Source organism: Carettochelys insculpta, chromosome 32 (assembly GCF_033958435.1).
Source record: "Carettochelys insculpta isolate YL-2023 chromosome 32, ASM3395843v1, whole genome shotgun sequence".
NCBI classification, from domain to species: domain Eukaryota; kingdom Metazoa; phylum Chordata; order Testudines; family Carettochelyidae; genus Carettochelys; species Carettochelys insculpta.
In genome coordinates, this window is record NC_134168.1 from 1,371,522 (window position 1) to 1,442,717 (window position 71,196).

Here is a 71,196-nt window from a genome sequence, read left to right on the forward strand (position 1 = left end):
ATAAATCACTTGTCTTCTGTTCTCCTTCTCTGGGGCGCCTGGCATTGGCCACCGTCGGCAGATGGGATGCTGGGCTTGATGGACCTTTGGTCTGACCCAGTATGGCCATTCTTATGTTCTTATTCTTATGTTCTTATGTCCATACGTGTAGACTGAGTGTGGTTCATCCTATCCAACAGAGGATGGGTGTCATTGACACACTGATCACGTGACTGATTTACTTTCCCTAGTTATTTCTCATTGATTGAGTAGTTGATTACCCTGAGATCAGGCCCAGTATTAACACAATCGCTGTTCAGTTGGGTACTCCCGCTGGCAGAACCACAACTCTCACCCAGTGGGGATGACACTCTATCAACGGCAGTTTTATGTGCTACGAGGAGAGGCTGAGGGATTCAGGCTTGTTTAGTTTGCAGAAGAGAAGAGTGAGGGGGAATTTCATAGCAGCCTTCAACTTCCTGAAGGGGGGCACCAAAGAGGGTGGAGAGAGGCTATTCTCAGTAGTGATGGATGGCAGAACAAGGAGCAAAGGTCTCAAGTTACAGAGGGGGTGGTGTAGGTTGGATATTAGGAAAAAATTATTTCACCAGGAGGCCGGAGAAGCACTGGAATGCATTACCAAGAGAGGTGGTGGAATAAAAGTGTGCCCCACAGAGTTCTCTTTGTCCCGTGGGTTTGGTGGGCTTTGTGGTCTGCTGTATTAGCCTTCTGTGCGCAGACAAATGATTATTATCACTAATGGAGCAGGAACCTTGTCAGGACACCATACCGGTTCCTTGTGATTACCACATTAATGACAGCGACATTCTTGTAGTCAGACCTCTGCTGAAGTCCCTACCTAATAAAATCCCAGCCTGGAACAAACAAATACCTTATGCATGCTGTGGTGTGGTCAGTCTCATTCCTGGGCCCCAGGCCCTCTGTTTAGTCCACTGGCCCCACCTTATGCACCACGTTACCCTTGTTGGGGCAGGGGGCAGTCTGGGGCGGGGGGGGAACCCAGTCCCCACCCACTTGCTCCAGGTTCCAGCCCAGGGACCCTGGACAGCCACTACCTGGGAGGGCTGACTTACTTTGCCCTGGCCCCTGCAGCTTCTTTCCCTGGGCCACTTTCCCCAGACGCTTCTCACTGGTATCCCCTTCCTCGGGTGGTAGTCATGGCAGCTGGTCTCCTCCTTAGTTTGGCTCCTTCAGCTGACCAGTTCCTCCAAGTCTCTGGTGAGGGTCCAGGCCCTCCCTGGGTTGAGGCAACACAGCCCCCCCTGGGTTGATGAGGCTCCTCTTTCATGGCCCCAGGTGTTTCTCTCAGTCTCCTACCTTCTCCTCACATGTCACCCAAACTCTCCTTCACCACCCTCCCCTTGCCCTGCATGGAGAAGAGCTTATAAAGGTAGCCCTGAGTAGGATCAGCTGGCCCTGATTCATTTAGGGCAGCCTACTCCTCAGCTATTCCTACTTTGGTTGCCAGCTCTGTCTCAGCTCTCTTTTTCCTCCTGCCTCCCCTCTCCTGGCCCCACCCTGCCACGTGATTTGAGCTACTTCCACCAAGATGCTGATGACCCACGAAGCGCCCACGAGCAGCACACACACACACACGACTGCTCATGAAGGTTGTGTAGTGCAAGAGGAGACGTATGGCCACATAGTGGTCGTAGGCCATGGCGGCAAGGAGGCAGCATTCCATGGGGCCCATGATAATGAAGACGCACATCTGGGCTGCACAGCCAGCGATGGAGATGGTCTTTTCCTCTGTCAGAAGGTGAAACAGCAGCTGAGGAAGCACACTGCTGGTGAAGCAGATTTCCAGGAAAGACAAGTTCAGCAGGAAGAAATACACTGGGGTGTGGAGGGACGGATTTAGCTTTATCAGGAGAATAATGAGCAGGTTCCCTGTCAGCAGGACCAGGGAGGTGACCAGAAGCAGGAGGATCTGCACCTTTTTGAGGTAGGAAAACCCCACCAGGAGACTACACCGGAGGTGGTCTGGTTCCCTCTAGGGTCGCTCTCAGAGTAGGTCATCTGTAGTAGTGATGATGAAAGTGACACCGGAGCTGAAGCTGAGACATAGCAAATGGGCAAAGGTGAGTCAAACAATTCCTACTGGTTTCCTTTGCTTGGGATGCTTCTGGCCAAACCCTGCTGCAGTTCAGTACAGAAACATGTAACTGGGCCCCATTCACACCAGCCATCTACTGCGGTAGCTCTTTGGATGTCGGCCAACCTAGACCAACATAGATCAGCTGGAGAGATGGCCACTTGGACCCCGGCACAACTACATCTGATTTACGGTGGATCAGTATCTAAGAAACGAACTCTAAGGGAGGGACAGTAGCTTGTACCGGAAATGAAGGCTTAATCGTTAGCAATAGAATGGATCCAATGCACCTCTTTGGACATATCTTCTTTCTCTTTCAAGCAACATTCCAAAAGGGATCTTTCTTTCTTTCTTTCTTTCTTTCTTTCTTTCTCCACCTTGGGAATGTTACCCTAGAGACAGGGTCACCAGATACTGTTCCTCAAAGTAGGGCAAATTCTGGTCTCGCTCACATGTTAACTCTGTCTAAAGTTTGCTCTCCTTCCCAAGGTAAAAATAGATATCCACAGATTACTTGCTGCCTCTTTCCCCTCAGATAGCAATTACTGAAGAAGGGTATATATGAAGAAATAAAAGTGAATTTATTGGCTGTGTCTACATGACGATTGCTATTGTGGGACACATTTGTATCCAAAGATAAGAAAGCTACAGCTGAACCCCACACTCAAAATATCACTAGTTTTTCAAGAGTGGTATTCCTGTGCTGGTACCCTTCATCGTAAAAATGGCTACAGAATGTATAAGGGGTAACAGGATTCACTCGCCAAGTAGACGGAGCCATTAACTTTAAAAGTGGGATATAATGGATCATATGACAGATATAACAATGTAAGTTATTAAATAAGATGAGACAGAACACACAAGCTAAGCTTAATATACTAAAGAGAGTGGTTAAATGGAAGTCACCCTCAAAGTTGTTCGAATACACTTCTTTCTCAGACTGGACAGCTTCCTGTTCTGGCACCAATCATTCTCAATGTTCGGTCTTAGATGTCTCCAGCAGTCATCTTCAGAGAGGTAGCTGGGGATCCCCTCCCTCTTCACACTTAAAGAGGATTTGCATAAGGTGAGAAAACATTGTCTCAGTTTGAACTCCTCCGAGCTACTCCTGGAAAAGTACATGGTTTAAGAAGGAGTCCGGTATCTGGTGGCATGCTCACATGTCTCCACATGTTCATGTTTCTGCACATATGTCCACACTTCATGGGTTGACCCCAATGCCCACAGGAAAGCTATGTTGCATTGCTTCTTGGTTCATGGGCAGTGACAGCCCTCACTCAACATGTCTCCTTTAATAACGCAGGTTAGTACACCACTTTCCTGACTTGGTCTACAAAATGACACACACATCCAAATGATAAAATCACATTTAGAAGATTTTAACATTTCCAATGATGTCTTACATGAGGGATTTCACATACAGTAGATGCCGGTTCTGTCCCAATTATATCCATAAGCAAATTTCCCTAAAGCGTATGGAATGCCACATCACATCTGGTTTCTCTTAAATGGTGAAAAGCTTACCACCTCCATGGGTGTGAACAGAGCTATACTGATCTACACCCATTGAAGTTCTTTCTCCCAGCTCCTCACTACAAGAAATTTCACAAGATGGAAGAGCCTACGTTGTAAGAGACATGGTCCACAGATGTTTTATTTCAGGATTCTTTGCTGCCAAGAAACGTTGCAATAGTGGGAATGACAGTGACATGATAGAGCTGAACAAATAACTATTTAGAAATACAGCAGTTTGCATACCTTAAGCACCCTCATTACAAGGCAATCAACATGATGCAACAAATAAGAGTGAGAATTGAGGAAACAGAGGAAAGAGATTGTTTGCATTGAGTTGTCATTTCCAGAAATGACAACTAAACTCTCCTGTCACCTGAAGGTCTGCAATGGCCAAACAGCCGTTCTCATGGAAATTACACACACACACACACAAAGAGGAATGGGCTTATCCACTCCAGTGTGGGTAGGAGACATAGAGACACACACACACAGACACACACACACACATTGGGAGCAGGGGGTTCAACCTACCCAATGGAGCACGCACAAATAGTGAAAGGAATTACATGGAGAAAATTAAATTAAACATCCACAGCAAAATCTGATGATACGCTCTGGAATGTGCACTGCACAGAGTGATTTCAAAGAATCGATGGGCTATGAGATGGATAGAAATCTCGCTTGACAGTCGGTCCCAACGGGTAGTGGTCAATGGCTCGATATCTAGATGGTGGTCGGTTTCAAGTGGAGTGCCCCAAGGCTCGGTTCTGGGGCTGGTGTTGTTCAACATCTTTGTTAATGACTTGCATGAGGGACTGGATTAGACCCTCAGAAAGTTTGCAGGTGACACTAAGCTAGGGGGAGAGGCAGATGTATTGGAGGGCAGAGATAGGATCCAGACTGACCTGGAGAAATTGGAGGATTGAGCCAAAAGAAATCTGATACACTTCAATAAGGAGAAGTGTAGAGTCCTGCACTTGCGGCGGAAGAATCCCAAGCATTGTTATAGGTTGGGGACTGACTGGCTGTGATGGGGTTCAGGGGTCCCCCTGCACTGCACCCCGTCCGCTGGCAGGAGTGACTCTCACTCAGCAGGTACAACAGCAGGTTTATTAGGCAACAGATGTCCAGTTTCTCACAGAAGCAACAGCATAGCAGCCAGAGACAGTCCTTCCAACCTGTCCTGGGGGGAAGACCCCGAGGGGTGCCCCTCTGGGGTGTAGCTTTCCCCTCCTCAGGCTGGCTGCCTTCCAGCTCTCCCTTTTCCTCGCCTCTAACTGCCGCCCCCGATTCAAAACCCAGCTCAGCTCCTCCCTGCTCTTTGTTTAGGCAGAGGTGTTATCTGCCAGTTGTAGCCCCAGGGTCATCCTTAGCCACTGGGAGCTGCTGCTTGCCTCGGACATCCAGCCTGACTCACACATGCACCCCCCCCACTCCATCACACTGGCTAAGCAGCAGTACAGCAGAAAGGGACCTAGGGGTTATGGTTTGTTTTGTTGACAAGACTTGTGGAACATCTATGCACAAAATGTGTTTTGTCAACAGAAACTGCTAAAAAAAATCCATGTAGACACTCTGGGGGCCCTTTAGTCAACAGAGTGGATCAAAAGATTGATCCGCTATTATGTGTAGACATAATCTGTCAACCAAAATATCCAACCTACACCTCTCCCTCTTTAACTTCAGACCATTGCTCCTTGTTCTGCTATCCACCATGGAGAACAGTTTCTCACCCTCCTCTTTAGAGCTCTCCTTCAGGAAGTCCAAGGCTGATATTAAATCACCCTTGAGTCTTCTCTTCTGTCAACTAAATGTAGTAGGTTCTTCCTTCTTACACATTTCTGCTTAGCCAGGTTAGGGAACAAGGACCTATGTATGGAGAAATTCAGTGTAGATCTTTTGCTACTCAGAGACCTGTTAAGATTTACAGCAACTAAGGAACTATAACAACAGAGAGATAGCCGTGCTAGTCTGTATACTATCAAAACAAAAAAAGCAGTCCAGTAGCACTTTAAAGACTAACAAAATAATTTATTAAAACAAAAAGCAGTCAAATTTTTTGTTTTTGATAGTGTATAGACTAGCACGGCTTACTCTCTATTACTATTCAAAATAATTTATTGGGTGAGGAGCTTTCGTGGGACAGACCCACTTCTTCACCCCATAGCCATACCAGAACAAACTCAATATTTAAGGCACAGAGAACCAAACATAGTAATCAAGGTTGACAAATGAGAAAATATTATCAAGGTGAGCAAATCAGAGAGCAGAGGGGAAGCCAATGTAATCTGGAAGCTGTTACAATAGAGGAAGGAATTATTTACATTGTTCTTTAATAGCATGGGACTGTGTATGGTACACAAATGGTAAAAATCCCCCATTGCCATTCTTCAAGGGCCTTCAAACACATTGGACTCAGCAGCAACTGTTTACTCATTTTTGCAACCCTCCCTCGTCTGAGTTGTAAGGACAGAGGGAAAACTTGCATTAGTCTAATAAGTCTGATGATTAAGATAAGAGTAAGATCAGATTTCATTTTCTATTTGTGAGTATGGCTGGAGCTTAACATTCCCAAAGAAAGAAAGAAAGAGGGATAATACCCGGTGGGAATATTGGTACAGCAGGTTATAGTTTACTCAGGAAAGATAAGTATCAGATGGGTAGCCGGCTTAGTCTGTGTCTGCAAAAACAATGACGATTCATGTAGCACCTTGTAGACTAAGAGAATTATTGGAGCACAAGCGTATGAGGGCAAAGACACACTTTGTGACTACATGCATCTCATAAAGTTGGTCATTGCCCACAAAAGCTTATGCTCCAAAAAGTCTCTTAGTCCCTAAATTGCCACAGGACTTCTCATCGTTTTTCCAGGAAGGATAGGCGGGGTAAACAGGGAGAAGGTGTTGCCTCGTATCTGAAAAATGTGCACAACCAGACCAAGGTGGAGATGGATGAAGGAGACAGATGCACTGAGAGTCTCTTCGTCAGGTCAGCATGGAACCCTGTGATGGGTCATTGTGGATCACCACCAAGCCAAGGGGAGAGATCTGCCTACTGAGCCACCCTGCCCACTGCCTGAAGCACAGGGCCCTCCTCGCATGCGGGGTCCCTGTGCAAAGCAGTGAGGCTGGTGGGTGAAGGGCCACAGCCGAGCACCCCACCCTGCAGAGGCGCAGGATTCAGCATGGACCCATGGAGTGCAGGGACCCCAAGGGAGACCCCACCCCATTTTGTGCAGCACCTCACCCTGTGGAGCACTGACCCTCTGAGGAGAACATCCCCGAAGGAACCTCCTGCTGCTCCCAGCAATGCAGAGAACCCCACTGCTGGGCCGGGTCAATGGGATCCATCCACCTGAGACCATCCTACAGAACCCTCCAGGCTCGACCTGTAGCTCAGTGCCTCCTAGTGCCATGATGGGTGTGACGAGGTTAAGGGGTCCCCAAGCGCCGCCCCTCCACCCGCAGGCAGGAGTGACTCTCACCCGGCAGGTAGAACAGGAAGTTCATGAGGCGCCAGAGCCCAGCTCAGCACAGAGGGGTCAGTGCAGCCGGCAGAGACAGTCATTCCAACCCGTCCTGGGGAGAGGAGCCCGAGGGGTGCCCCTCTGGGGTGTAGCCTCCCCCCTCGCCAGGCTGGCTGCCCTGCTCTGTGCTCAGGGCTAAGGAGTTACCTGCCAGCCTAGGGTACAGCCCAGGGGTCATCCTTAGCCGCCGGGAGCTGCTCTGCCTGTCTCACACATCCAGCCTGAGTCACACCCCCACCCCCGGAACTCCATCACAATGGGGCTTTGCTACAGCACTTACTGAGGGGGCAGGCGTCCCATGCTGAGTGCCCCAACCCACTCCTGCCCTGCGACCCTTCTGGTGTTATGAGGTCAGGACTGGCTGAGAAATGAGAATGCTCCCAGCTGAGCGCATCACCCCCCTCCCTGCAGCACATGGCCCCCGAGCTGCCCTCTGCTCCCACACACAGTTAGTTGCCATCGACTGCTTAGGGCTTTTCATCTGGTCCCCCAGGAGGGAAATGGGCCATAGGGCTCACTGCAGTAGGTCTGAAAGTCGGGACTCCTGGGGTCTGTTCCCAGCTCTGGCAGGGGTGTGGGGTGTAGTGGTAAGAGCAGGGTGGACTGGGAGACAGAGCTCCTAGGTTCTCAGTGTGGGTCTGAGATAAGAGTGGGACGGCAGACTGAGCACAGGGACCTGGAGTCATGAGCCCTGGGGGTTCTTACTGCCTCTGTCCCTGACTCTTTGTATCATGTTGCCTCTCCTTCGGGGGTTGGGGAAACCTGTCACACGAAGGACGACAGCTGATGAGGTTGATGAGCATCATCCTAGAACTTCACCTGAAGTGACTGACCTCATTAATTCCGTTTGTGTACAAATTGAGGCCAAGATATTCTTCCTCCAAGGAATATCAAGAGAATTTCCTGCAGGGATGTGGTCCCAGCAGCCAGTGAGTGAAATAAAAACATCTCTGTATCCCTTAACAGGTATAGCATCAGCAGCTGGGGGACGGGATTCATTTTTTGTAAACAAGGTAGGTATAAATAAATGATTTAAGCCCTCGGCTGTTCTCCCTCTGAGCTCCATCAGGGTTGTGCCCCAGGCTGCAGTTGGAGCAAAATCACATTACTGGTTCATTCAGATGAATTTTCTAAACCTGCAAAGAGAAAATTAGGGTGTGTGTCAGCACCGGTGTCAAGCATCAGAGGGGGAGCCGTGTTAGTCTGGATCTGCAAAAGCCACGAGGGGTCTTGTGGCACCTTACAGACCAACAGAAACATATGAGCATCAGCTTACGTGGGCAAAGACCCACTTCGTCAGATGTCAGCCCAGGATGAGTGCTCAAACCAATCTATCTATCTATCTATCTATCTATCTATCTATTTCAAGCTAGTTAAATTCACCTGTCAGTCTGTCTATTGTCTACTGGTCTGTCTCCAGATTTATTGGTGAGCTTCCTTTCCTAGAATTCCACTAGAGCAATCAGTGAGATGCAGACATAGCAGGAGTCTTGTGATTATTTTTGTTGGTGGTGTTTTTTTCTCACTTCTCATTTCCTTTCTCTCGTCTCCACTCCCCTGTGTTCCAACCCCTCTGAGATGAAATGTGGTTTCTTCAGGAGTGTCTTACAAATGGATCTGAACACAACCAGGGGTGTGTGGCCCGTCTGATCTCTTGTCAGAAAATCCCCTGCTCGGATCCCACCACGGCACATGCTGTATGTGAGGAGCCAAAGTGTGATGTGCTGGTCTCATTCAGCTGACTTTCCCTCACCCCGCTCTCCAGGAGATGTCTGCCTCTTCCATTGGGTTCATCTTCTCCTGTTCATAAGTGGAGTGTCCAGTTCTCTTCAAGAACTCTGAAAATACCACTTCACGACCAGTAACAAGGATCTACGTTGACCTTATTGCTAATGGTGAGTAAATTTCTCCATTGTCTTAGAGATGGTACAAAGAACAGCCAACAAATAAATATATGAAAACTCTTTGTGAATCAATAGTTCCATGAGTACTGAAGTTTTCAATGAGAAAAAATTGAGGTTGATGGCAGTATTTATTTATCTGTTTGATTTCATATTGACCCACTTAAAAGTAGGGTTTTCTTCATTTCAACTATTCAATCAACTGTGTGTGAAAATCAATCTCACATCAATAGAAGGACAACGGTGTATTTTTGGGATGATGATTTCCATTTGTTTTCATACTGATTCTTCTGAAACCAACTGGGAGCTTTCATTAATTTTCACCTTGATTCCAGGGGAAAACACATGTAGGATCATTGAAATTGGCCATGGCATGAAAATTGCATTTTCCAGACAGCTTTCAGCCTTCCCTTTCATTTTTCAACTTCCACTACACTGGTCCTTTGAGCAAAGTGGTCAGAAAAATCTATGTCCTTTCCCCAAAGCAGCCATTAAAAGAGGCAGAATTATTCCTATCTCCTCTAAAGGTCTCCATATGTAGGGATTCATCATCATCAACAACAACCATGAACGCATTGCCCATTAGCGTCTGATGACTCCCTCACTATTTCCTTCCATTTTACCTTGTCCATTGTGGAGTGGCTTGGTTTCTATAGCCTAGCTCTGCATCAATCTACTACATCATCTACCCATTCTCTGTGGGGTCTGCCTCTCCAAATTGAACAGTCCATTATGCCGAATACCAGACTCTTGACATTTTTTTCTTCTTTCATTCAGCAGCTATGCCTGAATAGGTGTAACTTCCACTGCATAACCTTCTGCAGTAGGTTTGCATGTATTTTTCTCCGTCTCTTTGAGTGTTTGCTGCCACGTTAGACTGGAAGAGCCCATTCCTCTTTGTTTGTGGGTCTAATTAGCAACAGAATGGCTCTTGGAATGTGGCAGAGTTTCAGGCATCCCAACAAAACAAAAAAGCACTAAAGTAGCACTTTAAAGACTAATGGAATAATTTATTAGGTGAGATTTTGTGGGACAGACCCACTTCTTCAGACCATAGCCATACCAGAACAGACATCAAGACAGTTCACTTCCCATTTCTGGAACTGCTGACTCAATGCCAACAATCTCTCTCCTCTAGTATTTCCTGTCTCCTGTGTTGTTGCTCATTACAATTTCATGCGTGATGTCGAGAGCCTCATAGTGAGGGTGCAAAGGGTTTGCAAACTACTTCATTTAGTCTATGTCATTGTTTTCATCTTTGTCATGTCACTGTCATGCCAGCTTTTACAATGTTCCTTGTCAAGAAAAAACTTTAAAGTAAAACATCAGTGGAACATGTCCCTTATGCTGTCGAATCTACTGTCTTGCGAAATTTCTTTTAACAAGGTGATGGGACAAAGAACTTCAATGGATGTAAATCACTATATCTCCAGTTATACACACGGTAAAGTTAAGATTTACACCATGTAAAGAATTGGAATTTCACTCTTTCTTTTCAAGGAGAGAAACCAAAAGTGTAGTAGCATTTCACATGCCTCAGATTCAGCTCCAGTGTCTCTTTCTTTTTCACGCCTACAGATGACCTACTCCAAGAGCGATCGTGGAGAGAACCAGACCATCTCCGATGTGCTCATCTTAGTGGGGTTTTCGTCCCTCGGCAAGTTGCAACTCCTTCTGTTTGTGGTGCTTCTGGTTGTCTACCTGCTCACCCTTGGGGGGAACCTCCTTGTTATCCTTGTGATAAAGCTGAACCCCTCCCTCCACACCCCCATGTATTTCTTCCTGGTGAACCTGTCTTTCCTGGAAGTCTGCTTCACCAGCGGTGTGGTCCCTCAGCTCCTGGCTCACCTCCTGGGAGAGGAAAAGACCATCTCCATTGCAGGCTGTGCAGCCCAGATGTATATTAACACCATTATGGGCCTCACTGAATGCTGCCTTCTCACAGCCATGGCTTATGACCGCTACGTGGCCATATGTCACCCCCTGCACTACACAGCCATCATGAGCAGCCGGGTGTGTGCTCTGCTCGCGGGGGCTTCATGGATCATTGGAATCTCGGTGGAAGTAGCTAAGACCATGTGGATTTTCAGTCTGCCCTTGTGTGGCTCCAACCACATCCACCACTTCTTCTGTGATATCCCACCGGTGGTCAAGCTTTTATGCATTGACGCATGGAAAATTAGGATTTTTAGTGTCAGTGTGTCGGTGCTATTTATTCTGTGCCCTTTCTTGTTGATAATCCTGTCCTACATCTGCATTATCTTTTCCATCCTCAAGCTGCCGTCGGTGGAGGGAAGGCGTAAAGCCTTCTCCACCTGCTCTGCCCACCTTGTGGTGGTGACTTTGTTCTACGGAACGGCCCTGATTAATATCCTGATGCCCAAGTCTAGCTCCACCTCAGAGAGTGACCAAGTGATTTCCCTCTTGAATACAATTGTGCCACCAGTGCTGAACCCCATACTGTACACTCTGCGGAACAAAGAGGTGAAAGAAGCCTTTAGGAAAACAGCTGAGAAAAGTATCTTTGCCCATAACTGGAGAAATCAGAGAATGAAAACGAAAGTTAATGAAAATGGCGGAATTAATGGCAATTCATAAATATTTTGTTGAATGTCTCACAGTGACTTCAATATTTTTTATTTAAATGTCATGATTTGAAAGTCTTTGACCTGTTCTAAATCTGCGAGGAAGATGAGGAAAAAAAATAAAACCCTTATTATAAACAACTAGAAATGCTGAGGCACCTTGTAAGCTTTCATGGGCAAAGACCCACTTTTTAAGATGCATATGAGCCCTGACAGTGTATGCTTTAAAAATCTGTTATTGCATAAGGTGGCACAGCAGTTCTCATTGTTTTTGCAGATGCAGACTAACACTGCTACAACTCTTATCATCCTCATTATAAATTTCTTATTTTTCCTGAAAATTTAATAGGCAGAACCTGGACCACTTTTCAAATCACTGAAAATCAAAGGAAAATATTTAGTGAAAGTACCCTCATTATGAAAAATGAAAAGCTCTGTGGCACCTCTTAGACTAACTGATTTTTTTCAAGCATAAGCTTTTATGGCATAAAACAAGCTTCTAAGAGCCCACAATAGCTTGTACTTCAAAAAATCTGCCACTCTAGAAGGTGACACAGGAGATCTCATTGATGTAGCAGATACAGACTAACACTGCTACCACTCTGATCTTCCCCATTTGAAATTTCTTATTTTTCCCAAAAATATAGTAGGCAGAACCTTTGACTAGTTTTAAAATTCATTGTAATTCAAAGGACAATATTTAGTCAAAGTACTCTCCTGATTCTGGAACTTCAAAACTTGAAAAGTGAAAGAAAAATAAAGTTGTCTATGAAAATCATTTCATGCCAGGTGCACTTTCCCCAGCCTTGTCTTTCCCTGGTCAGAATACATGCATCTGTTCTTCTCTTGAACATCCTCCCAGGCGGAAGAGTACTGGTAGATCACTGACCCTAAGGCCATGTAGGATGCTGACGTGGTGTGGCGTAGGGGGTGTCCTGATACTGAGTTCTTTACAGGCTGAAGCAGGACATGAGAATGGATTCATTGTACCACCAGGCCCCATGGACAATTCTCATCTCTACTTCATCCCGCTGCAGGCTTTTGCCAAGGTAACCCTTGGTCAGGCCTGGTGATGGAGAGGGCAAAAGGGGCCTTTCCATAAGACAAAAGAGACTGGGACCCCCCAGAAAACATCAATCCCAACAGCAGCAGTGCGGTGCAGCTGCCCTCACCTCCCACCACTCCCAGAAGTGGTCAGGACCCACTGCAACTCCTAAGGATGGGAAGGAATTTTCAGCCAATGGGAGGTGTGGGGGCTGTGCCTGTGGGTGGCAGTGTTCTGAGAATTCCGATGCTCCTCGACTCCCTCCCGCTACGAGCCAGTGCTCCTGGCAGGAGTCAAAACCAGTCCTCAGCTGCCTGTGCCGCTGTGTCTCCTGCTCACTAATGCCTCAGACTCATCTCCTCTTCCTCCTTTGCACCTTCCTTCTTGCTGTGCCTATATTCAGCTGAAAGGAATAAGGGGATTTCGATGTTTGCAGGGTCCTTTCGAAAAGGACCCCCATGTAGACGAGCCACATGGGAGAGAAACACAGCACTTTCGAAGTGACGTGCCCGGTGGTATGCTAATGAGGAGCTGAATATTCATTTAACTGCCTCATTAGTATTCTTCGATTTGGCCATGAGCATGGCCATTTCGAAGGTTTTCACAAGTGTGGGCAGAGCCACAGAGTCACAGAATTTGAGGTCAGAAGGGACCTCTAAAGCATCTCCTCTGACCTCAGCTATCTCACATGGTGTCAGTTTCATCACACGTTAGCAAAGTCTTGACTCTTGTGGCTTAGGTCTCAGGCCTCACACCAGGCCCTCATCTTATTTCAGTTACTTGAGAGATATGCTAATAAGTTTGAGGTAGAAGGCTTAGTTGTGTACATAAGAACATAAGAATGGTCATACTGGGTCAGACCAAAGGTCCATCCAGCCCACTATCCCGTCTGCCGACAGTGGTCAATGCCAGGTGCCCCAGAGAAGGAGAACAGAAGACAATGATCAAGTGATTTATCTCCTGCCATCCATCTCCTGCCCCTGTACTGAAGGCCAGGGCACCATACTTTATCCCTGGCTAATAGCCATTTATGGACCTAACCTGCAAAAATTTATCAAGCTCTTTTTTAAACCCTAATAGAGTCCTGGCCTTCACAGCCTCCTCTGGCAAGGAGTTCCACAGGTTGACTGTGCGCTGCGTGAAGAAAAATTTCCTTTTATTAGTTTTGAACCTACTACCCATCAATTTCATTTGGTGTCCCCTAGTTCTTGTATTATGGGAAAAGGTAAATCATTTTTCTATATTCACTTTCTCCACACCATTCATGATTTTATATACCTCTATCATATTGCCCCTCAATCGCCTCTTTTCCAAACTGAAAAGTCCCAGTCTCTCTAGCCTCTCTCTATATGGGACCCGTTCCAAACCCCTAATCATCTTAGTCACGCTTTTCTGAACCTTTTCTAATGCCAATATATCTATTTTGAGGTGAGAAGACCACATCTGCACACAGTACTCAAGATGTGGGCGTACCATAGTTTTATATAGGGGAAGTATGATATCTTTTGTCTTATTCTCTATCCCTTTTTCAATAATTCCTAACATCCTATTTGCTTTACTAACTGCCGCTGCACACTGCGTGGATGTCTTCAGAGAACTATCCACTATAACCCCAAGATCCCTTTCCTGATCTGTCGTAGCTAAATTTGACCCCATCATTTTGTACGTGTAATTTGGGTTATTTTTTCCAATGTGCATTACCTTACACTTACCCACATTAAATTTCATTTGCCATTTTGCTGCCCAATCACTCAGTTTGCTGAGATCTTTTTGTAGTTCTTCACAATCTGTTTTGGTTTTGACTGTCCTGAACAACTTGGTGTCATCTGCAAACTTTGCCACCTCACTGCTTACCTCATTTTCTAGATCATTGATGAACAAGTTGAACTAAACTAAGGCCAACTAAACCTTGCGTGAGCCATGCTGATACCCCTAAGGTGATGAACAAGAAATGAAGGAAAGGAAAGACCCACTTCATCAGATGTCAGCATAGGATGAGCGCTCAAACCTATCTATCTATCTATCTATCTATCTATCTGTTTTCAGCTAGTTAAATTCATCTGTCAGTCTGTCTATTGTCTACTGCTTTGTCTACAGATTTATTGGTGAGCTTCCTTTCCTAGAATTCCACTCCAGTGATCGGTGAGATGCAGACATGGCAGAAGTCTTGTGATTATTTTTGTTGGTGGTGTTTTTTTCTCACTTCTCATTTCCTTTCTCTCGTCTCCACTCCCCTGTGTTCCAAACCCTCTGAGATGAAATGTGGTTTCTTTAGGAGTGTCTTACAAATGGATCTGAACACAACCAGGGGTGTGTGGCCCGTGTGAGCTCTTGTAAGAAAATCATCCGCTCGGATCCCACCACGGCGCATGTTGTGTGTGAAGATCCCAAGAGAGTCACAGAATTTGAGGTCAGAAGGGACCTCTAAATCATCTCCTTTGACCTCAGCTATCTCACACGGTGTTACGTTTCATCACACATCATCCCACCCCTCCACTCTCTGATTTGCTCACCTTGATCATCTTTTTTCTGATTTGTCCTCCTTGCTTACTGTTTTTGGTTCTCTGTGCCTTAAATTTTGAGTCTGTTGTGGTCTGGCTCTGGTCTGAAGAAGTGAGTCTGTCCCATGGAAGCTCACCTAATAAACTATTTTGCTAGTCTTTAAAGTGCTACTTGACTGCTTTTTGTTTTGATAGTGTATAGACTAGCATGGCTCACTCTCTGTTACTATTAGCAAAGTCTTGACTCTTGTGGCTTAGGTCTGAGGCCTCACGCCAGACCCTCATCTTATTTCAGTTACTTGAGAGGTATGCTAATAAGTTTGAGGTAGAAAGTTAAGTTGAGTAAGGCCAACTAAACCTTGCATGAGCCATGCTGATATCCCTAAGGTGATGAACAAGAAATGAAGGAAAACAATGGGAACCCCTGCTGAATACGCATTAGGAACAATAGCATCAGTGTAGTACATGATACAGTTGTAACATGGGCGGTGTGCCTTGGGAGATGCCAATGGGATAAGCAGTGGGGCTATTGGTGAAGGTGAGGGGAGGAGAAGGAAGATGACAACTAGCACTTTGGGTTGTTTGAGAGGCAGTGGAGCGAGTACCTGGGTGCTCAGCTCCTTGGGCGTTGGCCCGACCTGTCCCGCTGGGTTGGCGTGTGTCTGGATTTCCCACCGGTGTTCTTAGAACTGCCGTCATTAGAGTGTTATCCCCTCTCTGTGAGTGTTGCGGCCCTGCCCGTAGGGGCTCCCAGCCAATTGTCATCCCCTGCTGGATGGGACGAGCCCTGCTCAGTCTGTGTTATGGGCCACTGCTTCCAACCTCCCTTGGCAAACAACCCCATGGACTCACCAATGACTACTGAGTGCAGAGAATGAACTGTAATTAACTGTTCAAACAAACCACAGAGCTGCCAGCAGACACAGCTCTGCCTTCCTCAGTTATGGGTCACTACGGGTCAGCACCAACCCCAAAGGGAGAACACCCCCGATTCGGCTTCCCTGCCCACTCCCTGCAGTAAGCAGCTCCACAGCAGCCCTACGTTCCTGCACAGAGTTTATTCTGCAGTTACCAGGAGCTTGTTCTTCAAACTCACAGAGGACAAAGTGAAGCATTCCACTCACTGCTCTGGCTTTGGGTCTGGTCCTTCAGGAGGAGAATGGACCCTATGGTGAGGGCAATGGTTCTGGGACTGAGGACTCCTGGGTTCTCTTCCCAGCTCTGGCTGGGGAGTGGGGCTCAATGTTCATGGCATGTGGTACTGTTATCATCGTGTGTCTGAGACATGAGTACAGCCCACAGGCTGAGCATCAGGAAAATGGAGTCATGAGCCCTGGTCATTCGTCCTGACTCTGCCACTGACTCCTTCTGATGCCTGGGACAAATCTTTGCTCCATCTGGACAAAAGCATTGTTCTCACTCCCAGACCCCACTGCCCTGACTATTGTCACACAATATACCAAGGTTAGGAAATCCTAAGGTGGTTTTCATCTAGGAAACACATATGTTAGTGAAGATAGAACTTCCCATGAAATCAGTGAATGAGTTATTTTTGTTTTATTGCAGTTTGAGGAGGAGTAATTCTTTCTCTGAGTATCATTACAGGAAATTTCCCTTGGGGACTTTGTCCCAGAAGCCAGTGAATGTTATAACAATAATTCCACTTCCTTCCTTAGGACTATAAGAGAGTTCAAAGAAGAGCTAGATAAATTCATAGAGGTGAGGACCATAAAAGGCTATTAGCCAGGGGGTAGGAATGGTGTCCCAAGCCTCAGTTTCTCAGAGGCTGGAGATGGATGGCAGGAGATAAGTCACTTCATCTTTGTCTTCAGTCAACCCCCTCTGGGGCACATGGCACTGGCCACTGGCAGCAAATAGGATGCTGTGCTAGATGGACCTTGGTGTGACCCAGTAATGGCCATTTTTATGTTCTTATGTTCTTCCACAGGTACAGCATCTTCAACTAGGGAATGAAACTACAAGGTAGGATACAAATAAATAACTTCAGACCACAAACGTTCTCCAACTAAAGTCCATTAGGCTTGTGCCCTGCAACTGGAAGAAGTTTTGTCATTGGTTTCTTTATTTAATTTTCCATATATGTGTGGAGAACCTTAATGTGTGTTAGTGCATGGGTTGTGTGTGTGTTCACATCTATCTATCTATCTATCAAATCCAGTCAAATCCACCTGTCAGTCGGTCAGTTAGTATCATTGTATCTCTTGGGCTCTGTAGCTATCTTAGAAATCACTTAGTTTAACAATTATGGGTCGGGACAAAAGCTTTACTTCATTGGAGTAATGATAACTTACACTAGGTGACATTCTGGTCCCAGACTTCTATCATACCCACAAGAGTGTTATGAGGAAGAGAGGAACACCTTCGGCTCTACTCTGCTCTGATTAGGCCTCATTTGAAGTATTTTGTCTAGTTCTGGGCATCACATTACAAGAAAGATGTCGAGGAATTGGAGAAGGTCTAGAGAGCTATGTCTACACGTGAAGCCTACATCGAAGTAGCTTATTTTGATGTAGCGACATCGAAATAGGCTATTTCGATGAATAACGTCTACACGTCCTCCAGGGCTGGCAACGTCGACGTTCAACATCAACATTGCGCAGCACTACATCGAAATAGGCGCTGCGAGGGAACGTCTACATGCCAAAGTAGCACACATCGAAATAAGGGTGCCAGGCACAGCTGCAGACAGGGTCACAGGGAGGACTCAACAGCAAGCCACTCCCTTAAAGGGCCCCTCCCAGACACACTTGCACTAAACAACACAAGATCCACAGAGCCGACAACTGGTTGCAGACCCCGTGCCTGCAGCATAGATCCCCAGCTGCCGCAGCAGCAGCCAGAAGCCCTGGGCTAAGGGCTGCTGCACACGGTGACCATAGATCCCCGCAGGGGCTGGAGAGAGAGCGTCTCTCAACCCCTCAGCTGATGGCCACCATGGCGGACCCCGCTATTTCGAAGTTGCGGAACGCGGACCGTCTACACGTGCCCTACTTCGACGTTGAATGTCGAAGTAGGGCGCTATTCCCATCCCCTCATGGGGTTAGCGACTTTGACGTCTCGCCACCTAACGTCGATGTTAACATCGAAATAGAGCCCAACACGTGTAGCCGTGACGGGCGCTATTTCGAAATTAGTGCCGCTACTTCGAAGTAGCGTGCACGTGTAGACACGGCTGAGAAGAGTAACAAGGATGATTAAAGGTCTACAGATCATGAGCTATTAAGGAAGACCAAAGGAACTGATTATATTTAGTTCAGAAGAGAGAAGTTTGAAAGGATATATGATGGCAGTTTACAATTACCTGAAAGAGGGTTACAGGCCGTGTCTACACATGCACACTACTTCGAAATAGCGGCACCAACTTCGAAATAGCACCCGTCACGGCTACATGTGTTGGGCGCGATTTCGAAGTTGAAATCGACGTTAGGCGGTGAGACGTCGAAGTCGCTAACCCCATGAGGGGGTAGGAATAGCGCCCTACTTTGAAGTTGAACATCGATGTAGGGCACGTGTAGACGATCCGCGTCCCGCAACATCAAAATAGCGGGGTCCGCCATGGCGGCCATCAGCTGAGGGGTTGAGAGACGCTCTCTCTTCAGACCCTGCGGGCATCTATGGTCACTGTGTGCAGCAGCCCTTAGCCCAGGGCTTCTGGCTGCTGCTGCTGCAGCTGGGGATCCATGCTGCATGTATAGGGTCTGCAACCAGTTGTCGGCTCTGTGGATCTTGTGTTGTTTAGTGCAAGTGTGTCTGGGAGGGGCCCTTTAAGGGAGCGGCTTGCTGTTGAGTCCACCCTGTGACCCTGTCTGCAGCTGTTCCTGGCACCCTTATTTCGATGTGTGCTACTTTGGCGTGTAGACATTCCCTTGCAGCGCCTATTTCGATGTGGTGCTGTCCAACGTCGAAGTTGAACGTCGACGTTGCCAGCCCAAAAGGACGTGTAGACGTTATTCATTCAAATAGACTATTTCGATGTCGCTACATCGAAATAAGCTACTTCGATGTAGTGTGCACGTGTAGACGTAGAGACAGTGAGGAGGGAGAAAAATAGCTCTTCTTGGCCTCCGAAGATAGAACAAGAAGCAATGAGCTTCAACTGCAGCAAGGGAGATTCATGTTGGACATTAGGAAAAACTTCCCAACTGTCAGGATGTTTAAGCACTGGAATCAATTGCCTACGGAGGTGGTGGAATCTCCACCACTGGAGATATTTAAGAGCAGGTTAGATAGACATGTATCATAAATGCTGTGGATGGTGCTTGGTCCTGCCAGGACGGCAGAGGAGTGGACCTCTTGAGGTCCCTTCCAGTTCTAGCGTTGTAGGATTCTGTGATTCTGTGAGTAATAGGAGAGCATCAAACCTGCCCTGACTCTATCCATTATTTTTACTGTTGTTTTGATGGTGGCATTTTCCTTCTCCCACCTCTTGTCCTCACTCCCATCTGTTCCCCAACCCACCTCATCATCCTGTAAATCTACACAGAAATGCTCTTTTGTAAGAAGGCTGTTGTATTTGGATGTGAATGGGACCAGTCTGATCTCTTCTCATAAAAGTCAATATTTTGCATTTGGTGCCCAAGAGTTAAGTGCCTTTTAGCTGAACTTCCCCAACCCTCTCTCCACAAAACATCTGCTTCTTTTTCAACTTTCATGTTCCCTGTATGTAAAAGGGTTATCTAGATACCTTGAAGACCTCTAAAGATATCTCTCAGGTCCCAGTGACAGGAATTCATAGAAACCTTATTCTTCATGGTGAGTAAATCACTGCATTTATTTAAATCTGATCTAAATGTCCATCAAAAAAGACACAGAAATCCCTTGTGAATAAATGATTTCAACTCTGTTCATGTTTTCCAAGAAAAACCTTTGACTTTGGTGGATGCTTTTAAGTTTCCTTTCTATTTCATAGTACACATTTTGAAGTGAGATTAGGTCTTTTGCTCTTTCAAATTTCATATCAATTAACAGTGAAAACAAACATAGGAACACTGGAATTGGTTATAAAATTCAGTTTCCCAGGCAGATCTCCATTTACTACAGCTGAAGAAATGCTGACAAATGGCACAGTAAGTTCCGCAACATAGCGTGTAAAAGACAGAAGAATTCCCACCCTTCTCCAAGTTCCATCCAAAGAGAATATCATTTGTTTTGTTTTTCCTTCTTCTCAACAGTGCATTTTGCATAGAGATCCCCCAGAATTTCCTGAATTTTTGTATGTTTGTTTTAGTTTTCTCTCCCTCAGTCACTAGTTCCTTTGGAAACATGAAAAGTGGCCGGGAGCTGGAAATTGTGTTTCCCAGCCAGCCCTGCATTTACTGCAATAGCCATGGTGAGCCAAGCTGGTCTGAAGAAGGTAGAATTATTTCCACTTCTTGTGCAGGTCTGCATATTTAGAGATCGTTCTTCCCCTTTCTTTGAAATTATCCTATGAGGGGCACTTCCCAGACTTTCACCAGGTTTTCCTGATGATGTTTAATTTAAATTTTTTTGTGCGATTCCTTTGATTCTCTCTGTGTGCCTGCCGCCCCATTCGGACGGGATAAACCTCTTGTTCTCAATGTGGTTGTGCGTTTGTCTAGTTGTTTCTGACCGTCCCCTGCCCACACTGGATGAGCCTTCCCAGAGCTGAGCTGAGCTGAGCTCAGTGTTTTCATTACATGCACCAGGCTGTGGCCCTAACTAAGTGTCACTGTTGGAAGAGTCGAACATGACCAGCATTGAAGCTGTTGTCATTCCCCAACAACTTTGATGGACCGGTCACATAGCTCAGATATCTGATCAGCACCTCCTGAAACGGTTTCTGTTTTCCAAGTTCTAAGAAGGATGGAGGAACGTTGGGGGTTACAGCAAACAATATAAAGACATGCTGAATGCACACATGAAAAAGTGAAAACTGCTAAGGATCCGTGCAGCAGGAAAGGACCTGGGGATTATAGTGGATGAGAGGCTGGATATGAGTCAACAGTGTGACCTTCTAGCCAAGAAGGCTAACGACAGATTGGGGTGCATTAGGAGAAGCATTTCCAGCACATTTAGAGGAGTTATTATTCCCCTCTACTCGGCACTGGGGAGGTCTCGTCTGGAGTATTTTCTTCAGTTCTGGGCCCCCCAGTATAGAAAGGATGTGAATGAATTGGAGAAGGTTCAGTGGGGGCAATGACAATGATTAAGGGGCTGGAGCACATGACCTCTGAGGAGAGGATGAGACGCTTGGGCTTATTTAGTTTGCATAAGAGAAGACTAAGGGCCGATTTGATAGCAGCCTTCAGCTCCCTGAAGGGGAGCTCTAAAAGGGACAGAGAGAGACTGTTCTCAGTAGTTATGGATTGCAGAACAAGGAACAATGATCTCAAGTTACAGAGAGGGAAGTGTAGGTTGCATATTAAGAAAAAACTATTTCCCCAGGAGGCTGGTGAAGCACTGGAATGTGTCACAGATAGAGATGGTAGAATCTCCATCCCTAGAGGTTTTTAAGTCCCAGCTTGACATAGTCATGGCTGGGAAGGTTTAACTGGGGTTGATCCTTCTTCGGGCAGGGGGGCTGGACTCAATGACCTCCTGAGGTTCCTTAGAGCCCTAGAATTCTATAATTCTATAATTCTATGACAACAATTAGAAGTGCTGAGGCAGCTTCTAGACTAACAGATTTTTTGGAGCATGAGCTTTGGTGGGCAAAGACCCACTTTGTCAAATGCATGGAGTGGAGATTCCAGAGGTAGGTCTAGATATACAGGCTCCTGAAAAGAAGGGAATACTGATCAAGAGGAAGGCCAGAGTCGACAAGGTCAATTCAGTCAGGTAGGATATGGCCCACTTCCAGCAGCTGACGTGGAGGTGTGTCTGAAAAAGTGCAGCTTTGGTGTTGACCATTGGAAGAATCTTGTTGACGACCATCCCCACTAGAAAGCAGTAATCCACTACAGGTTGGAGCAATCTGAGAAATCCTGCTGCAGTGCAGACATGGAGAGGAGGAAAAGAGAAGCAAAAACTGTCCCACATTACTCCAGCAGCTCCCAACACCTGACCATTCTGTGATAAGAAACTTTGGCTCCAGAATCGGGCTGATCATCCGGACTCACAAATAGGAGGGCAACATGAAGACTTCTTGCTCGTTTTCGAGTGGCCACCATGCCAAGAATGTCATTGATGGAAGAGGCTGGAGAACTTGTCTCCACAGAGCACAACTGAAGTGTACGCAGGAGGGCAGGAAGGAGGGGAATTTGGGGAAGTGGGTCGAACCCACAAAAGTGCGTTTATCTAAGGAATTCATTAGTCTTTCAGGTGCTACAGGACTGCTTGTTGTCTGTGAATGCACCTATTGGTACATGTCACTGTCAGTTCCAGTGTCTTTTTCTTTTTTCCCCCAAGATATGATTGATGCTGAGAGTGACCCTAGAGGGAACCTGGTCTGGGACTCATGGAGGAAAATGGGCCCTACTGTTAGGGCAGTGGGGTCTGGAGTGAGGACTCAAGGGATCTGCTCCCACCTCTGGCAGGAGAGTGGAGTGTATTGGTAAAAGCAACAGGTAGTGAGAGTCAGAGCTCATGGCTTTCCCTTGTAGGTCCAAGACAAGGGTGAGCCCCACAGTGTGACCACGTGGGGTCCTGGGTGTTGTTCCTGTCTCTGCCCCAGACTCTTTTTGTTGTGTAGCTTTGTACACATCATTCCTCCTTCCAGAGGAAAAAAAGAGTCATATGATTTACTGCAGTAGACAATGTGGCTGATCCTCGTCATACAACTTCACCTGAAATAAACGACCTAGTTAATTACGTTTGTGTACAAATTGAGGCCGTGCTGTTCTTCCTCCAAGGAATAACACAATAATTTCCTGCAGGGATGTGGTCCCAGCAGCCAGTGAGTGAAATAAAAAATCCCAGTATCCCTTAACAGGTATCGCATCAGCAGCTAGGAGACGGGATTCCTTTTTATAAACAGGGTAGGTATAAATAAATGATTTAAGCCCCTGACTGTTCTCCCACTGAACTCTATCGGGGTTGTGCCACAGGCTGCAATTGGAGCAAAATCACATTACTGGTTCCTTCAGATGAATTTTTCAAACCTGCAAAGAGAACATTAGGGTTTGTGTCAGCACCGGATAGTGCTCAAATCTATCTCTCCATCTATCTAATCTATCCCCATACACCATATCTGTCTATCTATCTATCCATCCCCATACACCGTATCTATCTATCTATCCCCATACACCGTATCTATTTATTTATCTATCTATCTATCCCCATACACAGTATCTATCTATTTATCTATCTATCCCCATACACCATATCTACCTATCTATCTAACCTTAAGCTAGTTAAATTTATATGCCAGTCTCTCTATTGATCTGTCTATGGATGTGTAGGTGAGGTTCCCTTCCCAGAATTTCATAATGCACATCAGAGTGATCGGTGAGCTCCAGAAATAGTAGGAGTCTTTTTATTACTTTTGTTGTTAGATTGGTGGATTTTTTTTTCACTTTCTCTACTCTCGTCTTCACTCCCTTTTGTCCCAACCCTTCTGAGGTGGAAAGTGGCTTCTTTAGGTGTGTTTTGCATATGGACCTGAATGCAGGAAGATGCATGGGGCCAGTCTGATCTATTCTGAGAAAATCCCCTGCTTGGATCCCACCACAGCATGTGAGATGTGCCAGGTGACCAAGAGTTAAGCACTGGCCTCTTTCAGCTGAATTTCACATGGCCCACTCTTCATGGAGCATCTGCCTCTCCCATTGCTTTCGTCTTCTCCTGTTTATAAGCAGAGGGTCCACTTGTGTTGAAGAGCTCTGAAAATACCACTCCACGGCCAGTGATAAGGATCGACACAGAACTCATTGCTAAGGGTGAGTCAATTTCTCCATTGACTAAGATCTGTTCCAAATGTCAGCCGACAAATAAATAAATGAAAGCCCTTGTGAATCAATAGTTCCAGGAATACTGAAGTTTTCCACAAAAAAAAAAAGTGATGTTGATGGCAGTTTTTATTTTTTTATTTGATTTCCTTCCGTCTTTCCCTGCCCAGTATGCAGAGGCTTAGTTACTGTAGACTAAATTTTGCATCAGTCTGCTAGATCACCTACCTATCTCTGTAAGGTCTGTCTCTCCTATTTGAATCGTCCACTATGCCAAATGCCAGAGTCTTCACATTGTGTTTGTTGTTCATTTGGCAGATATGAAAAACTGTAACTGCCAGTTTACAGCCCTTTTCAGAAGGTTTGCATGTATTTTTCTATGAGTCTTTGAGTGTCTCCTGCCACATTATACTGGAAGAGCCCATTCCTCTTTGTTTGTGCTTCTAATTACCAAGAGAATGGCTCTTGGATTGTGGCAGAGTTTCAGGCATCAAGAGAGTTCACTTCCCATTTCCGGAACTGCTGACTCAACGCTGACAATCTCTCTTCTTCAGCATTTCCTGGATAGATTTTTTGCTGCTCACCAGGATTTGATGTGTCATGTTGAGACCCTCGTAGGAAGGGTGTGCAAACTCTTTCATTTCTTACATTTCATTGTTTTCACCTTTGTCATGTCACTGTCATGCCAGCTTTTACAATGTTCCTTGTCAAGAAGGAAGCTTAAAGTAAAACATCAGTGGAACAGTCCCTTACACCGTCGGATCTACCTCCTTGTGAAATTTCTTTTAACAAGGTGATGGGATAAAGAGCTTCCATGGGTGGAAATCACAATATCTTCATTTATACACATGGAAAAGTTAAGATTTACACCACTTAAAGAACTGGCATTCACTCTTTTTATTTGAAAGAGAGAAACCAAATATTGTAGCATTCCATATGCCACAGATTCAGTTTCACCATTTCTTTCTTTCTCACACCTACAGATGACCTACTCCAAGAGCGACCCTAGGGGGAACCAGACCATCTCCGATGTGCTCATCCTAGTTGGGTTTTCATCCCTGGGCAAGCTGCAAATCCTTCTGTTTGTGGTTCTTCTGGTCATATACCTGGTCACCCTGATGGGGAACCTCCTTGTTATCCTTCTGATAAAGCTTAACCCCTCCCTCCACACCCCCATGTATTTCTTCCTGGTGAACCTGTCTTACCTGGAAATCTGCTTCACCAGTGGTGTGGTCCCAAAGCTATTGGTTCACCTCCTGGTGGAAGAAAAGACCATCTCCATTGCAGGCTGTGCAGCCCAGATGTACGTCAACACCATCATGGGCCTCACGGAATGCTGCCTCCTCACAGCCATGGCTTATGACCGTTACGTGGCCATATGTCACCCCCTGCACTACACAACCATCATGAGCGGCCGGGTGTGCACTTTGCTCGCTGGGGTCTCATGGTTCATCGGCATCTCAGTGGAAGTATCGAAGACCATGTGGACCTTCAGTCTGCCCTTCTGTGGCTCCAACCGTGTCCACCACTTCTTCTGTGATATCCCACCAATGCTGAAGCTTTTATGCATTGACGCATGGAAAATTAGGACTTTTAGTATCAGTGTGTCGGTGCTCTTTATCCTCTTCCCTTTCTTGTTGATAATCCTGTCCTATATATGTATTATCTCCTCCATCCTAAAGCTGCATTCAATGGAGGGAAGGCGTAAAGCCTTCTCCACTTGCTCTGCACACCTTGTGGTGGTGACTTTGTTTTACGGAACAGCTCTTATTAACTTCCTGACGCCAAAGTCCAGCAACACCTCAGAGGGTGATCAAGTGATTTCTCTCTTGAACACAATTGTGCCACCAGTGTTGAACCCCATAATATACACTCTGAGGAACAAAGAGGTGAAAGAGTCCTTTAGAAAAAGAATTGAGAAAAGTATCTTTTCTCATAATGGGAGAAATTGGAGAATGAAAATTAAAGTCAATGAAAATGGAGGAATTAAGGGACGTTCACAAATGTTTGGTTGAATTTCTCACAGTGACTTCAATGTTTTTATTTATATTTCGTCTTTTGAAAGGGTTGGATCTGTTCTAAACCTACAAGGTTAATGAGGAAAAATCCCTTCTTACAACTGCAGAGAGGCACTGTGGCGCGTTATAAGCTTTCATGGGCAAAGACCCACTTCATCAGATGCATATGAGAACACGGTAGCTTACGCTCCAAAACATGTATTATTCTCTAAGGTGGCACAGGAGTTCTTGTTGTTTTTATGGACACAGGCCAACACTGCTACCACTCTGAACCTGCTCGTTATACATTTCTTATTTTTCCTGAAACATAAGAGGCAGAACCTTTGTCCAGTTTTTTAATTCATTGAAAGTCAAAGGGCATCATTTAGCCCAAGCACTCTCCTGGTGTTAGAACTTCAAAACTAGAAATCTCAAAGAAAGATAAAGTTCTCCTTGGGAATCATTTCATGCAGGTTCACGTCCCCCAGTCTTGTCTTTCCCAGGTCAGAATATGTGCAGCTGTTGTTCTCTTTGTGATGGGGTTCTGGGGTCCCCCAAGCTCTGCACCCTGTCCGCAGGCAGGAGAGTCTCTCACTCAGCAGGAAAACAGCAGGTTTATTAGCCGACAGGACACAGCATTGTACAGAGGAGTCAGTACAGCAGGCAGAGACAGCCAGTCCAATCCATGTTGGGGAGAGGAGGCCCCGAGGGGCCCCCAGAGCCAGGGCCTGGCCCCCTCCTTGGTCTCTCTCTCCCTCAGCCCAGACTAACTGCTTCCAACTCCCAGTTCCAATTCAAACCCCTCAGGCTCCACCTCCTCCTTTGTCTGCAGTACAAAGGTGTTACCTGGTCATCAAGGTTACCCTCAGCAGGAGACCCACACCCTCTGTGAGCCACTCACACACACACAGGTATCCCCCACTCCATCACATCTCTCCCCACTTCCAGACCGAACTGAGCGGGGTCACTCAACTGGTGACCTGGGGAAGTTTGGGGCTCTCCCCTTGTGACAGGGCATTGGCTGTACCCTCTGTTCTCCCCTTGATGTGCACCACCTCCACGTCATAGTCCTGCTGGGGGAGGCTCCAAGTCAGGAGCTTGGTCTTGTCCCTTTTCATGTGATGCAGCCGGGCAAGTCCCTTTAGTTCCCTTGGGTTGGTCGGTCTCCCTGCTTCAGCCCCGGTCCATCAGCCACGTTCTCAAGTCAGGCAGGCAGAGCCCATACAGATGCTGCAGCACCAATAGATCAAACAGGTCTTTTGTGGTCTGGGTCCTGCCCCATCTGACCACCAGTCCATACAGCTGCTCCAGCCAATGTCTGCAATTCAGTTACAGTCCAGTAACGGAAGGTACAAATGCTTCCATCCTTGGCATTTAGCCAGACCACCACAATGGCTGTGTGCCTCAGTTTCCCCTTTCATGCCACACAATAGGTTTGGAATGTTCCTTCTCATGTCAGAGGTTGCAAAACTAGTTACAGGGAACAATGGTGACATTTCAGAGTTACAGACTCCTTCAACATACAATTCATGCTTCTACATCAATGTCATCATGTCACATGGCTCTTTCCAAACATTCAGTGCATGGTACAATTCTACAGCTTTTGGTAGCAGCACCCCTTGGTTACAGCAGTCAGTGTGAGTAACAGAACAAACCCATTGCAACTGTACATTGACGTTGCTCTTTGGTAGACCACAACCTTTGTGCAACATCCTTGAGAATCTGGTATTTTGGGGCTAAGTGGCTGAGGCCTTTCTTAGCACCATCAAGTTCTAATCGTCTCTCTTGCCCCCGGGGTGGAAATCTGATCTCTCTGGGTGTGCCCTCCCTTCTAACAAGAGCTGGGCCATTGATGATCTCAGGGAGACGGCCCCCTTCCAGCCAGTCTGGAAATTTGCAAACCAAACTGCTTTCTGAGAGTTGTTTTGTGAGTCCCAGACGCAGAATCCACATGAAGGAATCCCTGTTTATCCCTTACTGGCCCACCAGGCCCAAAGCTCCTTTGTCCTTCCACCTCCAACTACTGCCTCCCCATGGAATCAGAAGTGGAGTCCAGTATAAGAATATAAGTGTTTCCACCATCTGGAGATGGGGAATTGCTGGCCCTCTCCTGCATCCTACAGAGACTGACTGTGCAGCTGTTTTACTTGGTTCTCACAGGGCTGCTCACACTCCCTGATAGTTTTTACTTTACTTGCACCAGCTTCCAATTCCTGAGAAACTTTTACCCTGCCTGCTTTGGACCCTTCCAGAGCACAGCCAGTGGTTTCACACTCAGGCAGGTCCTGGCCATCAGGGGCTGAAACAAACTTCTCCCCAGGCAAAGGGTTGCTCTGGTGCTTACAGACATGCACCTTTCCTGTTCACTCTCCTTCACCTCACTCCCATTTTCTGCAGTCCCCACAGACAGGTCAGGAAAAGTTTCAGGGACATTTTCTTCCTTAAGAGCTTCCCCAAACAATAACTCACCCCTGTCTGCCTCCACGGGGGCACTGCTCCCTTGAGCCACAACCAGCTCCTGGGGTTCACCTACACCCAGGATCACTTCTGGCCCATCAGGCAGATTCCCACGTAATCCCCCTCCAGGCAGACAGCCAGTACCACCGGACAGAAGGTTAGGGTCCCTTTTGTCCCTTCTGCTACCGGCTCCTTTATCTTCATCAGTCAGCGTAACTCCATTGCCCGTCTGTTCTTGTGTCCTGGCGAGAGGATGACTCTGGTAGGACAGAGTCCTCTCACCCCCTCCCAGTAACACCTCAGCATCAGGCAAAGAACAAGTACCAGAATCGTCTGGTTTCTGGGATTCCCTGATGATACTAACTGGATCAGACCAAGTTAAAGCATCATCCCCGCTGAGAGACACAGAGGCAGGCCCACTTCCCATCTGGGCTTCAGCTGCCCTCAGATCCAGCTCTGGGATCTTGGCTCCATCTCGAGCCCCCACAGGCTCAGGCAAAGGATTCACTTCCCCAGAAGCAGAAGCACTTTTCTTGCACCAAGGACCAGTGTCCTTAGCAGGGATACCACTGCCCATCCCAGAGCCATTCCCTCTGTTCCAGCCCCCATGGCTGGATTCAGAGACACACCTGGAATGCTCTTTTCTGGTGGATCCTTCTCCAGCCACCCCAGGCTGGGGAATCTTCCTCAGACAATGGGCTAGTTTCCTCATTGGCACCTTTTCCAAACGCAGGCTCTGCTCTCTCCCCAGGCTGCTGCTGCTGTTCAACACAGACAGACAATGGGAGACACTCTCTCCTTTGTCCCAGCCCCCCGGCTGGTCTCCACACACACACAGAAGGTGGAGCAGCTTCTCTCACAGACAACTTGCCATTCCCAGTGGACAAGCTGCTTTCCTGCACAGACACACAGGCACCTTCCTCGGCCCAGGCCTGGAAAACTCTTCGCAGGTCTGTCTTGGCCACTAGTAGATGATGGGTTGGAATCGCTCCTTCCCTCCTTGAGCTGCGGCAGGCCCCTCGGTTCAGAGCTCCAGGCAGTCCAGGGTTCCCTGCCCCGATCCAGGCTCACCTCTGCAGGATTTTCCTTAACCCTCAGCTCTGCCACTGCACATCCACGCTGCCTTGTCCAGCTTCTTTAATCTCGATTCGGTTTCCAGGTGCTGCCACTTCACAGCGGAGTTGCTCAGCGTGGTTGCAGGCTCTCAGACTGATGCCCTCTTCACCCCACGCTTCCTGGAAGAATCCCTTCAGTGTGCCAGGCTCCTTGCGGGTTACAAGCTGCCCGGGGTTAGGCCATAGGCCCCTCTGCCCTCTGGGACCGACTCCAACAGACTCCCAGCGGAACCCCTTCTTCAGTGTGACACCCGCTGTCAGGGACCATGAGCACCCTGTCTTGGGAAGGACTCATTCAGCGTCAGCCTCCTCAGGGGTCACTTGTTCCTGGGGGTTGGGCTCTCGGCCCCTCCACCTTCTGGGACCGACTCCAACAGATTCCCAGGAGTAACCCCTCCTCGGGTGTGACACCCCGTCTCGAGGACCACGACCGCAGTTGCTTGGGTTCGGCCGCAGGCCCCTCCGCCTTGGGGAGCTACACCTCACTGCCCGTCAGCACACCTGGGTCTCGCAGGCCCCACTTCTTCCGGGGCCCCGGTCACTTACTGCTGGATGCTCCATCCTCAGGGTGCAGAACATCCCACTTCTGACACCAGTGTGATGGGGTTCTGGGGTCCCCCAAGCTCTGCACCCTGTCCGCAGGCAGGAGAGTCTCTCACTCAGCAGGAAAACAGCAGGTTTATTAGCCGACAGGACACAGCACTGTACAGAGGAGTCAGTACAGCAGGCAGAGACAGCCAGTCCAATCCATGTTGGGGAGAGGAGGCCCCGAGGGGCCCCCAGAGCCGGGGCCTGGCCCCCTCCTTGGTCTCTCTCTCCCTCAGCCCAGACTAACTGCTTCCAACTCCCAGTTCCAATTCAAACCCCTCAGGCTCCACCTCCTCCTTTGTCTGCAGTACAAAGGTGTTACCTGGTCGTCAGGGTTACCCTCAGCAGGAGACCCACACCCTCTGTGAGCCACTCACACACACACAGGTATCCCCCACTACATCACACTCTTTAACGTTCAACCAGGTGGAGCAGTCATGGCAGAGCACTGACCCTTAGGCCATGTGGGATACTGACAGGAAGAGGGGTGTGAGGTCTCCCGATAATGAGTTCTTTGTGGGGTGCAGAAGGTGGTCAGAATGGTCTGGTTGTACCACCAGGTCCACCAGACTCTGCAGCAGGTCCCTTTGCTGTCTGAGAGACAAGAACATTTCCTGCTTTGGTTCCCTCTCTCTTTCCTGTGCCCTTTTTATCTCCTCTCCATCCTGCTGCAGGTAACCTCCAAGGTGTCCCTTGGTCAGGGCTGCTGATGGTGTGGGCAAAAAGGGCCATTCTTCTGGGGCCCAGATAAGATAAAAGGATCTGGGGCCCCCTGGAAACCGCCAACCCCAGCACCAGCGGTGCAGTGTGGCTGTCCTCACCTTTCCCCACTCCCAGGAGTGGCTTCGACCAGCTGCAGCCCTTAAGGAGAGGAAGGAATCTTCAGCCAATGGGAGGTGTGGGGGCTGTGCCTGTGAGCAGCAGTGTGCCGAGACCTCCTACGCTCCTTCACTCCTTCCTGCTACGAGCCAGGGCTCTTCCCGTGAGAAAAAACAGGCCTTGGCTCCCTGTGCAGCCGCACCCCTGGGTGGTTAATGCTGCAGACGCTTCTTCTCTTCCTCGTCCACCCACTCCTCCTCGCTGTGCCCTTCTGGGCCTGTGAGTCCAGCACCTCAGGATTCTCCGGGTGTTCCGCAGGCCGTGGTGCTGACTCTGTCTAGGACGACCTGCACCCATGAGGCAGCTCAGAAGCTCCACACCAGAGAGATTTTTTGTGTCCCAGGCCTCCTGGTGCCCCAGACACAGATCCTTTGCTTTGACTTGGACCTGCTCCTCTTCCATCTTGTAGCCCTTCCCATGAATTCCCAGAGCAACTTTCTCATAGACTTACTCATTGCCATGGAGTGGTCAGAGCTGAGCAGTCCAACCCTCTCCTCCACACAGCCCAGGATGTCCAATATCTCTACATCCTGCAAGCCCCTGACACACAATGGCTAGGAAGCTTAATTAATCCCAGGAGAACTCAATATTCCAAGAATGCAAATTTATGTTACAGCCAAAGCAAAACGCCACCATGCAGTGATATTGACATAGCTATCCTAGAATGTCTGTGACAAAACCACTGTTTGGAAACAATTTTGAAAGAGCAGTTGAATTATTTCAAAATGCATTTAAAGAGCCAATTTCAAAATAACCCTCCCTCCACACCCCCATGTATTTCTTCCTGGTGAACCTGTCTTACCTGGAAATCTGCTTCACCAGCAGCGTGGTCCCAAAGCTAATGGTTCACCTCCTGGTGGAAGAAAAGACCATCTCCATTGCAGGCTGTGCAGCCCAGATGTACGTCAACCCCACCATGGGCCTCACCAAATGCTGCCTCCTCACAGCCATGGACTACGACCGTTATGTGGCCATATGTCACCCCCTGCGCTACACAACCATCATGATCGGCCGGGTGTGCTCTCTGCTCGCGGAGGCACTCTGGGTGTGTCTTCACTTGCATTCCTCTTTTGAAAAGGGAATAAATTCAATAAATTGTGTTAAATTACGGAAAGAAGGATTCTTTTGAATATGCGGTTTACTTTCTAAGGGTATCCAAAATATGTATACTCATTTTTATTTCAACTCTGTCATTTCTGTGTCACTCCAGCTCTTACGGCAATAAATCACCCCAAAGAGAAACATTTTCTGCAAAAAGTCTTTTCATAGAATCGTAGAATCCTAGGCCTGGAAGGGATGTGAGGAAGTCATCTAGTCCAGCCCCCTGCTTCCAGCAGGATCAACCACCACTAAGTCATCCCAGCCAGGACCTTGTCAAGCCGGGACTTGAAAACCTCGAGGGATGGAGAAGCCAGCACCTCTCTAGGAAACGCATTCCAGTGCTTCACCACCCTCCGGGTGAAGTAGATTTTCCTAATATCCAACTTACACCTCTCCCTCTTTAACTTCTGACCAATGCTCCTTGTTCTGCTATCCACCATGGAGAACAGTTTCTCACCCCCTTCTTTAGAGGTCTCCTTCAGGAAGTCCAAGGCTGATATTAAATCACCCTTGAGTCTTCTCTTCTGTCGACTAAACGTATTAGGTTCCTCCTTCTTGCACATTTCTGCGTAGCCAGGTTATGGAACAAGGACCTACGTATGGAGAAATTCAGTGTAGATCTTTTGCTACTGAGAGACCTGTTAAGATTTACAGCAACTAAGGAACTATAAGAACGGAGAGATAGCCGTGCTAGTCTGTATAATATCAAAACAAAAAAAGCAGTCCAGTAGCACTTTAAAGACTAACAAAATAATTTATTGGGTGAGGAGCTTTCATGGGACAGACCCACTTCTTCACCCCATAGCCATACCAGAACAAATTCAATATTTAAGACACAGAGAACCAAACATAGGAATCAAGGTTGACAAATCAGAAAATATTATCCAGGTGAGCATATCAGAGAGCAGAGGGGAAGCCAATGTAACCTGGAGCCTGTTACAATAGAGGAAGGAATGATTTACACTGTACTTTAATAGCATGGGACTGTGTATGGTACAGAAAAGCAGCGTCTACACGTGCACGCTACTTCGAAGTAGCGGCACCAACTTCGACGTTAGGAGGAGAGACGTCGAAGTCGCTAACCTCATGAGAGCTGCGTCTACACGTGCACGCTACTTCGAAGCAGCGGCACCAATTTCGAAATAGCGCCCGTCGCGTCTACACGCGTCGGGCGCTATTTCGAAGTTAACTTCGACGTTAGGCGGCGAGACGTCGAAGTCGCTAACCTCATGAGGATATAGGAATAGCGCCCTACTTCGACGTTCAACGTCGAAGTAGGGACCGTGTAGACGATCCGCGTCCCGCAACGTCGAAATTGCTGGGTCCTCCATGGCGGCCATCAGCTGGGGGGTTGAGAGATGCTCTCTCTCCAGCCCCTGCGGGGCTCTATGGTCACCGTGGGCAGCAGCCCTTAGCCCAGGGCTTCTGGCTGCTTCTGCGGCAGCTGGGGATCTATGCTGCAGGCACAGGGTCTGCAACCAGTTGTCAGCTCTGTGGATCTTGTGTTGCTTAGTGCAACTGTGTCTGGGAGGGGCCCTTTAAGGGAGCGGCTTGCTGTTGAGTCCGCCCTGTGACCCTGTCTGCAGCTGTGCCTGGCATCCCTATTTCGATGTGTGCTACTTTGACGTGTAGACGTTCCCTTGCTGCGCCTATTTCGATGTTGGCCTGAGCAACGTCGAAGTTGAACATCGACGTTGCCGGCCCTGGAGGACGTGTAGACGTTATTCATCGAAATAGTCTATATCGATGTCGCAACATCGAAATAAGCTATTTCGATGTTGGCTGCACGTGTAGACGTAGCCAAAGAGTAAAAATCCCCCATTGCCATTCTTCAAGGGCCTTCAGACACATTGGGCTCAGCAGCAACTGTTTACTCATTTTTGCAACCCTCCCTCCTGTGAGTTGTAAGGACAGAGGGAAAACCTGCATTAGTCTAATAAGTCTGTAGATTAAGATAAGAGTAAGATCAGATTTCACAGGTACAGCATCTTCAACTAGGGAATGAAACTACAAGGTAGGCTACAAATAAATAATGTCAGACCACAAAGATTCTCCGAATAAAGTCCATCAGGCGTGTGCCCTGCAACAGGAAGAAAGTTTGTCATTGGTTTCTTTATTTAATTTTCCATAGATGTGTGGAGAACCTTAATGTGTGTGTGAATGTATGGGTTGTGTGTGTGTTCACATGTATCTATCTATCTATCTATCTATCAAATCCAGTCAAATCCACCTGTTAGTCGGTCAGTTAGTATCATTGTATATCTTGGGCTCTGTAGCTGTATTAGAAATCACTTAGTTTAACAATTATGGGTCGGGGCAAAAGCTTTACTTCATTGGAGTAATGATAACTTACACTAGGGGACATTCTGGTCCCAGACTTTGATCATACCCACGAGAGTGTTATGAGGAAGAGAGGAGCACCTTCGGCTCTACTCTGCTCTGATTAGGCCTCATTTGAAGTATTTTGTCTCGTTCTGGGCATCACATTACAAGAAAGATGTTGAGGAATTGGAGAAGGTCTAGTGAAGAGTAACAAGGATGATTAAAGGTCTAGAAAACATGAGCTATTAAGTAAGACCAAAGGAACTGATCATGTTTAGCTCAGAAAAGAGAAGATTGAAAGGATACATGATGGCAGTTTACAATTTCCTGAAAGAGGGTTACAGTGAGGAGGGAGAAAAATTGCTCTTCTTGGCCCCTGAAGATAGAACAAGAAGCAGTGAGCTTAAACTGCAGCAAGGGAGATATATGTTGGACACTAGGAAAAACTTCCCAACTGTCAGGGTGCTTAAACACTGGAACAAATTGTCTAGGGAGGTGGTGGAACCTCCACCACTGGAGATATTTAAGAGCAGGTTAGATAGACATGTATCATAAATGCTGTGGATGGTGCTTGGTCCTGCCAGGACGGCAGGGGAGTGGACCTCTTGAGGTCCCTTCCAGTTCTAGCATTGCAGGATTCTGTGATTCCGTGAGTGATAGGAAAGCATCAAACCTGCCCTGACTCTATCCATTATTTTTACAGTTGTTTTGATGGTGGCATTTTCCTTCTCCCACCTCTTGTCCTCACTCCCATCTGTTCCCCAACCCACCTCATCATCCTGTAAATCTACACAGAAATGCTCTTTTGTAAGGAGGGTGTTGTCTTTGAATGTGAATGGGACCAGTCTGATCTCTTCTCATAAAAGTCAATATTTTGCATTTGGTGCCCAAGAGTTAAGTGCCTTTTAGCTGAACTTCCCCAACCCTCACTCCACAAAACATCTGCTTCTTTTTCAACTTTCATGTTCCCTGTATGTAAAAGGGTTATCTAGATACCTTGAAGACCTCTAAAGATATCTCTCAGGTCCCAGTGACAGGAATTCATAAAAACCTTATTCCTCATGGCGAGTAACTCACTGCATTTATTTCAAACTGGTCTAAATGTCCATTAACAAAGAAACCAAAATCCCTTCTGAATAAATGATTTCAACTCTGTTCATGTTTTCCAAGAAAAACCTTTGACTTTGGTGGATGTTTTTAAGTTTCCGTTCTATTTCATAGTACACATTTTGAAGTGAGATTAGGTCTTCTGCTCTTTCAAATTTCATATCAATTAACAGTGAAAACAAACATAGGAACACTGGAATTGGTTATAAAATTCAATTTCCCAGGCAGATCTCCATTTACTAAAACTGAAGAAATGCTGACAAATGGCACAGTAAGTTCCGCAACATAGCGTGTAAAAGACAGAAGAATTCCCACCCTTCTCCAAGTTCCATCCAACGAGAATATCATTTGTTTTGTTTTTCCTTCTTCTCGACAGTGCATTTTGCATAGAGATCCCCCAGAATTTCCTGAATTTTTGTATGTTTGTTTTAGTTTTCTCTCCCTCAGTCTCTAGTTCCTTTGGAAACATGAAAAGTGGCCGGGAGCTGGAAATTGTGTTTCCCAGCCAGCCCTGCATTTACTGCAATAGCCATGGTGAGCCAAGCTGGTCTGAAGAAGGTAGAATTATTTCCACTTCTTGTGCAGGTCTGCATATTTAGAGATCGTTCTTCCCCTTTCTTTGAAATTATCCTATGAGGGGCACTTCCCAGACTTTCACCAGGTTTTCCTGATGATGTTTAATTTAAATTTTTTTGTGCGATTCCTTTGATTCTCTCTGTGTGCCTGCCGCCCCATTGGGACGGGATAAACCTCTTGTTCTCAATGTGGTTGTGCGTTTGTCTAGTTGTTTCTGACCGTCCCCTGCCCACACTGGATGAGCCTTCCCAGAGCTGAGCTGAGCTCAGTGTTTTCATTACATGCACCAGGCTGTGGCCCTAACTAAGTGTCACTGTTGGAAGAGTCGAACATGACCAGCATTGAAGCTGTTGTCATTCCCCAACAACTTTGATGGACTGGTCACATAGCTCAGATAGCTGATCAGCACCTCCTCAAACGGATTCTGTTTTCCAAGTTGGAGGAAGGATGGAGGAATGTTGGTGGTTACAGCAAACAATATAAAGACATGCTGAACGCACACATGAAAAAGTGAAAACTGCTAAATATCAGTGCAGCAGGAAAGGTCCCGGGGATTACAGTGGATGAGAGGCTGGATATGAGTCAACAGTGTGTCCTTCTAGCCAAGAAGGCTAACGACAGATTGGGGTGCATTAGGAGAAGCATTTCCAGCACATCTAGAGGAGTTATTATTCCCCTCTACTCGGCACTGGGGAGGCCTCATCTGGAGTATTTTCTTCAGTTCTGAGCCCCCCGGTATAGAAAGGATGTGAATGAATTGGAGAGGGTTCGGTGGGGGCAATGACAATGATTAAGGGGCTGGAGCACATGACCTATGAGGAGAGGCTGAGACACTTGGGCTTATTTAGTTTGCATAAGAGAAGACTAAGGGCTGATTTGATAGCAGCCTTCCACCTCCTGAAGCGGAGCTCTAAAAGGGACAGAGAGAGACTGTTCTCAGTAGTTATGAGCTATGTCTACACGTGAACCCTACATCGAAGTAGCCTATTTCCATGTGGCGACAACGAAATAGGCTATTTCGCTGAATAACGTCTACACGTCCTCCAGGGCTGGCAACGTCGATGTTGAACATTGACGTTGTGCAGCACCACATCGAAATAGGCGCTGTGAGGGAACGTCTACATGTCAAAGTAGCACACATCAAAATAAGGGTGCCAGGCACAGCTGCAGACAGGGTCACAGGGAGGACTCAACAGCAAGCCGCTCCCTTAAAGGGCCCCTCCCAGACACACTTGCACTAAACAGCACAAGATCCACAGAGCTGACAACTGGTTGCAGACCCTATGCATGCAGTACAGACCCCCAGCCGCAGCAGCAGCAGCCAGAAGCCCTGGGCTAAGGGCTGCTGCACACGGTGACCATAGATCCCCGCAGGGGCTGGTGGGAGAGCGTCTCTCAACCCCTCCGCTGATGGCTGCCATGGAGGACCCCGCTATTTCGATGTTGCGGGACGCGCAACGACTACACTTTCCCTACTTCGACCTTGAACGTCGAAGTAGGGCGCTATTCCCATCCCCTCATGGGGTTAGCAACTTCGACGTCTCACTGCCTAACGTCGATGTTAACATCGAAATAGCGCCCAACACGTGTAGTCGTGACGAGCGCTATTTCGAAGTTAGTGCCGCTATTTCGAAGTAGCGTGCATGTGTAGACATGGCTATGGATGGCAGTACAAGGAACAATGATCTCAAGTTACAGAGAGGGAAGTATAGGTTGCATATTAAGAAAAAACTATTTCCCCAGGAGGCTGGTGAAGCACTGGAATGTGTTACCGATAGAGGTGGTAGAATCTCCATAACTAGAGGCTTCTAAGTCCCAGCTTGACATAGCCATGGCTGGGAAGGTTTAACTGGGTTTCATCCTTCTTTGGGCAGGGGGGCTGGACTCAATGATCTCCTGAGGTTCCTTCCAGCCCTCGAATTCTATGATTCTATAATTCTATGAAAACACTTAGAATTTCTGAGGCACCTTATAGACTAACAGATTTTTTGGAGCATGAGTTTTGGTGGGTAAAGACCCACTTTGTCAAAAGAACGGAGGTGTGTCTGAAAAAGTGCAGCTTTGGTGTTGACCATTGGAAGAACCTTGTTGACGACCATCCCCACTAGAGAGAAGTAATCCATGACAGGGTTGAGCAATCTGAGGAATCCTGCTGCAGTGTAGACATGGAGAGGAGGAAAAGAGAAGCAAAAACTGTCCCACCTTATTCCAGCAGCTCCCAACACCTGACCATTCTGTGATAAGAAACTTTGGCTCCAGAATCGGGCTGATCAGCCGTACTCACAAATAGGAGGGCGACATGAAGACTTCTTGTTCGTTTTTGAGTGGCCACCATGCCAAGAATGTCATTGATGGAAGAGGCTGGAGAACTTGTCTCCACAGAGCACAGCTGAAGTGTACGCAGGAGGGCAGGAAGGAGGGGAATTTGGGGAAGTGGGTCAAACCCACAAAAGTGCGTTTATCTAATGAATTCATTAGTCTTTCAGGTGCTACAGGACTGCTTGTTGTCTGTGAATGCACCTATTGGTATCTGTCACAGTCAGTTCCAGTGTCTTTTTCTTTTTTCCCCCAAGATATGATTGATGCTGAGAGTGACCCTAGAGGGAACCTGGTCTGGGACTCATGGAGGAAAATGGGCCCTATTGTTAGGGCAGTGGGGTCTGGAGTGAGGACTCAAGGGATCTGCTCCCACCTCTGGCAGGAGAGTGGAGTGTATTGGTAAAAGCAACAGGTAGTGAGAGTCAGAGCTCATGGCTTTCCCTTGTAGGTCCAAGACAAGGGTGAGCCCCACAGTGTGACCACGTGGGGTCCTGGGTCCTGGGTCTTGTTCCTGTCTCTGCCCCAGACTCTTTCTGTTGTGTAGCTTTGTACACATCATTCCTCCTTCCAGAGGAAAAAAAGAGTCATATGATTTACTGCAGTAGACAATGTGGCTGATCCTCGTCATACAACTTCACCTGAAATAAACGACCTAGTTAATTACGTTTGTGTACAAATTGAGGCCGTGCTGTTCTTCCTCCAAGGAATAACACAAGAATTTCCTGCAGGGATGTGGTCCCAGCAGCCAGTGAATGAAATAAAAACATCCCAGTATCCCTCAACAGGTATCGCATCAGCAGCTAGGGGACGGGATTCATTTTTATAAACAGGGTAGGTATAAATAAATGATTTAAGCCCCTGACTGTTCTCCCACTGAACTCTATCGGGGTTGTGCCACAGGCTGCAATTGGAGCAAAATCACATTACTGGTTCCTTCAGATGAATTTTTCAAACCTGCAAAGAGAACATTAGGGTTTGTGTCAGCACCGGATAGTGCTCAAATCTATCTCTCCATCTATCTAATATATCCCCATACACCATATCTGTCTATCTATCCCCAAACACCGAATCTATTTATTTATCTATCTATCTATCCCCATACACAGTATCTATCTATTTATCTATCTATCCCCATACACCATATCTATCTATCTATCTAATCTTAAGCTAGTTAAATTTATATGTCAGTCTCTCTATTGATCTGTCTATGGATGTGTAGGTGAGGTTCCCTTCCCAGAATTTCATAATGCCCATCAGAGTGATCGGTGAGCTCCAGAAATAGCAGGAGTCTTTTTATTACTTTTGTTGTTAGATTGGTGGATTTTTTTTTCACTTTTCCCTACTCTCGTCTTCACTCCCTTTTGTCCCAACCCTTCTGAGGTGGAAAGTGGCTTCTTTAGGTGTGTTTTGCATATGGACCTGAATGCAGGAAGATGCATGGGGCCAGTCTGATCTATTCTGAAAAAATCCCCTGCTTGGATCCCACCACAGCATGTGAGATGTGCCAGGTGACCAAGAGTTAAGCACTGGCCTCTTTCAGCTGAATTTCACATGGCCCACTCTTCATGGAGCATCTGCCTCTCCCATTGCTTTCGTCTTCTCCTGTTTATAAGCAGAGGGTCCACTTGTGTTGAAGAGCTCTGAAAATACCACTCCACGGCCAGTGATAAGGATCGACACAGACCTCATTGCTAAGGGTGAGTCAATTTCTCCATTGACTAAGATCTGTTCCAAATGTCAGCCGACAAATAAATACATGAAAGCCCTTGTGAATCAATAGTTCCAGGAATACTGAAGTTTTCCTCGAAAAAAAAAAAGTGATGTTGATGGCAGTTTTTATTTTTTTATTTGATTTCCTTCCGTCTTTCCCTGCCCATTATGCAGAGGCTTAGTTACTGTACACTAAATTTTGCATCAATCTGCTATATCACCTACCTATCTCTGTAAGGTCTATCTCTCCTATTTGAATCGTCCACTATGCCAAATGCCAGAGTCTTCACATATTTTTGTTGTTCATTTGGCAGATATGAAAAACTGTAACTGCCAGTTTACAGCCCTTTTCAGAAGGTTTGCATGTATTTTTCTATGAGTCTTTGAGTGTCTCCTGCCACATTATACTGGAAGAGCCCATTCCTCTTTGTTTGTGCTTCTAATAACCAAGAGAATGGCTCTTGGATTGTGGCAGAGTTTCAGGCATCAAGAGAGTTCGCTTCCCATTTCCGGAACTGCTGACTCAATGCTGACAATCTCTCTCCTTCAGCATTTCCTGGGTAGATTTTTTGCTGCTCACCAGGATTTGATGTGTCATGTTGAGACCCTCGTAGGAAGGGTGTGCAAACTCTTTCATTTCTTACATTTCATTGTTTTCACCTTTGTCATGTCACTGTCATGCCAGCTTTTACAATGTTCCTTGTCAAGAAGGAAGCTTAAAGTAAAACATCAGTGGAACAGTCCCTTACACCGTAGGATCTACCTCCTTGTGAAATGTCTTTTAACAAGGTGATGGGATAAAGAGCTTCCATGGGTGGAAATCACAATATCTTCATTTATACACATGGAAAAGTTAAGATTTACACCACTTAAAGAACTGGCATTCACTCTTTTTATTTGAAAGAGAGAAACCAAATATTGTAGCATTCCATATGCCACAGATTCAGTTTCACCATTTCTTTCTTTCTCACACCTACAGATGACCTACTCCAAGAGCGACCCTAGGGGGAACCAGACCATCTCCGATGTGCTCATCCTAGTTGGGTTTTCATCCCTGGGCAAGCTGCAAATCCTTCTGTTTGTGGTTCTTCTGGTCATATACCTGGTCACCCTGATGGGGAACCTCCTTGTTATCCTTCTGATAAAGCTTAACCCCTCCCTCCACACCCCCATGTATTTCTTCCTGGTGAACCTGTCTTACCTGGAAATCTGCTTCACCAGTGGTGTGGTCCCAAAGCTATTGGTTCACCTCCTGGTGGAAGAAAAGACCATCTCCATTGCAGGCTGTGCAGCCCAGATGTACGTCAACACCATCATGGGCCTCACGGAATGCTGCCTCCTCACAGCCATGGCCTATGACCGTTACGTGGCCATATGTCACCCCCTGCACTACACAACCATCATGAGCGGCCGGGTGTGCACTTTGCTCGCTGGGGTCTCATGGTTCATCGGCATCTCAGTGGAAGTATCGAAGACCATGTGGACCTTCAGTCTGCCCTTCTGTGGCTCCAACCGTGTCCACCACTTCTTCTGTGATACCCCACCAGTGCTGAAGCTTTTATGCATTGACGCATGGAAAATTAGGACTTTTAGTATCAGTGTGTCGGTGCTCTTTATCCTCTTCCCTTTCTTGTTGATAATCCTGTCCTATATATGTATTATCTCCTCCATCCTAAAGCTGCATTCAATGGAGGGAAGGCGTAAAGCCTTCTCCACTTGCTCTGCACACCTTGTGGTGGTGACTTTGTTTTACGGAACAGCTCTTATTAACTTCCTGACGCCAAAGTCCAGCAACACCTCAGAGGGTGATCAAGTGATTTCTCTCTTGAACACAATTGTGCCACCAGTGTTGAACCCCATAATATACACTCTGAGGAACAAAGAGGTGAAAGAGTCCTTTAGAAAAAGAATTGAGAAAAGTATCTTTGCTCATAATGGGAGAAATTGGAGAATGAAAATTAAAGTCAATGAAAATGGAGGAATTAAGGGACGTTCACAAATGTTTGGTTGAATTTCTCACAGTGACTTCAATGTTTTTATTTATATTTCGTCTTTTGAAAGGGTTGGATCTGTTCTAAACCTACAAGGTTAATGAGGAAAAAACCCTTCTTACAACTGCAGAGAGGCACTGTGGCGCGTTATAAGCTTTCATGGGCAAAGACCCACTTCATCAGATGCATATGAGAATACGGTAGCTTACGCTCCAAAACATGTATTATTCTCTAAGGTGGCACAGGAGTTCTTGTTGTTTTTATGGACACAGGCCAACACTGCTACCACTCTGAACCTGCTCGTTATACATTTCTTATTTTTCCTGAAACATAAGAGGCAGAACCTTTGTCCAGTTTTTTAATTCATTGAAAGTCAAAGGGCATCATTTAGCCCAAGCACTCTCCTGGTGTTAGAACTTCAAAACTAGAAATCTCAAAGAAAGATAAAGTTCTCCTTGGGAATCATTTCATGCAGGTTCACGTCCCCCAGTCTTGTCTTTCCCAGGTCAGAATATGTGCAGCTGTTGTTCTCTTTGTGATGGGGTTCTGGGGTCCCCCAAGCTCTGCACCCTGTCCGCAGGCAGGAGAGTCTCTCACTCAGCAGGAAAACAGCAGGTTTATTAGCCGACAGGACACAGCATTGTACAGAGGAGTCAGTACAGCAGGCAGAGACAGCCAGTCCAATCCATGTTGGGGAGAGGAGGCCCCGAGGGGCCCCCAGAGCCAGGGCCTGGCCCCCTCCTTGGTCTCTCTCTCCCTCAGCCCAGACTAACTGCTTCCAACTCCCAGTTCCAATTCAAACCCCTCAGGCTCCACCTCCTCCTTTGTCTGCAGTACAAAGGTGTTACCTGGTCATCAAGGTTACCCTCAGCAGGAGACCCACACCCTCTGTGAGCCACTCACACACACACAGGTATCCCCCACTCCATCACATCTCTCCCCCCTTCCAGACCGAACTGAGCGGGGTCACTCAACTGGTGACCTGGGGAAGTTTGGGGCTCTCCCCTTGTGACAGGGCATTGGCTATACCCTCTGTTCTCCCCTTGATGTGCACCACCTCCACGTCATAGTCCTGCTGGGGGAGGCTTCAAGTCAGGAGCTTGGTCTTGGCCCTTTTCATGTGATGCAGCCGGGCAAGTCCCTTTAGTTCCCTTGGGTTGGTCGGTCTCCCTGCTTCGGCCCCGGTCCGTCAGCCACGTTCTCAAGTCGGGCAGGCAGAGCCCATACAGATGCTGCAGCACCAATAGATCAAACAGGTCTTTTGTGGTCTGGGTCCTGCCCCATCTGACCACCAGTCCATACAGCTGCTCCAGCCAATGTCTGGAATTCAGTTACAGTCCAGTAACGGAAGGTACAAATGCTTCCATCCTTGGCATTTAGCCAGACCACCACAATGGCTGTGTGCCTCAGTTTCCCCTTTCATGCCACACAATAGGTTTGGAATGTTCCTTCTCATGTCAGAGGTTGCAAGACTAGTTACAGGGAACAATGGTGACATTTCAGAGTTACAGACTCCTTCAACATACAATTCATGATTCTACATCAAGGTCATCATGTCACATGGCTCTTTCCAAACATTCAGTGCATGGTACAATTCTACAGCTTTTGGTAGCAGCACCCCTTGGTTACAGCAGTCAGCGTGAGTAACAGAACAAACCCATTGCAACTGCACATTTACATTGCTCTTTGGTAGACCACAACCTTTGTGCAACATCCTTGAGAATCTGGTATTTTGGGGCTAAGTGGCTGAGGCCTTTCTTAGCACCATCAAGTTCTAATCGTCTCTCTTGCCCCCGGGGTGGAAATCTGATCTCTCTGGCTGTGCCCTCCCTTCTAACAAGAGCTGGGCCATTGATGATCTCAGGGAGACGGCCCCCTTCCAGCCAGTCTGGAAATTTGCAAACCAAACTGCTTTCTGAGAGTTGTTTTGTGAGTCCCAGACGCAGAATCCACATGAAGGAATCCCTGTTTATCCCTTACTGGCCCACCAGGCCCAAAGCTCCTTTGTCCTTCCACCTCCAACTACTGCCTCCCCATGGAATCAGAAGTGGAGTCCAGTATAAGAATATAAGTGTTTCCACCATCTGGAGATGGGGAATTGCTGGCCCTCTCCTGCATCCTACAGAGACTGACTGTGCAGCTGTTTTACTTGGTTCTCACAGGGCTGCTCACACTCCCTGATAGTTTTTACTTTACTTGCACCAGCTTCCAATTCCTGAGAAACTTTTACCCTGCCTGCTTTGGACCCTTCCAGAGCACAGCCAGTGGTTTCACACTCAGGCAGGTCCTGGCCATCAGGGGCTGAAACAAACTTCTCCCCAGGCAAAGGGTTGCTCTGGTGCTTACAGACATGCACCTTTCCTGTTCACTCTCCTTCACCTCACTCCCATTTTCTGCAGTCCCCACAGACAGGTCAGGAAAAGTTTCAGGGACATTTTCTTCCTTAAGAGCTTCCCCAAACAATAACTCACCCCTGTCTGCCTCCACGGGGGCACTGCTCCCTTGAGCCACAACCAGCTCCTGGGGTTCACCTACACCCAGGATCACTTCTGGCCCATCAGGCAGATTCCCACGTAATCCCCCTCCAGGCAGACAGCCAGTACCACCGGACAGAAGGTTAGGGTCCCTTTTGTCCCTTCTGCTACCGGCTCCTTTATCTTCATCAGTCAGCGTAACTCCATTGCCCGTCTGTTCTTGTGTCCTGGCGAGAGGATGACTCTGGTAGGACAGAGTCCTCTCACCCCCTCCCAGTAACACCTCAGCATCAGGCAAAGAACAAGTACCAGAATCGTCTGGTTTCTGGGATTCCCTGATGATACTAACTGGATCAGACCAAGTTAAAGCATCATCCCCGCTGAGAGACACAGAGGCAGGCCCACTTCCCATCTGGGCTTCAGCTGCCCTCAGATCCAGCTCTGGGATCTTGGCTCCATCTCGAGCCCCCACAGGCTCAGGCAAAGGATTCACTTCCCCAGAAGCAGAAGCACTTTTCTTGCACCAAGGACCAGTGTCCTTAGCAGGGATACCACTGCCCATCCCAGAGCCATTCCCTCTGTTCCAGCCCCCATGGCTGGATTCAGAGACACACCTGGAATGCTCTTTTCTGGTGGATCCTTCTCCAGCCACCCCAGGCTGGGGAATCTTCCTCAGACAATGGGCTAGTTTCCTCATTGGCACCTTTTCCAAACGCAGGCTCTGCTCTCTCCCCAGGCTGCTGCTGCTGTTCAACACAGACAGACAATGGGAGACACTCTCTCCTTTGTCCCAGCCCCCCGGCTGGTCTCCACACACACACAGAAGGTGGAGCAGCTTCTCTCACAGACAACTTGCCATTCCCAGTGGACAAGCTGCTTTCCTGCACAGACACACAGGCACCTTCCTCGGCCCAGGCCTGGAAAACTCTTCGCAGGTCTGTCTTGGCCACTAGTAGATGATGGGTTGGAATCGCTCCTTCCCTCCTTGAGCTGCGGCAGGCCCCTCGGTTCAGAGCTCCAGGCAGTCCAGGGTTCCCTGCCCCGATCCAGGCTCACCTCTGCAGGATTTTCCTTAACCCTCAGCTCTGCCACTGCACATCCACGCTGCCTTGTCCAGCTTCTTTAATCTCGATTCGGTTTCCAGGTGCTGCCACTTCACAGCGGAGTTGCTCAGCGTGGTTGCAGGCTCTCAGACTGATGCCCTCTTCACCCCACGCTTCCTGGAAGAATCCCTTCAGTGTGCCAGGCTCCTTGCGGGTTACAAGCTGCCCGGGGTTAGGCCATAGGCCCCTCTGCCCTCTGGGACCGACTCCAACAGACTCCCAGCGGAACCCCTTCTTCAGTGTGACACCCGCTGTCAGGGACCATGAGCACCCTGTCTTGGGAAGGACTCATTCAGCGTCAGCCTCCTCAGGGGTCACTTGTTCCTGGGGGTTGGGCTCTCGGCCCCTCCACCTTCTGGGACCGACTCCAACAGATTCCCAGGAGTAACCCCTCCTCGGGTGTGACACCCCGTCTCGAGGACCACGACCGCAGTTGCTTGGGTTCGGCCGCAGGCCCCTCCGCCTTGGGGAGCTACACCTCACTGCCCGTCAGCACACCTGGGTCTCGCAGGCCCCACTTCTTCCGGGGCCCCGGTCACTTACTGCTGGATGCTCCATCCTCAGGGTGCAGAACATCCCACTTCTGACACCAGTGTGATGGGGTTCTGGGGTCCCCCAAGCTCTGCACCCTGTCCGCAGGCAGGAGAGTCTCTCACTCAGCAGGAAAACAGCAGGTTTATTAGCCGACAGGACACAGCACTGTACAGAGGAGTCAGTACAGCAGGCAGAGACAGCCAGTCCAATCCATGTTGGGGAGAGGAGGCCCCGAGGGGCCCCCAGAGCCGGGGCCTGGCCCCCTCCTTGGTCTCTCTCTCCCTCAGCCCAGACTAACTGCTTCCAACTCCCAGTTCCAATTCAAACCCCTCAGGCTCCACCTCCTCCTTTGTCTGCAGTACAAAGGTGTTACCTGGTCGTCAGGGTTACCCTCAGCAGGAGACCCACACCCTCTGTGAGCCACTCACACACACACAGGTATCCCCCACTACATCACACTCTTTAACGTTCAACCAGGTGGAGCAGTCATGGCAGAGCACTGACCCTTAGGCCATGTGGGATACTGACAGGAAGAGGGGTGTGAGGTCTCCCGATAATGAGTTCTTTGTGGGGTGCAGAAGGTGGTCAGAATGGTCTGGTTGTACCACCAGGTCCACCAGACTCTGCAGCAGGTCCCTTTGCTGTCTGAGAGACAAGAACATTTCCTGCTTTGGTTCCCTCTCTCTTTCCTGTGCCCTTTTTATCTCCTCTCCATCCTGCTGCAGGTAACCTCCAAGGTGTCCCTTGGTCAGGGCTGCTGATGGTGTGGGCAAAAAGGGCCATTCTTCTGGGGCCCAGATAAGATAAAAGGATCTGGGGCCCCCTGGAAACCGCCAACCCCAGCACCAGCGGTGCAGTGTGGCTGTCCTCACCTTTCCCCACTCCCAGGAGTGGCTTCGACCAGCTGCAGCCCTTAAGGAGAGGAAGGAATCTTCAGCCAATGGGAGGTGTGGGGGCTGTGCCTGTGAGCAGCAGTGTGCCGAGACCTCCTACGCTCCTTCACTCCTTCCTGCTACGAGCCAGGGCTCTTCCCGTGAGAAAAAACAGGCCTTGGCTCCCTGTGCAGCCGCACCCCTGGGTGGTTAATGCTGCAGACGCTTCTTCTCTTCCTCGTCCACCCACTCCTCCTCGCTGTGCCCTTCTGGGCCTGTGAGTCCAGCACCTCAGGATTCTCCGGGTGTTCCGCAGGCCGTGGTGCTGACTCTGTCTAGGACGACCTGCACCCATGAGGCAGCTCAGAAGCTCCACACCAGAGAGATTTTTTGTGTCCCAGGCCTCCTGGTGCCCCAGACACAGATCCTTTGCTTTGACTTGGACCTGCTCCTCTTCCATCTTGTAGCCCTTCCCATGAATTCCCAGAGCAACTTTCTCATAGACTTACTCATTGCCATGGAGTGGTCAGAGCTGAGCAGTCCAACCCTCTCCTCCACACAGCCCAGGATGTCCAATATCTCTACATCCTGCAAGCCCCTGACACACAATGGCTAGGAAGCTTAATTAATCCCAGGAGAACTCAATATTCCAAGAATGCAAATTTATGTTACAGCCAAAGCAAAACGCCACCATGCAGTGATATTGACATAGCTATCCTAGAATGTCTGTGACAAAACCACTGTTTGGAAACAATTTTGAAAGAGCAGTTGAATTATTTCAAAATGCATTTAAAGAGCCAATTTCAAAATAACCCTCCCTCCACACCCCCATGTATTTCTTCCTGGTGAACCTGTCTTACCTGGAAATCTGCTTCACCAGCAGCGTGGTCCCAAAGCTAATGGTTCACCTCCTGGTGGAAGAAAAGACCATCTCCATTGCAGGCTGTGCAGCCCAGATGTACGTCAACCCCACCATGGGCCTCACCAAATGCTGCCTCCTCACAGCCATGGACTACGACCGTTATGTGGCCATATGTCACCCCCTGCGCTACACAACCATCATGATCGGCCGGGTGTGCTCTCTGCTCGCGGAGGCACTCTGGGTGTGTCTTCACTTGCATTCCTCTTTTGAAAAGGGAATAAATTCAATAAATTGTGTTAAATTACGGAAAGAAGGATTCTTTTGAATATGCGGTTTACTTTCTAAGGGTATCCAAAATATGTATACTCATTTTTATTTCAACTCTGTCATTTCTGTGTCACTCCAGCTCTTACGGCAATAAATCACCCCAAAGAGAAACATTTTCTGCAAAAAGTCTTTTCATAGAATCGTAGAATCCTAGGCCTGGAAGGGATGTGAGGAAGTCATCTAGTCCAGCCCCCTGCTTCCAGCAGGATCAACCACCACTAAGTCATCCCAGCCAGGACCTTGTCAAGCCGGGACTTGAAAACCTCGAGGGATGGAGAAGCCAGCACCTCTCTAGGAAACGCATTCCAGTGCTTCACCACCCTCCGGGTGAAGTAGATTTTCCTAATATCCAACTTACACCTCTCCCTCTTTAACTTCTGACCAATGCTCCTTGTTCTGCTATCCACCATGGAGAACAGTTTCTCACCCCCTTCTTTAGAGGTCTCCTTCAGGAAGTCCAAGGCTGATATTAAATCACCCTTGAGTCTTCTCTTCTGTCGACTAAACGTATTAGGTTCCTCCTTCTTGCACATTTCTGCGTAGCCAGGTTATGGAACAAGGACCTACGTATGGAGAAATTCAGTGTAGATCTTTTGCTACTGAGAGACCTGTTAAGATTTACAGCAACTAAGGAACTATAAGAACGGAGAGATAGCCGTGCTAGTCTGTATAATATCAAAACAAAAAAAGCAGTCCAGTAGCACTTTAAAGACTAACAAAATAATTTATTGGGTGAGGAGCTTTCATGGGACAGACCCACTTCTTCACCCCATAGCCATACCAGAACAAATTCAATATTTAAGACACAGAGAACCAAACATAGGAATCAAGGTTGACAAATCAGAAAATATTATCCAGGTGAGCATATCAGAGAGCAGAGGGGAAGCCAATGTAACCTGGAGCCTGTTACAATAGAGGAAGGAATGATTTACACTGTACTTTAATAGCATGGGACTGTGTATGGTACAGAAAAGCAGCGTCTACACGTGCACGCTACTTCGAAGTAGCGGCACCAACTTCGACGTTAGGAGGAGAGACGTCGAAGTCGCTAACCTCATGAGAGCTGCGTCTACACGTGCACGCTACTTCGAAGCAGCGGCACCAATTTCGAAATAGCGCCCGTCGCGTCTACACGCGTCGGGCGCTATTTCGAAGTTAACTTCGACGTTAGGCGGCGAGACGTCGAAGTCGCTAACCTCATGAGGATATAGGAATAGCGCCCTACTTCGACGTTCAACGTCGAAGTAGGGACCGTGTAGACGATCCGCGTCCCGCAACGTCGAAATTGCTGGGTCCTCCATGGCGGCCATCAGCTGGGGGGTTGAGAGATGCTCTCTCTCCAGCCCCTGCGGGGCTCTATGGTCACCGTGGGCAGCAGCCCTTAGCCCAGGGCTTCTGGCTGCTTCTGCGGCAGCTGGGGATCTATGCTGCAGGCACAGGGTCTGCAACCAGTTGTCAGCTCTGTGGATCTTGTGTTGCTTAGTGCAACTGTGTCTGGGAGGGGCCCTTTAAGGGAGCGGCTTGCTGTTGAGTCCGCCCTGTGACCCTGTCTGCAGCTGTGCCTGGCATCCCTATTTCGATGTGTGCTACTTTGACGTGTAGACGTTCCCTTGCTGCGCCTATTTCGATGTTGGCCTGAGCAACGTCGAAGTTGAACATCGACGTTGCCGGCCCTGGAGGACGTGTAGACGTTATTCATCGAAATAGTCTATATCGATGTCGCAACATCGAAATAAGCTATTTCGATGTTGGCTGCACGTGTAGACGTAGCCAAAGAGTAAAAATCCCCCATTGCCATTCTTCAAGGGCCTTCAGACACATTGGGCTCAGCAGCAACTGTTTACTCATTTTTGCAACCCTCCCTCCTGTGAGTTGTAAGGACAGAGGGAAAACCTGCATTAGTCTAATAAGTCTGTAGATTAAGATAAGAGTAAGATCAGATTTCACAGGTACAGCATCTTCAACTAGGGAATGAAACTACAAGGTAGGCTACAAATAAATAATGTCAGACCACAAAGATTCTCCGAATAAAGTCCATCAGGCGTGTGCCCTGCAACAGGAAGAAAGTTTGTCATTGGTTTCTTTATTTAATTTTCCATAGATGTGTGGAGAACCTTAATGTGTGTGTGAATGTATGGGTTGTGTGTGTGTTCACATGTATCTATCTATCTATCTATCTATCAAATCCAGTCAAATCCACCTGTTAGTCGGTCAGTTAGTATCATTGTATATCTTGGGCTCTGTAGCTGTATTAGAAATCACTTAGTTTAACAATTATGGGTCGGGGCAAAAGCTTTACTTCATTGGAGTAATGATAACTTACACTAGGGGACATTCTGGTCCCAGACTTTGATCATACCCACGAGAGTGTTATGAGGAAGAGAGGAGCACCTTCGGCTCTACTCTGCTCTGATTAGGCCTCATTTGAAGTATTTTGTCTCGTTCTGGGCATCACATTACAAGAAAGATGTTGAGGAATTGGAGAAGGTCTAGTGAAGAGTAACAAGGATGATTAAAGGTCTAGAAAACATGAGCTATTAAGTAAGACCAAAGGAACTGATCATGTTTAGCTCAGAAAAGAGAAGATTGAAAGGATACATGATGGCAGTTTACAATTTCCTGAAAGAGGGTTACAGTGAGGAGGGAGAAAAATTGCTCTTCTTGGCCCCTGAAGATAGAACAAGAAGCAGTGAGCTTAAACTGCAGCAAGGGAGATATATGTTGGACACTAGGAAAAACTTCCCAACTGTCAGGGTGCTTAAACACTGGAACAAATTGTCTAGGGAGGTGGTGGAACCTCCACCACTGGAGATATTTAAGAGCAGGTTAGATAGACATGTATCATAAATGCTGTGGATGGTGCTTGGTCCTGCCAGGACGGCAGGGGAGTGGACCTCTTGAGGTCCCTTCCAGTTCTAGCATTGCAGGATTCTGTGATTCCGTGAGTGATAGGAAAGCATCAAACCTGCCCTGACTCTATCCATTATTTTTACAGTTGTTTTGATGGTGGCATTTTCCTTCTCCCACCTCTTGTCCTCACTCCCATCTGTTCCCCAACCCACCTCATCATCCTGTAAATCTACACAGAAATGCTCTTTTGTAAGGAGGGTGTTGTCTTTGAATGTGAATGGGACCAGTCTGATCTCTTCTCATAAAAGTCAATATTTTGCATTTGGTGCCCAAGAGTTAAGTGCCTTTTAGCTGAACTTCCCCAACCCTCACTCCACAAAACATCTGCTTCTTTTTCAACTTTCATGTTCCCTGTATGTAAAAGGGTTATCTAGATACCTTGAAGACCTCTAAAGATATCTCTCAGGTCCCAGTGACAGGAATTCATAAAAACCTTATTCCTCATGGCGAGTAACTCACTGCATTTATTTCAAACTGGTCTAAAAGTCCATTAACAAAGACACCAAAATCCCTTCTGAATAAATGATTTCAACTCTGTTCATGTTTTCCAAGAAAAACCTTTGACTTTGGTGGATGTTTTTAAGTTTCCGTTCTATTTCCTAGTACACATTTTGAAGTGAGATTAGGTCTTCTGCTCTTTCAAATTTCATATCAATTAACAGTGAAAACAAACATAGGAACACTGGAATTGGTTATAAAATTCAATTTCCCAGGCAGATCTCCATTTACTAATACTGAAGAAATGCTGACAAATGGCACAGTAAGTTCCGCAACATAGCGTGTAAAAGACAGAAGAATTCCCACCCTTCTCCAAGTTCCATCCAACGAGAATATCATTTGTTTTGTTTTTCCTTCTTCTCGACAGTGCATTTTGCATAGAGATCCCCCAGAATTTCCTGAATTTTTGTATGTTTGTTTTAGTTTTCTCTCCCTCAGTCTCTAGTTCCTTTGGAAACATGAAAAGTGGCCGGGAGCTGGAAATTGTGTTTCCCAGCCAGCCCTGCATTTACTGCAATAGCCATGGTGAGCCAAGCTGGTCTGAAGAAGGTAGAATTATTTCCACTTCTTGTGCAGGTCTGCATATTTAGAGATCGTTCTTCCCCTTTCTTTGAAATTATCCTATGAGGGGCACTTCCCAGACTTTCACCAGGTTTTCCTGATGATGTTTAATTTAAATTTTTTTGTGCGATTCCTTTGATTCTCTCTGTGTGCCTGCCGCCCCATTTGGACGGGATAAACCTCTTGTTCTCAATGTGGTTGTGCGTTTGTCTAGTTGTTTCTGACCGTCCCCTGCCCACACTGGATGAGCCTTCCCAGAGCTGAGCTGAGCTCAGTGTTTTCATTACATGCACCAGGCTGTGGCCCTAACTAAGTGTCACTGTTGGAAGAGTCGAACATGACCAGCATTGAAGCTGTTGTCATTCCCCAACAACTTTGATGGACTGGTCACATAGCTCAGATAGCTGATCAGCACCTCCTCAAACGGATTCTGTTTTCCAAGTTGGAGGAAGGATGGAGGAATGTTGGTGGTTACAGCAAACAATATAAAGACATGCTGAACGCACACATGAAAAAGTGAAAACTGCTAAATATCAGTGCAGCAGGAAAGGTCCCGGGGATTACAGTGGATGAGAGGCTGGATATGAGTCAACAGTGTGTCCTTCTAGCCAAGAAGGCTAACGACAGATTGGGGTGCATTAGGAGAAGCATTTCCAGCACATCTAGAGGAGTTATTATTCCCCTCTACTCGGCACTGGGGAGGCCTCATCTGGAGTATTTTCTTCAGTTCTGAGCCCCCCGGTATAGAAAGGATGTGAATGAATTGGAGAGGGTTCGGTGGGGGCAATGACAATGATTAAGGGGCTGGAGCACATGACCTATGAGGAGAGGCTGAGACACTTGGGCTTATTTAGTTTGCATAAGAGAAGACTAAGGGCTGATTTGATAGCAGCCTTCCACCTCCTGAAGCGGAGCTCTAAAAGGGACAGAGAGAGACTGTTCTCAGTAGTTATGAGCTATGTCTACACGTGAACCCTACATCGAAGTAGCCTATTTCCATGTGGCGACAACGAAATAGGCTATTTCGCTGAATAACGTCTACACGTCCTCCAGGGCTGGCAACGTCGATGTTGAACATCGACGTTGTGCAGCACCACATCGAAATAGGCGCTGTGAGGGAACGTCTACATGCCAAAGTAGCACACATCAAAATAAGGGTGCCAGGCACAGCTGCAGACAGGGTCACAGGGAGGACTCAACAGCAAGCCGCTCCCTTAAAGGGCCCCTCCCAGACACACTTGCACTAAACAGCACAAGATCCACAGAGCTGACAACTGGTTGCAGACCCTATGCATGCAGTACAGACCCCCAGCCGCAGCAGCAGCAGCCAGAAGCCCTGGGCTAAGGGCTGCTGCACACGGTGACCATAGATCCCCGCAGGGGCTGGGGGGAGAGCGTCTCTCAACCCCTCCGCTGATGGCTGCCATGGAGGACCCCGCTATTTCGATGTTGCGGGACGCGCAACGACTACACTTTCCCTACTTCGACCTTGAACGTCGAAGTAGGGCGCTATTCCCATCCCCTCATGGGGTTAGCAACTTCGACGTCTCACTGCCTAACGTCGATGTTAACATCGAAATAGCGCCCAACACGTGTAGTCGTGACGAGCGCTATTTCGAAGTTAGTGCCGCTATTTCGAAGTAGCGTGCATGTGTAGACATGGCTATGGATGGCAGTACAAGGAACAATGATCTCAAGTTACAGAGAGGGAAGTATAGGTTGCATATTAAGAAAAAACTATTTCCCCAGGAGGCTGGTGAAGCACTGGAATGTGTTACCGATAGAGGTGGTAGAATCTCCATAACTAGAGGCTTCTAAGTCCCAGCTTGACATAGCCATGGCTGGGAAGGTTTAACTGGGTTTCATCCTTCTTTGGGCAGGGGGGCTGGACTCAATGATCTCCTGAGGTTCCTTCCAGCCCTCGAATTCTATGATTCTATAATTCTATGAAAACACTTAGAATTTCTGAGGCACCTTATAGACTAACAGATTTTTTGGAGCATGAGTTTTGGTGGGTAAAGACCCACTTTGTCAAAAGAACGGAGGTGTGTCTGAAAAAGTGCAGCTTTGGTGTTGACCATTGGAAGAACCTTGTTGACGACCATCCCCACTAGAGAGAAGTAATCCATGACAGGGTTGAGCAATCTGAGGAATCCTGCTGCAGTGTAGACATGGAGAGGAGGAAAAGAGAAGCAAAAACTGTCCCACCTTATTCCAGCAGCTCCCAACACCTGACCATTCTGTGATAAGAAACTTTGGCTCCAGAATCGGGCTGATCAGCCGTACTCACAAATAGGAGGGCGACATGAAGACTTCTTGTTCGTTTTTGAGTGGCCACCATGCCAAGAATGTCATTGATGGAAGAGGCTGGAGAACTTGTCTCCACAGAGCACAGCTGAAGTGTACGCAGGAGGGCAGGAAGGAGGGGAATTTGGGGAAGTGGGTCAAACCCACAAAAGTGCGTTTATCTAATGAATTCATTAGTCTTTCAGGTGCTACAGGACTGCTTGTTGTCTGTGAATGCACCTATTGGTATCTGTCACAGTCAGTTCCAGTGTCTTTTTCTTTTTTCCCCCAAGATATGATTGATGCTGAGAGTGACCCTAGAGGGAACCTGGTCTGGGACTCATGGAGGAAAATGGGCCCTATTGTTAGGGCAGTGGGGTCTGGAGTGAGGACTCAAGGGATCTGCTCCCACCTCTGGCAGGAGAGTGGAGTGTATTGGTAAAAGCAACAGGTAGTGAGAGTCAGAGCTCATGGCTTTCCCTTGTAGGTCCAAGACAAGGGTGAGCCCCACAGTGTGACCACGTGGGGTCCTGGGTCCTGGGTCTTGTTCCTGTCTCTGCCCCAGACTCTTTCTGTTGTGTAGCTTTGTACACATCATTCCTCCTTCCAGAGGAAAAAAAGAGTCATATGATTTACTGCAGTAGACAATGTGGCTGATCCTCGTCATACAACTTCACCTGAAATAAACGACCTAGTTAATTACGTTTGTGTACAAATTGAGGCCGTGCTGTTCTTCCTCCAAGGAATAACACAAGAATTTCCTGCAGGGATGTGGTCCCAGCAGCCAGTGAATGAAATAAAAACATCCCAGTATCCCTCAACAGGTATCGCATCAGCAGCTAGGGGACGGGATTCATTTTTATAAACAGGGTAGGTATAAATAAATGATTTAAGCCCCTGACTGTTCTCCCACTGAACTCTATCGGGGTTGTGACACAGGCTGCAATTGGAGCAAAATCACATTACTGGTTCCTTCAGATGAATTTTTCAAACCTGCAAAGAGAACATTAGGGTTTGTGTCAGCACCGGATAGTGCTCAAATCTATCTCTCCATCTATCTAATATATCCCCATACACCATATCTGTCTATCTATCCCCAAACACCGAATCTATTTATTTATCTATCTATCTATCCCCATACACAGTATCTATCTATTTATCTATCTATCCCCATACACCATATCTATCTATCTATCTAATCTTAAGCTAGTTAAATTTATATGTCAGTCTCTCTATTGATCTGTCTATGGATGTGTAGGTGAGGTTCCCTTCCCAGAATTTCATAATGCCCATCAGAGTGATCGGTGAGCTCCAGAAATAGCAGGAGTCTTTTTATTACTTTTGTTGTTAGATTGGTGGATTTTTTTTTCACTTTTCCCTACTCTCGTCTTCACTCCCTTTTGTCCCAACCCTTCTGAGGTGGAAAGTGGCTTCTTTAGGTGTGTTTTGCATATGGACCTGAATGCAGGAAGATGCATGGGGCCAGTCTGATCTATTCTGAAAAAATCCCCTGCTTGGATCCCACCACAGCATGTGAGATGTGCCAGGTGACCAAGAGTTAAGCACTGGCCTCTTTCAGCTGAATTTCACATGGCCCACTCTTCATGGAGCATCTGCCTCTCCCATTGCTTTCGTCTTCTCCTGTTTATAAGCAGAGGGTCCACTTGTGTTGAAGAGCTCTGAAAATACCACTCCACGGCCAGTGATAAGGATTGACACAGACCTCATTGCTAAGGGTGAGTCAATTTCTCCATTGACTAAGATCTGTTCCAAATGTCAGCCGACAAATAAATACATGAAAGCCCTTGTGAATCAATAGTTCCAGGAATACTGAAGTTTTCCTCGAAAAAAAAAAAGTGATGTTGATGGCAGTTTTTATTTTTTTATTTGATTTCCTTCCGTCTTTCCCTGCCCATTATGCAGAGGCTTAGTTACTGTACACTAAATTTTGCATCAATCTGCTATATCACCTACCTATCTCTGTAAGGTCTATCTCTCCTATTTGAATCGTCCACTATGCCAAATGCCAGAGTCTTCACATATTTTTGTTGTTCATTTGGCAGATATGAAAAGCTGTAACTGCCAGTTTACAGCCCTTTTCAGAAGGTTTGCATGTATTTTTCTATGAGTCTTTGAGTGTCTCCTGCCACATTATACTGGAAGAGCCCATTCCTCTTTGTTTGTGCTTCTAATAACCAAGAGAATGGCTCTTGGATTGTGGCAGAGTTTCAGGCATCAAGAGAGTTCGCTTCCCATTTCCGGAACTGCTGACTCAATGCTGACAATCTCTCTCCTTCAGCATTTCCTGGGTAGATTTTTTGCTGCTCACCAGGATTTGATGTGTCATGTTGAGACCCTCGTAGGAAGGGTGTGCAAACTCTTTCATTTCTTACATTTCATTGTTTTCACCTTTGTCATGTCACTGTCATGCCAGCTTTTACAATGTTCCTTGTCAAGAAGGAAGCTTAAAGTAAAACATCAGTGGAACAGTCCCTTACACCGTAGGATCTACCTCCTTGTGAAATTTCTTTTAACAAGGTGATGGGATAAAGAGCTTCCATGGGTGGAAATCACAATATCTTCAATTATACACATGGAAAAGTTAAGATTTACACCACTTAAAGAACTGGCATTCACTCTTTATATTTGAAAGGGAGAAAACAAACATTGTAGCATTCCATATGCCACAGATTCAGTTTCACCATTTCTTTCTTTCTCACACCTACAGATGACCTACTCCAAGAGCGACCCTAGGGAGAACCAGACCATCTCCGATGTGCTCATCCTAGTTGGGTTTTCATCCCTGGGCAAGCTGCAAATCCTTCTGTTTGTGGTTCTTCTGGTCATATACCTGGTCACCCTGATGGGGAACCTCCTTGTTATCCTTCTGATAAAGCTTAACCCCTCCCTCCACACCCCCATGTATTTCTTCCTGGTGAATCTGTCTTACCTGGAAATCTGCTTCACCAGTGGTGTGGTCCCAAATCTATTGGTTCACCTCCTGGTGGAAGAAAAGACCATCTCCATTGCAGGCTGTGCAGCCCAGATGTACGTCAACACCATCATGGGCCTCACCGAATGCTGTCTCCTCACAGCCATGGCCTACGACCGCTACGTGGCCATATGTCACCCCCTGCACTACACAACCATCATGAGCGGCCGGGTGTGTGCTCTGCTCGCGGGGGCTTCATGGTTCATTGGCATCTCAGTGGAAGTACCAAAGACCATGTGGACCTTCAATCTGCCCTTCTGCGGCTCCAACCGCATCCACCACTTCTTCTGTGATATCCCACCAGTGTTGAAGCTTTTATGCATTGACGCATGGAAAATTAGGAATTTTAGTATCAGTGTGTCCGTGCTGTTTATCCTCTGCCCTTTCTTGTTGATAATCCTATCGTATATATGCATTATTTCCTCCATCCTAAAGCTGCAGTCTGTGGAGGGAAGGCGTAAAGCCTTCTCCACCTGCTCTGCCCACCTTGTGGTGGTGACTTTGTTTTACGGAACAGCCCTTATTAACTTCCTGACGCCCAAGTCCAGCAACACCTCAGAGGGTGATCAAGTGATTTCTCTCTTGAACACAATTGTGCCACCAGTGTTGAACCCCATAATATACACTCTGAGGAACAAAGAGGTGAAAGAGGCCTTTAGAAAAACAGCTGAGAAAATTATCTTTGCCCATAATGGGAGAAATTGGAGAATGAAAATTAAGGTCAATGAAAATGGGAGAATTAAGGGAAATTCATAAATGTTTGGTTGAATTAATCACAATCACTTTAATGTTTTTATTTATATTTCGTCATTTGAAAGGGTTGGATCTGTTCTAAACCTACAAGGTTAATGAGGAAAAAACCCTTCTTACAACTGCAGAGAGGCACTGTGGCGCATTATAAGCTTTCATGGGCAAAGACCCACTTCATCAGATGCACATGAGAACACGATAGCTTATGCTCCCGGTGTGAGAACTTCAAACCTAGAAATCTCAAAGAAAAATAAAGTTCTCCTTGAGAATCATTTCATGCAGGTATACGTCAACCAGGTGGAACAGTCATGGCAGGGCACTGACCCTTAGGCCATGTGGGATACTGACAGGAAGAGGGATGTGAGGTCTCCCGATAATGAGTTCTTTATGGGGTGCAGAAGGAGGTCAGAATGGTCTGGTTGTACCACCAGGTCCACCAGACTCTGCAGCAGGTCCCTCTGCCGTCTGAGAGACAAGAACTTCTCCTGCTTTCGTTCCTTCTCTTTCCTGTGCCCTTTTTATCTCCTCTCCATCTCCTGCAGGTAACCACCAAGGTGACTTGGTCAGGGCTGCTGATGGTGTGGGCAAAAAGGGCCATTCTTCTGGGGCCCAGATAAGATAAAAGGGTCTGGGCCCCCCTGGAAACAACTGACCCCAGCACCAGCGGTGCAGTGTGCCTATCCTCACCTTTCACCACTCCCAGGAGTGGCCTCAACCGGCTGCAGCCTTTAAGGATTGGAAGGAATCTTCAGCCAGTGGGAGGTGTGGGGGCTGTGCCTGTGAGCAGCAGTGTGCCGAGACCTCCTACCCTCCTTGACTCGGTCCTGCTACGAACCAGGGCTCCTCCTGGGGGGGAAACCAGGCCTTGGTTCCACATGCAGCCGCATCCCTGGGTTGTTTATGCCGCAGACTCTTCTCATCTTCCTCATCCACCCACTACTCCTCGCTGTGCCCTTCTGGGCCTGTGAGTCTGGCACCTCAGGATCCTCCGGGTGTTCCGCAGGCCGTGGTGCTGACTCTGTCTCGGACGACCTGCACCTGCGAGGCAGCTCAGCAGCTCCACACCAGAGAGATCTTTTGTCTGCCCGGCCTCCTGGTGCCCCAGACACAGATCCTTTGCTTTGACTTGGACCTGCTGCTCATCCATCTTGTAGCCCTTCCCATGAATTCCCAGAGCAACTTTCTCATAGACTTACTCATTGCCATGGAGTGGTCAGAGCTGAGCAGTCCAACCCTCTCCTCCACACAGCCCAGGATGTCCAATGTCTCTACATCCTGCAAGCCCCTGACACACAATGACTAGGAAGCTTAATTAATCCCAGGAGAACTCAGTTCTCCAAGAATGAACATTTATGTTGCAGCCAAAGTAAAACTCCACCACGCAGTGATATTGAAATAACTATCCTAAAATGTCAGTGACAAAACCACTCTTTGGAAACAATTTTGAAAGAGCAGTTGAAATATTTCAAAATGCATTAAAGAGCCTATTTGGAAATTGCTATTTTGAAATAGGCACTATGAGTGTGTCTACACTTGCATTCCTCTTTTGAATGGGAATAAATTAAATAAATTGTATTAAACTAAGGGAAGAAGGATTCTTTCAAAGGTGGGGTTTACTTTCGAAAGAGCAGCATCTACGCTGGTTTTCTTCTTTCGAAAGAAGTTCTTTCAAGATAAGAATATGGAAATGAGTTCCCAAATATGTAAATATGTAACTCATTTGCACTTTCCATTTCCCTCAGTTACATACGTCTCTCAAGTGAGGAATGGAAGTGTAGTCACACCGTATGGCTGTTTCTACACATGTCACTTACCTAAAAATTTTTGAGAAGAAATGGCCTCCGGAAGAAGGAGTTCCTTCCAGAAGACCCCCCAGGGGCTGCGCTTCTAAACGGTGTTTTGGAGTCTGGAAGAACATCTTCTGGACTCCAAACCACGTGACCTTATGCTAATGAGGTGCTGGGAATTTGCACCCATGACTCATTAGCATATTGCGGGCCTTTTATTAACATGCCACTTTGGAAGAAATGATATAGTTTTCTTTTCTTTTTTTTTTTTTTTTTTCCCTACCAACCAACACTGTTTCTCAACAGAGATGGTGCGGTAACTAAGGTCTTTGAAAAAACACAAGGCTATAACTTCTACAGGGGGGAGGCTATTTAGGACCCATAGTCTACGTCTACACATGAAGCCTACATCGAAGTAGCCTATTTCGATGTGGCGACATCGAAATAGTCTATTTCGATGAATAACGTCTACACGTCCTCCAGGGCTGGCAACATCGATGTTCAACATCGACGTTGTGCAGCACCACATCGAAATAGGCGCTGCGAGAGAACGTCTACACGCCAAAGTAGCACACATCGAAATAAGGGTGCCAGGAACAGCTGCAGACAGGGTCACAGGGCGGACTCAACAGCAAGCCGCTCCCTTAAAGGGCCCCTCCCAGACACAGTTGCAATAAACAGCACAAGATACACAGAGCTCACAACTCGTTGCAGACCCTGTGCATGCAGCATGGATCCCCAGCTGCAGCAGCAGCAGCCAGAAGCCCTGGGCTAAGGGCTGCTGCACACGGTGACCATAGAGCCCCACAGGGGCTGGAGAGAGAGCGTCTCTCAACCCCTCACCTGATGGCTGCCATGGCAGACACCGCTATTTCGAAGTTGCAGAACGCGCAACGACTACATGTTCCCTACTTCGACGTTGAACGTCGAAGCAGGGCACTATTCCCATCCCCTCATGGGGTTAGCGGCTTCAACGTCTCGCCACCTAACGTCGATGTTAACATCGAAATAGCGCCCAACACGTGTTGCTGTGACGGGTGCTATTTCGAAGTTCGTGCCGCTACTTTGAAGTAGCGTGCACTTGTAGACACGGCTAGAGAGTGTTTTTCTTTCTCTTTGAACTTCACTGTTAGCGTGTCTGTGCTTTCTTCAATGTTTGAGCGTTACAGTCACATCTCAGCGGGGTATTTCATATCATCAGTCAGCCTCAGAATTTCAGGTCAGAAAGGTCCTCTCTATCATGTCCTCGGACCTCAGCTATCTCACATGGTGTTAGGCTTCTTGACGCATAAGCAAAGTCTTGACCATTGTGGCTTAGCCTTCAGGCCTCACATCAGGCTCATAGAACATGAACTTAAGTTTCAGGCTGTCATCTTACTTCAATTACAGGAGACATATGTAGGTAGAGGTAGAAGGTTTAGTTGCTTTAGGAGAAAGAGCCATGCTGATATCCCCAAGGTGATGAAGAGGAAATGAAGGAAAGCACCTGGGTGTGCAGCGCCTTGGGCATTGGCCCTACCTGTCCCGCTGGTTTGGCGTGTGTCTGGATTACCACCGGTGTCCATGGAACTGCCGTCATTCGAGAGTGGCCATCTCTCTGTGAGTGTTGTGGCCCTGCCCATGGGTGTTTGCAACCATAGAGTGATTGTGTTGATACCAGGCCTGATCTCATGAGAAGCACTCACTTGACAAGGGATAAGCGAGAAAAGTGAATCAGTCACATGACCAGGGTGTTTGCGATCAAACTACCATCCCCCACTGGACAGGATGAGCCATGCACAGTCTGTGCCGATGGGCAACTGATTCTGCATCCCTTGTGAACAACCCCACATGCTTACCCAGGACTATTGTGCTCATGGAAAGAGCTTTAATTAACAGTTCATCCAAACCATAGAACAGCCACCAGACACGGCTCCGCCTTCCTCTGTGATGGGTCATTTGTGTGTGAACAACAACCCCAAAAGAAATACACCCCCTATCGAGCTGCTAAGCCCACTCCAGGCACCACAAAACCTCACGGCAACCCTGTGTTCCCACACAGAGTTTATTGTAAGTGTCTCGGAGCTTGTTCTGCTAACTGACCGGAGACAAAGAACACCATCCCATTGCCTGCTCTGAGCTTTGGTTGTGGGTCACAAAGAGGGAAATGGGCCCGAAGAAGAGGGCAGTGGGACTTGAAATGAGGCCTCCTGGGTTCTCTTCTCAGCTCTAGGAGGGGAGTGGGGCTGAGTGTTCAGAATAAATGGGATGGGGTGTCACAGCTCCTGAGGTCTCATCATGCTCTGAGACATGAGTGGGACCACAGGCTGTCAGGAAAAAGGAGTCAGGAGCCCTGGGCATTGTTCCTGATTGTGCCCCTGATGTTTTACATTGTGTTGCCTGCACTAATCTTTCCTCCTTTTAGACAATACCATTGTTCTCACTCCGAGACCCCATTGCCCAACCTGTTCTCATATGACTTCCCACAGCTAGTAAATCGTGTGGTGATTTTCACCCAGAAAACACACATGTCAATGAAGATACAACTTCCTATGAAATAATTGAACTAATGAATTTTGTTTTGTTGCAGTTAGTGGCAGGGTAATTCTTTCTCCAAGGACCATGACAGAAAATTTGCCTCAGGGACTTGTTCTCTGAAGCCAGTGAATGTAATAAAAACACCTCTGTTTCTTTCCACAAGTACAGAGTCTGCAGCACTTAGGAGATGGAACATCACATACTTAACAAGGTATATGATAAAGAAATGAATTCACCCTCCAGCCATTCTCCCACCAGTCTATCTATCCTCATGCTCCGTATCTATCAACCTGTCTATCCCCATACACCTCATCTATATATCGATCTATCTATCTATCTATCCCCACACACCATATCTATCTATCTATCCCCATACACCGTATCTATCCACCTATCTATCCTCATACACCTCATCTATCTGTAGATCTATCTATCTAAGAACATAAGAACATAAGAATGGCCATACTGGGTCAGACCAAAGGTCCGTCCAGCCCTGTATCCTGTCTGCCGACAGTGGCCAATGGCAGGTGCCCCAGAGAAGGACAACAGAAGACAATGATCAAGTGATTTATCTCCTGCCATCCATCTCGTGCCCTTGTAGTGAAGGCCAGGGCACCATACTTTAACCCTGGCTAATAGCCATTTATGGACCTAACCTGCAAAAATCTATCGAGCTCTTTTTTAAACCCTGATAGAGTCCTGGCCTTCACAGCCTCCTCTGGCAAGGAGTTCCACAGGTTGACTGTGCGTTGTATGAAGAAAAATTTCCTTTTATTAGTTTTGAACCTACTACCCATCAATTTCATTTGGTGTCCCCTAGTTCTTGTATTATGGGAAAAGGTAAATCATTTTTCTATATTCACTTTCTCCACACCATTCATGATTTTATATACCTCTATCATATCGCCCCTCAATCGCCTCTTTTCCAGACTGAAAAGTCCCAGTCTCTCTAGCCTCTCCCCATATGGGACCCGTTCCAAACCCCAAATCATCTTAGTCGCCCTTTTCTGAACCTTTTCTAATGCCAATATATCTTTTTTGAGGTGAGGAGACCACATCTGCACGCAGTACTCAAGATGTGGGCGTCCCATAGTTTCATATAGGGGAAGTATGATATCTTTTGTCTTATTCTCTATCCCTTTTTTAATAATTCCTAAAATCCTATTTGCTTTACTAACTGCCGCTGCACACTGCGTGGATGTCTTCAGAGAACTATCCACTATAACTCCAAGATCCCTTTCCTGATCTGTCGTAGCTAAATTTGACCCCATCATGTAGTACGTGTAATTTGGGTTATTTTTCCCAATGTGCATTACCTTACACTTACCCACATTAATTTCATTTGCCATTTTGCTGCCCAATCACTCAGTTTGCTGAGATCTTTTTGTAGTTCTTCACAATCTGTTTTGGTTTTGACTGTCCTGAACAACTTGGTGTCATCTGCAAACTTTGCCACCTCACTGCTTACCTCATTTTCTAGATCATTGATGAACAAGTTGAACAGGATCGGTCCCAGGACTGACCCCTGGGGAACACCACTAGTTACCCCCTCCACTGTGAAAATTTACCATTTATTCCAACACTTTGTTTTCTGTCTTTTAACCAATTCCCGAATCATGAAAGGATCTTTCCTCCTATCCCATGACCGCCTAACTTATGTAAAAGCCTTTGTTGTGGGACCGTGTCAAAAGCTTTCTGGAAATCTAGGTATATTATGTCCACTGGGTGCCCCTTGTCCGCATGTTTATTAACCCCTTCAAAGAATTCTAACAGATTAGTTAGACACGACTTCCCTCTGCAGAAACCATGCTGACTTTTGCCCAACAATTCGTGCTCTTCTACGTGCCTTGCAATTTTATTCTTTACTATTGTTTCTACTAATTTGCCTGGTACTGATGTTAGACTTATCTGTTTATAATTGACAGGGTCTCCTCTGGAGCCTTTTTTAAATATTGACATTATATTGGCCGTCTTCCAGTCATTGGGTACCGAAGCGGATTTAAAGGATAGGTTACAAACCACTGTTAATAACTCCACAGTTTCACATTTGAGTTCTTTCAGAACCCTTGGGTGAATACCGTCTGGTCCTGGAGACTAGTTACTATTCAGCTTATCAATTAACTCCAAAACCTCCTCTAATGTCACTTCAATCTGGGAGAGTTCCTTAGATTTGTCACCTAAAAAGGCTGGCTCAGATTTAGGAACCTCTGTAACATCCTCAGCCGTGAAGACTGAAGCAAAGAAATCATTTAATCGCTCCACAATGGCACTGTCTTCCTTGATCGCTCCTTTTATATCTTTATCGTCCAAGGGCCCCACTGCTTTTTTAGTGGGCTTCCTGCTTCTAATGTATTTAAAAACATTTTACTATCATTTTTTGAATTTTTGGCTAGCTGTTCCTCAAAATCTTTTTTGGCTTTTCTTACTACATTATGACACTTAATTTGGGAGTGTTTGTGTTCCTTTCTATTTTCCTCACTAGGATTTGACTTCTACTTTTTAAAAGCTGCCCTTTTCTCTCTCACTGCCTTTTTAACATGGCTGTTAAGCCATGGTGGTTCTTTGTTAGGTCTCTTACTGTGTTTTTTTATTTGGGGTATACATTTAAGTTTATCGTCCAAGGGCCCCACTGCTTTTTTAGTGGGCTTCCTGCTTCTAATGTATTTAAAAACATTTTACTATCATTTTTTGAATTTTTGGCTAGCTGTTCCTCAAAATCTTTTTTGGCTTTTCTTACTACATTATGACACTTAATTTGGGAGCGTTTGTGTTCCTTTCTATTTTCCTCACTAGGATTTGACTTCTACTTTTTAAAAGCTGCCCTTTTCTCTCTCACTGCCTTTTTAACATGGCTGTTAAGCCATGGTGGTTCTTTGTTAGGTCTCTTACTGTGTTTTTTTATTTGGGGTATACATTTAAGTTGGGCCTCTAGTATGGTGTCTTTAAACAGTTTCCATGCCATCATGTGCCACCAATTCCCACGTGCTTTGTATAATGGACAGACTTCAAACTCCCTTAGACAAAGAGTTAATGGGCACGAAACAGATATAAAAACACTCCAGATCCTCAAACCTGTTCACCGGCATTTTAATGGAGTGGGCCATTCTGTTAATGACTTAAGAGTTTGCGTATTACTGAAAAAATATTTTCACACCATTCTTGAAAGAGAAACTGCTGAACTGTCTTTTATATTTAAATTAGACACATTAACACGTGGTTTGAAACAGGATGGGAATTTTCTCAGTCACTATAGGGACTCATTTGCATACTTGGATTTATCTAATTCTTGAACTCCCCCCATCCCTCCTTCTACCCCTCTACTCTATGATTTGCTCACCTTGATCCATTTTTTTCTGATTTTTCCACCTTAATTACTGTTTTTGATTCTCTGTGCCTTAAATATTGTTCTGGTCTGGCTATGGTCTGAAGAAGTGGGTCTGTCCCATGAAAGCTCACCTAATGAATTATTTTCTTTGTCTTTAAAGTGATACTGGACTGCTTTTTGTTTTTTAGTATATCTTTGGCTGTCTTGGCCTCTGAGTCGGTCAGTCAGAAATCTATTACTTCATAATCGTGTGTCAGGACAAATACTTTACTTCATGGCAGTAATAGTATCTTACATGAGGTGAACTTCTGGAATTCTAGTACTCACAAGAGTGTCATGAGAAGGACACGAGAAGTCATTTTGCTCTACTCTGCACTGTTCAGGTCTCAGATGAGGTGCTGTGTCTTGTTCTGCACATCACATGTCAAGAAAGATGTGGAGAAATTGGTAAAGGTCCAGAGAAGACCAACAAGGATGATGAAAGGGCTGGCGAACATGAGCTATGCGGGAAGACAGAAAGAACCGGACTCGTTAAATTTAAAAAAGAGAAGACTTTGAGGGGGCATGATAGCATTTTATGAGTACCTATAGAGGGCAACAAGGAGAAGGGAGAAAAATTGTTCTCCTTGGCCTTTGAGAATGTCAAGAAGCAATGGCTTCAAAGTGTAGCAAGGAAGTTTAGATTGGATATTAAGAAAATTCCTAAATGTCAGGGTGGTTAAACACTGGAATAAATTGCATAGGGAGGTTGTGCAATCTCCATCACTGGAGATTTCAAGAACAGATTAGACAGATGTGTATCAGGCATTGTCTGGAGATTCTTGCTCTTGCACAGAGGGCAGGGGACTGGACTCAGGGTGCTCTCGAGGTCCCTTCCTGTTCTAGCATTCTGTGATTCTAGGAGGGATAGGAGAGCAGCACACCTGCCCTGAGTCTATTCATTATTTTTCTTATTGTTTTGATGGTGGCATTTTTCTTCTCCCACCACTTGGCTTTACTCCCATCTGCTCCCCAAACATCATCGTCATCCCATGAATCGAAATGGAAATATGTTGTTTATTCAGCTGTGTCTTGTATTTGAATTTGAATCCACACAGATGGGTGGGCACAATCTGATCTCTTCTCATAATGCTCCAAACCAGGGGCCCAAGAGGTAAGTGTCTTGTAGATGAATTTCCATCAACCCTGTATCCACATGCCATCTGCTTCTTTTTGGGCTTTCATGTTTTCCTGTATATACATAAGTTCTCTAGATCCCGTGAAGAGATCTGAAAATATCACGCCATTCCCAGTGAGAAGAATCTGTGTGGACCCAATTCCACATGGTGAGGAAATTGCTGCATTAATTTGAATCTGGTCCAAATATCCATCCACAAATCTATCAAAATTCCTTGTGAACAAATGATTCCAACTCTATGGATATTTTCCATGAAAAATCTTTGAGCTGGACAGACGTTTGTAAGTTTCTGATGAATATCAGAGTTGTGATTAGGGCTATTCCAATTTCACAATATGTTTTGACGAAGAGTGAGAACAAATATTGGAACATGGCAGTTGTCCAAACAATGGCAGTTTCATTTCCCTTCCAGGTTTGAATTTATTGCAAGTGAGGAAACCCTCAGAAAGGTCGAAGCAGACGCCCCACAGTACCTGGTAAGAGAGACAGAGGAATTGCTCCTTCTTCTCCAGGACCCATCTGCGGACAATACAATCTATTTTGTTTTTCCTTTTTCTCCGCAGTGCAATCTGCCAAGTGCTCCACCAGGATCTCCTGAAGCCCTTTGCTTTAGTCCTTTCTCCCTGATTGCCTTCTGTCTCAATCTGTGAGAGGGTGTGAGTGGGTGTGCATGTGAGCTACTCCCTTTGGAAACACCGGACCCGGACATGGGCGTTGCATTTCTGCCTTTAGTGCATTTAGTGAATTATTCCCACTTTTTGTGCCCAGGTCTCTATCTTCAGAGCTTTACATTCCCTTTCCTTTGAAACTGACCTGTGCAATGCACTTTCCAGAACGTCACCATGTTTTGCTGTGGTTGTGTAATTTAACTTTCTCTGTGAGATTCCTTTGACTGCCTGTGTGTGGCTGCAGCAGTGCTTAGATAGGGTGGGGTGAATCTCCACCTCTCAGTGTGGTTGAGTGTTTGTCTGTGTGTCTCTGAGTACCTGATGCCTAGACACGATGAGCCCTCCCAGAGCTGAGAAGATCGCAGTATTTGCCATACACAACAGCGTCTGTGCTCCTACCTCTGTGTCACTGCTGGAGGAGTCGAACATGACCAGCACCGAAGCCATTAACATCCACCACCAACTTCATCAGACTGGTCTTGTGCTTTGGATGTCTGATCAGCACCTCCCAAAACAGATTCGCTTTTCCATGGTGGAGGAAGGGCAGAGGAGCACTGGGCACCTTTGGAAGCGATAGGAGGACACTTTGAAGGCATGAAATAAAAAGTGCAGCGGTGGTGTCTACGATTGGGAGAACCTTGCCCAGGAATGTCCCCGGTGGAGAGCCGTTATCTATGAGGGGGTGGCAGAATCTGAGAGTTCCCCCCACAGTGCCAGATGAGGAAAGCCAGAGAAAAGAAAAGAGGAGCCAAAGCTGACACACACTCTTACAGCAGCTACCAACACCTGCCAATTCTATGCTGTGACCTACCGCTCCAGAGTCGGATTCATCAAACATCAATGGCCTTGCAAATAAAAGGTGACATGAAGATGTCCTACTCTTTATCCAGAGAGAACCATGCCAAGAGTGTCACCGCAGGAAAAGGTGGGAGGACTTATCTCAACAGGGCAGACTGGGAATGTGCCCAGGAGGGTAGGAAGTAGCGAAATTTAAGGCATCAGGTCTTACCCATGGAAGCTCAATCACACAATGCATTTGTTAGTTTATAAGGTGCTACAGAAGTGTGTGATCTTTGTGAATCTGCATATTTGATATACCTGAGATTCATTTCCATTCTCCCTCTCTCTTTGTTTCCCCTACAGATGACGTACTCCGAGGGGGACCCTAGAGAAAACCAGACCATCTCCGGTGTGCTTATCCTGGTGGGGTTTTCCTACCTCAAGAAGCTGCAAATCCTCTTGTTCCTGGTGCTTTTGGTCATCTACTTGATCACCATGACAGGGAACCTACTTGTTATAGTCCTGATAAAGCTGAACACCTCCCTTCACACCCCCATGTATTTCTTCCTGGTAAACCTGTCTTTCCTGGAAATCTGCTTCACCAGCAGTGTGGTCCCACTGTTACTCTTTCACCTCCTAGTGGAGGAAAAGACCATCTCCATTGCTGGATGTTCAGCCCAGATGTACGTCAACACCATCATGGGCCTCACCGAATGCTGCCTCCTCACAGCCATGGCCTACGACCGCTACGTGGCCGTATGTTACCCCCTGCACTACACAACCATCATGAGCTGCCGGGTGTGTGCTCTGCTGGCGGGGGCTTCATGGTTCATCGGCATCTCATTGGAAGTAGCTAAGACCATGTGGATCTTCAGCCTGCCCTTCTGTGGCTCCAACCGCATCCACCACTTCTTCTGTGATATCCCACCAGTGGTGAAGCTCTTATGCACCGACGCATGGAAGATTAGGATTTTTAGTGTCAGTGTGTCGGTGCTATTTATCTTGACTCCTTTCTTGTTGATAATCCTGTCCTATGTGTGCATTATCTCCTCCGTCCTCAAGCTGCCAGCAGTGGATGGAAGGCATAAAGCCTTCTCCACCTGCTCAGCCCACCTAATCATGGTGACTTTGTTCTATGGCCTGGCCCTTATCACCTTCCTGATGCCCAAGTCTAGCTCCACCTCAGAGAGTGACCAAGTGATTTCCCTCTTGAATATAATTGTGCCACCAGCATTGAACCCCGTACTGTACACTCTGAGGAACAAAGAGGTGAAAGAGGCCTTTCGGAAAACAATTATGAAGAGCATCTTTGCAAAATAACTGGAGAAACCAGAGAATGAAAAGTCGTGAAAATGGGGGTAACGAAGGAAATACAAGAATATTCTTTTGCATTTCTCACCTAGATTCTTCAGATCTTTATTTCAATATCAGCATTTGAATGACTTTGTCTTCTTGTAATCCTCAGGGAATAATGAGAAGAGAAATGTTTCTTTCAGAAAAAACCTCTTTTAAATTGCTTATTTTTTCCAGGAATTATATTAGGCACAACCTTTGAGCAGTTTGCAAATACATTGAAAATCAAAGGACGATATTTAACCAAAGTACTCTCCTGATTTTAGAACTTCAAAACCTGAAATGTCCAAGAAAAGTTGTTTTAAATGAGAATCATTTCATGCCAGGTACGCGTCCCCCAGCCTGGTATTTCACAAATCGGAATATGGGAACCTGTCCTTCTCTTTAACGTCCCCTGCGGCGGGGTGGTATTGATAGTGCACTGACTCTAAGGCCCAGTATTATGCTGACAGCGAGAGGCATCCACGGTGTCCAACACTGAGTTCTTCCTGGGCTTCAGCAGGAGGAGAGAATGGGCTGGTTGTACTGCCAGGCCCTTCAGACAATGCAGCTTCTCCATTTGCTTTCTGAGAAACGTGAAGGTCTCTGTCTCTGTTTCCCTCTCTCTTTCCTGTGCCCTTTTCATCTCCACTCCATCCCGCTTCATTCTGTCTCCAAGGTGTCTCTCTGTCAGGTCTGGTGACGGTGAGGGCAGAAGGGCCCATTCCTCAGGAATCAAGATAAGGAGAAGAAGCCTGGGGCCCCAGAAACCAATGACCCAGCTCCAGCAGTGCAGTGCGGCTGCCCTCCCCTCGCACCTCTCCAAGAGGTGGCCAGCATCTCCTGCGGCCCCTAAGGATGGGAAGGGAGCTGCAGCCAATGGGAGATGTATGAGTGGTGCCGGTGGGACACGGTGCGCTGACACCTGCTGTTCCTCCCCTGCTACGGGACAGGGCTTCTGGCTGGGGACAAAACCAGGCCTTGGCTCCCTTGGCAGCTGTATCCCCTGCTCGTTGTATGTCCCAGACTCTTCCCCTCTTCCTCCTCCCCTTCATTCTCCTCCCTGTGCCCTTCTGGGCCTTTGAGTTCCGCTCTTTGGGATTCTCCTTGGTGATCTGAGGGCCGTGGTGCTGTCTCTGCCTAGAATGGCCTGAACCCCAGTGGCAGTTCGGCAGCTCCACACCAGGGGGACTTTAATGTCCTTGGGCTCCTGGTGCCCCAGTCACAGCTCCTTGGTTTTCAGA

At 47.0% G+C, this 71,196-nt stretch overlaps 5 protein-coding genes across 5 annotated transcripts; all 5 read left to right on the top strand.

The window, feature by feature from the left end:
* Positions 1–10,615: 10,615 nt before the first annotated feature.
* Positions 10,616–11,635, top strand: LOC142004498 (olfactory receptor 10A4-like). Its single transcript, XM_074982142.1, has one exon. The coding sequence runs from the start codon at positions 10,616–10,618 to the stop codon at positions 11,633–11,635; it is 1,020 nt and encodes a 339-aa protein (XP_074838243.1).
* A 13,383-nt stretch (positions 11,636–25,018) lies between these two features.
* On the top strand, positions 25,019–26,050 carry LOC142004499 (olfactory receptor 10A4-like). Its single transcript, XM_074982143.1, has one exon. It carries the CDS (start codon positions 25,019–25,021, stop codon positions 26,048–26,050), a length of 1,032 nt encoding a protein of 343 aa, XP_074838244.1.
* Positions 26,051–41,185: 15,135 nt separating this feature from the next.
* On the top strand, positions 41,186–42,217 carry LOC142004500 (olfactory receptor 10A4-like). Its single transcript, XM_074982144.1, has one exon. The coding sequence runs from the start codon at positions 41,186–41,188 to the stop codon at positions 42,215–42,217; it is 1,032 nt and encodes a 343-aa protein (XP_074838245.1).
* Positions 42,218–57,352: 15,135 nt separating this feature from the next.
* Positions 57,353–59,669, top strand: LOC142004501 (olfactory receptor 10A4-like). Its single transcript, XM_074982145.1, has 3 exons — positions 57,353–58,336; positions 58,909–58,920; positions 59,370–59,669. The coding sequence occupies exons 1-3, from the start codon at positions 57,353–57,355 to the stop codon at positions 59,667–59,669; spliced, it is 1,296 nt and encodes a 431-aa protein (XP_074838246.1).
* Positions 59,670–68,174: 8,505 nt separating this feature from the next.
* LOC142004502 (olfactory receptor 10A4-like) lies at positions 68,175–69,940 on the top strand. Its single transcript, XM_074982147.1, has 2 exons — positions 68,175–68,321; positions 68,984–69,940. The coding sequence occupies exons 1-2, from the start codon at positions 68,175–68,177 to the stop codon at positions 69,938–69,940; spliced, it is 1,104 nt and encodes a 367-aa protein (XP_074838248.1).
* Positions 69,941–71,196: the final 1,256 nt, after the last annotated feature.

Bases quoted from the DNA above. Each gene is read 5' to 3' on its own strand.
- LOC142004502 (XM_074982147.1), top strand. From the start codon at position 68,175: ATGAGCCCTCCCAGAGCTGAGAAGATCGCAGTATTTGCCATACACAAC. The intron at 68,322-68,983 runs GTGCTTTGGATG...TTTCCCCTACAG, and splicing joins AACTTCATCAGACTGGTCTT to ATGACGTACTCCGAGGGGGA.
- LOC142004501 (XM_074982145.1), top strand. From the start codon at position 57,353: ATGACCTACTCCAAGAGCGACCCTAGGGAGAACCAGACCATCTCCGAT.
- LOC142004500 (XM_074982144.1), top strand. From the start codon at position 41,186: ATGACCTACTCCAAGAGCGACCCTAGGGGGAACCAGACCATCTCCGAT.
- LOC142004499 (XM_074982143.1), top strand. From the start codon at position 25,019: ATGACCTACTCCAAGAGCGACCCTAGGGGGAACCAGACCATCTCCGAT.
- LOC142004498 (XM_074982142.1), top strand. From the start codon at position 10,616: ATGACCTACTCCAAGAGCGATCGTGGAGAGAACCAGACCATCTCCGAT.